The sequence below is a fragment of the Nicotiana sylvestris genome, chromosome 8, assembly GCF_000393655.2.
Source record: "Nicotiana sylvestris chromosome 8, ASM39365v2, whole genome shotgun sequence".
Taxonomy (NCBI): Eukaryota; Viridiplantae; Streptophyta; class Magnoliopsida; order Solanales; family Solanaceae; genus Nicotiana; species Nicotiana sylvestris.
In genome coordinates, this window is record NC_091064.1 from 89,511,354 (window position 1) to 89,583,442 (window position 72,089).

The 72,089-nt window shown below is 38.2% G+C and overlaps 1 protein-coding gene across 1 annotated transcript; it reads left to right on the forward strand.

Moving 5' to 3' along the window:
• The first annotated feature begins 10,722 nt into the window (after nucleotides 1–10,722).
• On the forward strand, nucleotides 10,723–46,427 carry LOC104239680 (uncharacterized). The gene is made up of 6 exons (XM_009794373.2): nucleotides 10,723–10,935; nucleotides 11,197–11,433; nucleotides 11,608–11,690; nucleotides 11,988–12,264; nucleotides 45,441–45,719; nucleotides 45,945–46,427. Exons 1-6 carry the CDS (start codon nucleotides 10,723–10,725, stop codon nucleotides 46,425–46,427), a joined length of 1,572 nt encoding a protein of 523 aa, XP_009792675.2.
• Nucleotides 46,428–72,089: the final 25,662 nt, after the last annotated feature.

Consider the following 72,089-nt stretch of genomic DNA (forward strand, 5'->3'; position numbering starts at 1 on the left):
TTTGAGACTCATAAGAAGGACGATAAGCTTGTCGAAGTTGAAACCAATGAAAAATATGTATGTTTATTGATAAATTATTTTTTTACCCCTACCTTTGACTAAAAACATTGCATTATCTCAAAGCTGTTATAAATATATTATATTATGGATGTTCATTTAGTACTCCGTTGTAAATAAGCTTCCTGAAGAAGCTTATCCATATGGGATTCCACAATAAATATGTTTATCTATTTAAGTACTCTATTGGAAATAAGCTTCCTGAAGAAGCTTATCACTTCGATACCAGGTTATGGATAAACATTACCCTCGGTAGAAGATTATCCATACCGGGTATAATAAGCTTATCCTTTCAGTACCCAGTTATGGATAAACATTACCCTCGGTAGAAGATTATCCATACCGGGTATAATAAGCTTATCCTTTCAGTACCCAGTTATGGATAAATATTATCCCCGGTAGAAGATTATCCATACCGGGTATAATAAGCTTATCCTTTTAGTACCCAGTTATGGATAAACATTACCCCCGGTAGAAGATTATCCATATCAGGTATAATAAGTTTATCCTTTCAGTACTCCGTTATGGATAAACATTGCTCTCAGTAGAAGATTATCCATATCTGGTATAGTAGCAGCTTACACAGCAGCTTCCTTTCTTCTATAAATAGAAGAGATTTCAGTTCATTATGTACATCAGTTTGAATTCGAATAATATATCAGTTTCTCTCTATACTTGTCTTTACTTTATAGTCTTTATTTTATAACACGTTATCAGCACGAGACTCTGCCATCTCGAGCAAATATTTTGAGAGTATCTGAGGTAAGAACTTTCTTTTCCTAAATAATGTCAAATCTTTCTAAACTTGAATTGGTAGCCCTGGATATATTGGGCAAAAGCTACATGTCTTGGGTGCTTGATGCTGAAATTCATCTTGATGCGATGGGTCTGACAGACACCATCAAAGACAAAAATTAGGCATCAAACCAAGACCGTGCCAAAGCAATGATATTCCTACGCCATCACCTTGATGAGGGCCTAAAAATGGAATATCTTACTGTTAAAGATCTAGTCATACTGTGGAATAATTTGAAAGATAGATATGACCACCTGAAGATGGTCGTTCTTCCACAAACACGATATGATTGGACTCATCTAAGGCTACAAGATTAAATCTATCAGTGAGTATAATTCTACTATGTTCAGAATTATTTCCCAATTGAAGTTATGTGGTGATAATATTACTGATCATGATATGTTGGAGAAAACTTTCACCACTTTTCATACCTCGAATATGCTCCTGCAGCAGCAATATCGAGAGATGAGATTTAAAAAGTATTCTGAACTTATCTCACATCTTCTTATAGCCGAGCAATATAATGAGCTATTAATGAAAAATCATGAAAGCCGACCTACTGGTTCTTGTCCATTCCCTGAAGTGAATGAGACGAACTTCCACCAGGCTAAACGTGGAAAAGGTCGTGGCCCCAATCGTGGTCATGGTCGTGATCGAGAAAGAAACTCTAATCATGGTAATAATAATGCACCAAAGAACACTCCTCACCACCAGCAGTGGAAAAAGAAGGAACAAAAGCATGAAGCGGTGCAAGCACCAAATGCAGAAAATGCATGCTATAGATATGGAGAAAAAGGGCACTGGTCACGTACCTGTCGTACGCCAAAGCACCTAGTTGAGCTTTATCAAGCCTCCCTAAAGAAGACAGAGAAAAATGCTGAAGCAAATTTTATTTCTGAAGATAATTTAGACTTCATGCATTTGGATGTAACTGATTACCTTGCACTCCCAGAAGGAGAAACAAGTCATGTAATCGGTGGTGAATATGTAGAAATGTAAATATTTTAATTTTTGTTATTTGTAATAGATAGTATGGTTATGTAATTGTTGTACATAAAGAAAAATTATGATTTGATAATGATATTTACTATAATATATCTTGTTTATGTCATTTTGAAGAATATGGATAACATTATTAGATCAACTTAAACTCTAGTAGAGTTTGCAAGAAATATACAACCACAAGAAGTGGTTATATTTCGTATATCTCATTGTAATTATATTTTGTTAACTACCAGAAGTGGTATATGCCTATGATCACCAAAAGTGATAATTTAGGCTTTCTATGGTTACAATTGAAGATAAGCTACATAAATATTCTCTATATTAAATGCACGCCTCGATTTGCTCCTGAAGTAGTAAATATTTTAAAAGAAGTTGAGGCATCACAATTTGATGTGATTAATGCGCATTCAGATAATTATGTTCGATTTCCTGAAGGATGAGAACTTTTGATAATATTAATCCATTCCCTGAAGTGAATGTGACAATACTAATAAGTCGGGTAAATATGAACGCGCTCTTGATGTGAATACATTACAATTCACCTCCAGAAGAGTTAATATAATTGAGAGAATATATACTCAATATTTCGTATTTTAAATTTGCTCCTGAAGAAGTAACACAATTGAAATTGCCTCCTGAAGTGGAAAAATATTATGAAGAGGAGTTTTCGTGTGCTTAAACAATTGTTTTACATTGTTTATTTGATTGTGATTTTCTCTCATGACACCAGCAGTGTCTGAGCAATATTTGATAGTACAAAATGTATCAACAACTCCTGAAGAGCTAAATGTTTGCCTAAAGAATACATGACACCAGTAGTGCCAGATAAATATTAGATTGTGGATAATAAATGAAGGCTCTCGAAGAGCTTATATACAAATATGTCATTCATATTATATGATTATGGTGAAAACATATATTGCAGTAAACTTGAAGTTTACTAATACAAATGACTATCATATTGAGACTACAAATGATTGGAAGATTGATAATCTTCATGTTTCCACAATCATAGGGGTTAAAATAATATGTACGTGAGAAGTTACCCGCCTTATTCTTTAATTTGTACTATATCATGTATCACAGTAAACCAGAAGTTTACTAAAGCAAAAGTTTATGCCATAGTAAACCAGAAGTTTACTAAGAGATAGCACATGACATGATAAACTTGAAGTTTTCATTTGCCATTTTTAAATGAGCTATTTGAGAATTCAGATAAGCATATACTAAAGAACTAGAAGATTCTTCAGGAATTCTCATGTGTTGCTTGTTCTCATAATGAATTGATTATACCAGCTAAAGTTGGGACTAAGACCCCTGATTCTGAAATATATAAAAGGTGAATATGGGCCCGTTCACCTATCATGTGAACCACTTATAGGTGCATATATGAGATGGTTACATGTGTAATTATTGTCAACCTGCAGTTTGACATTTGGAATTGCTTTTCTCGATTAAGAGCATAATTTTCAGATTATGAAATCAAAACAGTTCATCTTGATAATGCTGGTTTATATCCAAGCTGGTTTAGCATTGAATACCTCCTATTAATGGCTAAACCATTGCTTATGAGAACAAAGCTTCATGTGTTGGTCTAAGATTTTCTAAATTGCATATAGCAGCACTTGTATGCATCAGATCAACAATATATGATAAGTCCTCCCTTCACAATTGGTTTAGGATCAGAAACCAAATATTTTTACTATCTTTTGTTGCGTGGTATATGATTAATTTCTCTACCATAATACACAAAGATATGTTTCCCAAAGATGATTGGGGATATATGTTAGTTTTTCTAACATTTGGGGGATGAAATAAACAGTTGAAAAATATGCTATATGAATCGAATTATCATGATCCTCACTTAGAAGATAATTCAAGTCGAATGCCAGAAGCATTTGCTGATCCAAAATTAAATATCATATTTCAGCTGCAAATGCTCCTATTAAAATTAAAGTCCCTGAAGGATAGAGTTTACTGTACGCATGAAGCGTGGTAGACCAATCGGTTCCAAAGGTAACAATCCTTGAAAAATAGTAGGAGCTAATGATCAAAATGATCATAATGAGGAGGAAATAAGCTCTAGAAGAGCCCACGACATAACATTTCATGAAACTCCCGAAAAAGTTCAGGTACCTGAAAATAAAGAAAGTGATGAGATCTCCACAAGTTATGTCACTTCGGAACTGACACAAAATGATCGTCGACGATATATTTAATACAATATAGTGCACAATATTGTAAAAGATTGTGAGGATCGGACTAGCAGTCCAAACACTTGAAGATGTCATACCATTTAGATACAAGTCTTAACCTATATGACTTATTTGGCTAAATCTATATGAAGATCCTTGAAGGATTGAAAATGCCCGAAGCATATAATTCAAAGTCTTGAGAAATGTACTCGATCAAATTATAAAGATCTTTGTACGGTTTAAAGCAATCTGTGCGCGTGTGGTATAATCGCCTCAGTAAATATTTGCTGAAAGAAAGTTACATAAATTATGTTATTTGTCCATGTATTTTTATAAAGAAAATGTCATCAAAATTTGTTACACTTGCTGTTTATGTTGGTGACATAAATCTTATTGGAACTCCGGAAGAGCTCCAAGAGGGTCTTAAAAATACTTTTACATGGACAAAGTGTACCCATTAAGTACACCAATGAATATTCAATCACTTGAAGTGAATAAGGATCCGTTCCAACCTCTAGAAGAGGATGAGGAGCTCCTTGGTCCTGAAATACTCTATCTCGGTGTAGATGGTGCACTTATTTATCTTGCTAATGCTAACAAAAGTGGTGCAGATCGTATTGGTAATGCAGATGCAGGTTATTTATCCGATACCCATAAAGCTCGATTTCAAACCGGCAAGCAGGGAGTGCATATGATTGAGATCAGTGATTCATTCGAGAAACATGTGGGTTGGAATGTGATAAAAGACCCACAATATTATACGGAGACAATGTTTCATGCATAGCACTATTAAAGGGAGGATTTATAAAAGGAGATAGAACGAAGAACATTTCACCAGAATTATTCTACATACATGATCTTCAGGAAAATTATGACATTGATGTGCATCAAATTAGTTCAAGTGACAATCCAATATATTGTCTTTACCAACATCAATTTTTGAGAATATGGTATACAAGATTGGAATGCGGAGACTCAAATATTTGAAATAAGATTTTCTTCAGGGGGAGTAAAATGCGCGCTGTACTTTTTTTCCCTTACTAAGGTTTTTTCCACAGGGTTTTCCTTATAAGGTTTTTAATGAGGCAGCCAACAATGCGTATTACTAAATATGTGTACTCTTTTTCCTTCACTAGGATTTTTTCCCACGTGGTTTTTCCTAGTAAGGTTTTAATGAGACACATTATTTTTTAATGAACATCCAAGGGGGAGTGTTATAAATATATTATATTATGGATGTTCATTTAGTACTCCATTGTAAATAAGCTTCCTGAAGAAGCTTATCCATACGGGACTCCACCGTAAATATGTTTATCTATTTAAGTACTCTATTGGAAATAAGCTTCCTGAAGAAGCTTATCACTTCGATACCCGGTTATGGATAAACATTACCCCCGGTAGAAGATTATCCATACCGGGTATAATAAGCTTATCCTTTCAGTACCCAGTTATGGATAAACATTACCCTCGGTAGAAGATTATCCATACCAGGTATAATAAGCTTATCCTTTCAGTACCCAGTTATGGATAAACATTACCCTCGGTAGAAGATTATCCATACCGGGTATAATAAGCTTATCCTTTCAGTACCCAGTTATGGATAAATATTATCCCCGGTAGAAGATTATCCATACCGGGTATAATAAGCTTATCCTTTCAGTACCCAATTATGGATAAACATTACCCCCGGTAGAAGATTATCCATATCTGATATAGTAGCAGCTTACACAGCAACTTTCTTTCTTCTATAAATAGAAGAGATTTCAGTTCATTATTTACATCAGTTTGAATTCGAATAATATATCAGTTTCTCTCTATACTTGTCTTTACTTTATAGTCTTTATTTTATAACAAAAGCTTATAATTTTTTAGGCAGAAATTCAAGAACTGGTACGATCTGAGCCGTCTCTTACAAATATTGAGGTTGTAGAAAGGTGCTTTGGACCTCAATGCAAGAGTCATGTAGTTGGATTTGGAGGTGTAATAACCATTAAGGAGCTGAAAGGCGGTAACTCCTCTAAGGCTGCACTGTTGGATGAGATGAATGCAACTCGAAAAGAAAATCTATCACTAAAAAGACGCCTGGATAACTTAGAGAGTACAGTTGCACGACTTGCAAGCAGATTTTCTGGTCAGCCTTCATCAACACCATCTTCAAGTGAATCAGATACATGCATATGACAGGTTAGTAAACTTTTTACCAACCCTTTACAATTATCGCATGTCATATTCATTTATTTAGTCACCCTTTCTTTATGCAATTATAATGCCACTTATGATATGATGAGTATTTTTTAATCAAACTAATAAACAAAACTTTCTCTTCTTTTTCATGTCAACTCATGTGCCTCGCTCTTTTTTGTTGAAGGATGAAATAAAAAAATAATCGCTCTTCATGAATTGAGTGATCATTATCCCACTTCACTATGAAAGCCTTCTATATTTCTTAATCCATTTTTCTTGGTCACTTATAGAACCTATTTGACCTTTGTTGAAGTTTTCCCTTTTCTACTTTTCACTTGTAGAAAGATTTTATGATATTTATCTAATTTTGATATATACTCTTCTACACTCAAGAAAGTGCTATAAAATTTTTGAAAATATTTATGCGTAGATAGTAAGCTTATTTCAAGTATCTAGAGAACTCTAATTCACTGGCATATTAGTCGGATGAGATCCCCTCCAGTATTTTTCTATCCAGTAATGTTCAATGTATTGCTGGATACTAGCCACGTATAAACTACCAAATTAAGGGCACTTTATTTTACTGCCCCTTTTATTATGTTTTCTTTAATTTTACAACTTGGAGGGGAAAAAGAAGACAAAGATGCCTGCAACAGAACTCAATTCTTCCTTTTCGTCTTTGGTTGCCTTTTCTCTTCAAAGTTATTCCTTTTATTCGTTCTTTTCTTCTCTAACAATTCCTTATGCTATACCTACAAAAGTTCACAACACTTTAAAACTAGCATCCAATTCACTTACTACTAGAGATCTAAATCCTCCCATGAGAATGATTTTTCCAGACTAACTTTGTAACAATTTCAAAAAGAACTCTATCTATTTCTGCAAATGGTAATCTCGAAACAGTTCAAGTGTTCCTACGAATGGCAATGTGAAAGAAACCCAACTCCCCAAAATCTCAGCTTTCATCTCGTATGAGAAACACTATGAGGAAATGGTCCGAAGAAATTTGGTCAATCACATTGACTTCTAATGGCCAGAGACAATGTCAAGAGCAAATTTTCTTTTGCTATGCTTCTCCGTATGATACTTTTTCTTTTCTTTTTTCAGATAGAAAAATTCAATAGAAAACATAATTAAAGGGGAATTAAAATAAAGTAATTCTAGACCCTTAATTTGGTAGTTTACACGTGGTTAGTATCCAACAATACATTGAAATTACTGGATAGAAAAATACCATGGATAGCAGTCAACTAGTCAGATACCTCTGCTCTTGGATTTTAGCAGAGATCTCTATTTTGTTCTTTGAGAGTGTAACTTTCTCGTATGCTTTAGCATATTGTTTTACTAGTACTATATAAAAAAGCAGTAGCAACTACTTTGTAGGTACAAAAATAAATGGTAGTATCTCTCTACCATATGTATTTTTCATTTTTCTTTTCGACTCTTTATTGATATTGATATGCGTTAGATAGTCTCATTCATGATATAAATAGACAGAACAATAGTAGGAAAAAGATGACAGAAATTTATGAATTAGTTTGTTTGGTATTTTCTTCTCAATGTAATTATGTGTACTGATATGTTTTGTTTGCTTTTTAAGATTCTCTTTTTAGGAATTTGTCTCTTTATTGTTGTTGTCTGCTCCCTCCCCCTCTTTGGTATTAGGAAAAAAGAAAACAGCGTCAACAAAGGCACACCATCACTGGAGATGGTGTTTAGACTTGAATGTAGTTTAGCTCTTTGGGAATTTTCAATTACGATTATTTGAATTCCAGAAAATCTCTTATGATTTATATTTATAATGGCTAAGCTTGATATCTTTACTTCAATTGTTTAATCAACATGCTGATTAAATTTGTTCATTTTTTTTTTCAAATAAAATATTTAGAGAAGTTTTTACTAAACTGACATGAACTTGTTCTTTTAGCAGATCAAATATTTAAAGTATGAAGACGTCATTGAAGAAAGTGCAAAGCAAGTTGATGTATAATAGATTTTATAGCTTTCTTAGCGGTTGTGTAGGGATGTTATCATTAGTACATATGTTACTATTTCATTTTCTCTCTTTTAGGAGTTGATAGTGAAAAAGTCATACAGTTTAGATCGGTATATATTCTAGTAATGTGTTGTTTTTTTAGTTCTTTCTAATTAACATATTAATTTTATGTGAATATAATTGATTACTTATTATTTTTTCTGATGTGTGTGTGAAAGTATATTGAATAATAAATATTATTGCGCAAACACCAGGAAAGTTATAATATTATCTAATTGCATTTATTAAAATTTCATATTAGCAATGACTGGATTATTAAATAGGTATTAACGAAAACAAATTTGGTCATTAAAAATACTATCGTTAAAAGTAACATAAAATTAACGAAAGGGAACTCTGGTCGCTAAAAATAATTATAGTAATCAAATTTGCAGTTGTTTTTAAAGAGCTTTAACAACCGGATGACAAAACAACGAGGGGAAAATTCTGTCACAAAAAAGTAGGTATAACGACCATAAATTATGTTGTCGCTAAAGAATCTTTAATGACCGACCTCCAATACGGTCGTTAACTTTTAACAATTGGGATGCTACTCCTCTCCCTACCCGGAAGGAGTTTTGGTAGTTTGTTTTGTTTTCCTTTCAGTTATCTGGATTATTCCAGGGTTATAATTCAGATTTTTATTTTCCGTCTGTTTTGATGTACAAACCCTTCAATCCTTTATTTTCAATGAAATCCAATTTCCCTTTTTCCATTACTCCTGATAGTGTCATTTTTATCTTTCTTTTTACAGTTCTTTTTATGCTGGTTTCAATGACATGACATGCATGAGGAATCTTCGGCCAAGTCTTAAAAGCCAATCTAACTCTGAAATAATAATCCAAGAAATAGAGTGTGATGATGAAATAGAATATGATGAAGAAGAGACATTTGAAGAAATTAGTAAAGAGTTAAATCACTTTGAAGAGAAACCCAAGCCTAATTTGCATGAAACTAAAGCAATCAATTTAGGGGATCTAAATAATATCAGGGAAATCAAGATAAGTACATTTAGAACCAGAAATCAAGGAAGAAATAATTAAAGCATTGTTTGAATATAAGGATATTTTTGCATGGTTATATGACGACATGCCGGGTTTGAGTATTGACTTGGTAGTTCACAAATTGCCAACTAATCCGGCATTCCCTCCTGTCAAGCAGAAGTTAAGGAAGTTCAATACTGACATGAGTGTGAAGATCAAGGAAGAAATCACAAAACAGTTGGACACAAAGGTCATTCGAATCACACAATACTCCACTTGGTTAGCTAATGTTGTGCCAGTGCCAAAGAAGGATGGCAAGACCAAGGTGTGCGTTGATTACACCGATCTCAACAAAGAAAGTCCAAAGGATAATTTTTCATTGCCAAATATTCACATTTTGATTGACAACTGTGCCAAGCATGAGAACAGGTATTTTGTGGATTGTTATGCAGGGTACCACAAGATCTTGATGGATGAGGAGGATGCATAAAAGACAACATTCATCACATCATGATGAACTTATTGCTATAGGGTAATGCCATTTGGTTTGAAAAATACTGGGCAACTTACATGGGGGAAATGACTATTGTGTTTCACGACATGATACACAAAGAGATTGAGGTTTATATAGATGATGTGATCATAAAGTCAAAGCAATAGTCCGACCATGTCGGAGATTTGAGGAAGTTTTTGTAGAGGCTCCGCAGGTACAATCTTAAGCTCAACCCTACAAAGTGTGCATTTGGTGTGCCGTTTGGGAAACTACTGGGATTCATAGTCAGTCGGCGAGGCATTGAGTTGGATCCATCAAAGATCAAAGCTATCCAAGAATTACCACCGCCAATGAATAAGACTGAGGTGATGAGTTTGCCCGGGCATTTAAACTACATCAGTAGGATTATTGCTCAACTCACGACAACTTGTGAGCCCATTTTTAAGTTGCTAAAGAAGGATGCTGCGGTCAAATGGACTGATGAGTGCCATGAGGCATTTGATAAGATCAAGTGGTACTTGTCAAACCCACCTGTGTTGGTCCAGCCAGTACCCGGAAGGCCTTTAATTCTTTATTTGACAGTCCTGGATAATTCGTTCGGTTGTGTATTGGGTCAACATGATATCACTGGCATGAAGGAGCAAGCCATCTATTATCTCAACAAGAAGTTCACATCCTATGAGGTTAAGTATACTCCCCTTGAAAGGACATGTTGCGCCCTGACTTAGGTGGCATAAAAGTTGAAGCATTATCTGTCATCCTACACTACTTACCTCATTTCTCGTCTGGACCCTATAAAGTATATCTTTCAAAAGCCTATGCCCACAAGAAGACTTGCAAAGTGGCAGATTTTGCTCACAGAGTTTGACATTATCTATGTGACTCGGACCGCGATGCAGGCCCAAGCATTGGTCGAGAATCTAGTGGATGAAGAGTATGAGCCATTGAGGACTTATTTTCCTGATGAATAAGTGATGCATATTGACGAGGTGGAGCAGGATGAAAAGCCAGGTTGGAAACTTTTCTTTGATGGAGCTGCTAACATGAAAGGTGTCGGAATAGGGGTTGTGCTCATTTTTGAAACAGGGCATCACTACCCTGTTATGGCCCAGCTTCATTTCTATTGTACTAATAACATGGCTGAGTACGAGGCATGCATTCTGGGTTTAAGGTTAACAGTAGATATGGTAGTCTAGGAAGTCTTGGTGTTGGGAGATTCAGATCTTTTGGTGCACCAGATTTAGGGGAAATGGGAGACTCGGGATTTAAAGCTCATACCGTATCAAAAATGTTTGCATGATCTTTGTTAACAGTTCTGATCAATAGAATTCAGGCACATTCCAAGGGTCCATAATGAGGTTGCCGATACTTTGGCTACCTTGGCATCAATGTTGCACCATCCGGACAAAGCTTATGTTGACCCTCTGCATATTTAAGTTCGGGATCAGCATGCCTACTGTAATGTAGTTGAGGAAGAACTTGATGGTGAACCATTGTTCCATGATATCAGGGAGTACATCAAGATGTGGGTATATCCAGTACAAGCCACAGGTGATCAAAAGAGAGCAATTCGACGTTTGGCTAGTGGATTTTTCTTGAGCTGGGGGATTTTGTACAAGAGAACTCCAGATCTTGGACTGTTGAGATGCATAGATGCTAAACAAGCCACGACTATCATGACTAAAGTGCATTCCGGAGTTTGCGGGCCTCATATGAGTGGGTATGTTCTAACAAAGAAGATTCTTCGAGTAGGGTATTATTAGCTCACCATGGAACGAGATTGCATCAGCTTTGTGCGCAAGTGTCATCAATGCCAAGTACACAGTGATTTGATTCATTCTCCGCCGTCTGAGTTGCAGACAATGTCCGCGCCTTGTCCTTTCATTGCTTGGGGCATGGACGTCATTGGACTAATTGAACAAGTGACATCAAGTGGGAACAGGTTCATTCTGGTGGCCATCGATTATTTCACTAAGTGGGTTGAAGCTATGATTTTCAAATCTATGACCAAGAAGGCAGTGGTTGAATTTTTTCACTCGAACATCATTTGTCGGTTCTAAATTCCAAAGGTAATCATCACGAATAATGGTGCTAATCATAACAGTCATTTGATGAAAGAAATATGTCAACAATTCAATTTTATAAAATTAAAATTCCACTCCATATCGCCCCAAGGCAAATGGAGCTTTTGAGGCGGCTAACAAGAACATAAAGAAGATACTTCGAAAGATGGTGCAAGGTTTGAAAAGTTGCCTTTTGCTTTGCTGGGTTATCGCACTACTGTTCGCACTTCAGTAGGTGTAACTCCTTATTTGTGGGTATATGGTACTGAAGCAGTGATACCCGCGGAAGTTGAGACTCCATCCCTTCGAATTGTTGCTGAAGCAGGGATTGATGATGATGCGTGGGTTAAAACTAGATTGGAGCAACTAAGTCTGATTGATGAGAAAGGACTGGCGACAGTATGTCATGGCCAGTTGTATAAAAAAAGAATGGCAAGAGCATACAACAAGAAGGTGCGTCCCCAGAAATTTGAAGTGGGTCATCAAGTATGAAATGCATCCTTCTACATCAGGCTGAAGCAAAATGCAAGTTTGCCCCAAATTGGCAGGGGCCGTTTGTTGGAACGAGAGTGTTGTCCAATGGTGCTTTGTATTTAACAAATATAGAAGGCAAATGTGTAGATATGACTATCAATTCTGATGTAGTCAAAAAATATTATGTATGATTTCTTTGGTTTAAATTGTGTTGTTTTTACTTGGTATGTTTTGAAGATTGGAAAGACGAAGGCATTTTATTCTGCTATCTAAACACTTTATCCTTTGTTACCCCTTTTGAGCCTTATTTATTTTCTTTCATACCCCTTCTTTGGAATCGGAAGCAAAGTTTAGAAGTACAGATACAAGAAATATAAATAAAAAAACAGAAAAGAGGAAAAGAGAAGAGAAAAACAGAAAGAAAAGAATGGAAAAAGAGTAAAGAAAAGAAAAAGAAGAAGAAAATAAAAAAAAGAGAGAAATAGAAAAGAGAAAAGTAACAAAAACAAAGCAATTCCTATGTCATGAACTATGTTCGACCTGATTCTTTTTAAGGATACGTTGGCAGCCTCAAGGTTCGGTCCCATCAAAATAGAATTCAAAAGTCCCCAAGCAAAGAAACTGGGACAGGAGTTGCGATTTTGTAAAAGATCTGGTTCCAAAAGTTGTAATTTTCAACCCTTTCATCTTAAGCTATTTGGAGCCTTTAAAATATCCTTTCTTTCTAACCCTATCCAAAAGCCTACATTACGGTCCAAAGAAAGACCTTCCGATCAATTTTTGATAATGCCAAGTCAAGCGAGATAGAGGTATGATTCACATCAGGGTCAACACTCCATTCTGCACTAGGAAAGATGAATAAATGAGAGAGTCTTATTGGTAAAAACCCCCATGGGCACCGTAGGGTGATGAAAAGCTGAGAGAAATTAAAATGAGAGAGTCTTATTGGTGAAAACTCTCACGGGCGCTGTAGGGCAACAGTGAGTTGAGAGATGAACGAATGAGAGAGGTTTGTTGGTGAAAACCCTCCAGGGCGCCACAAGCCGAATATGGTGAGTAACTTTGCAGAGAGATTGGATTATGGAAACTCCAGGGCATAAAATATGAAGACTGAAAGGTGATTGGTTGAATGGGCTAGGCTGATTAATCTGAAATGCATGTCATGATCATTGGTGTCGGTTGCCTCACTCAGATAAGTCTCTTTTCCTTTTCTTCCCCAAACAGTCATCCTGTTTCGAATTTTCTTCTTTATCCCTAACTTTCGAAGTCATTGCATTTCATTTTCTTTTGGGGTTTACTTCTCTAAGGCTTTTTCACTGTTAGCCTTATTTAAGCAAATAAGAAAGGATTTCAAAGCTTACTTCCAACTTCCAAATTACACAAAGCACAGTGCGGCCAAAGCATACCAGAAATGGCATGATGCAAAATGGAAAATAAGGTGTTAGTGGAAGTTCAAGTGGTCGAATGGTTTCGTGAATTTTGGGGAAAATATAGAGGTTCAAATTGGAAGGACAAAAATGTAAAACAACAGGTTGAGCTTAGGGCACTCGGGTCATTCAGGGTCATGTGGTTGAGGGTCAGTCAGAAGGTCAAACAGTTCTTTGCCAGTCCAAGGCAGCTAATCAAAACAAAGCATAGCAGTGGAAAAGCCACCTTCAGCAAGAATGCCGCAAACTAACCACCACTTTTTCAAACTGATAAGATTTTCTTTGATTGAAACGAGGGCAGGAAATTCTGTTTGTTTTGGAGGAACCTTCTGTAAGGAAAGCATGTGCTAGACAGGTTTGGCCGTAAAACCTTCAGGACCCTCCTGGATAATGGGATCTAATTTAAAGTTTTCAGGACCCTCCTGGATAATAGGATTTAGTTTAAAATTTTCAGGGCCCTCCTAGATAGTGGGATTTAATTATAAAAGTTCTCAGGACCCTCCTGGATAATTGGACCTAGTTAAAATTCAAGACCTTCATTGATAACAAGATTCAACGTAAGTTCTACCGTTTAGGAAATATAAGTTAGCTTTGAAGTTTTTCACTCTTAGGATGAGATTTAATTTTCAGGGCCGTCCTAGATAATAGGATTTAGCTTTTAAATGCTTAGAGATTTTTATGGGTAACATGATTCGATTAACACTCACAAATGTGCCCAGATACCAAACTAGGCAGAAAAGTTTCTTTTGTTTTGTCTATTTTGCTGTAATCAGGCGCCCACCTGGAGAACAAGGGAATATAGTTCAAGTTTTGGCAATCAGGCGCCCACCTAGAGAACAAGGGAATGAGAACAAGGGAATACAGTTTCAAGTTTTGGCAATCAGGCGCCCACATGAGGAATAAGGGAATACAGTTCAAGTGTTGGCAATCAGACACCCACATGGAAAACAAGGTAATATAGGTTCAAGTTTGGTAATCAGGCGCCCACATGAAGAACAAGGGAATACAGTTCAAGTTTTGGAAATCAGGCACCTGCCTAGAGAACAAGGGAATACGATTTCAAGTTTTGGAAATCAGGTGCCCACTTGGAGAACAAGGGAATACAGTTCAAGTTTTAGCAATCAAGCGCCCACCTGGAGACAAGGGAATACAGTTCAAGTTTTGGCAATCAGGAGCCCACCTGGAGAACACGGGAATACAGTTCAAGTTTTGGTAATCAGGCGCCCACCTGGAGAACAAGGGAATACAGTTCAAGTTTTGGCAATCAGGCGCCCACCTGGATAACAAGGGAATACAGGTTCAAGTTTTGGCAATCAGGCACCCACCTGGAGAATAAGGGAATACCGTTCAAGTTTTGGCAATTAGGCGCCCACCTAGAGAAAAAGGCAATATAGTTCAAGTTTTGGAAATTAGGCGCCCACCTGGAGAATAAGGGAATACAATTTCAAGTTTTGACATCAGGCGCCCACCTGAATATCAAGGGAATATAGTTCGAGTTTAGGCAATCAGGCGCCCACCTGTAGAATAAGGGAATGCAATTCAAGTTTCGGCAATCAGGCACCCACATGGAAAACAAGGGAACTCACTTCAAAATCCAATTCCAGTTAGCAACATCAGAATCTTGCCTCGAGAGTGTAAGTCAACAGTTCAAGATGCACAACAGAACTACAGAAGCGACAAGACCAAGTTTGAAGATGTGTAGATAGGATTCTTGCAATTCGTAGATCATAGTTTAGCCTAACTTCTTTTTATTTTTTCTCGGTGTGATAAGGAGTTCAGAACGCAGTAGCAGCAGCAACAACAATGAAATCACAGGCTCCCGGTAGTCCCAGCTACCAAAACTTTCCGAACTACACTGACCTGATTCCTTTAGAGCCAAGGATATGTAGGCAACCTCGGAAGCAGGGTTCTGTCAGATCTTTCAAAAAATGTTTCCCACAGAGTATTCAAACGGACAAAAATCGCTCGTATCCGCTCACTTTATCTTTGCCCGAAAACTCTTCGTGTTTCCGAGTAAAGAGGGGCAGCTGTGAGCACGTGATATTTTCCCTATGTGAAATACTCCTTCAAATTAAAGAAATGGATTTTCCCCAATTGTTTGCAATTTTATAGGATTTTTGTAGGACTTTTTGTTAATTGTTTACATTTCTATGCATGTTTACTTTTATTAAAATCATGAAAAGTACCAAAAATACCATGCATTGCATTTAGATTCTATTTCCATGTTTTTAGAATTAATTAATTAATTAATTGCTTTATTTAAAAATAAAAATCACAAAAATGACTCATTTTTGCATTCTTAGCTTTTAACTTGGGATTATTAATTTTCTCTTTTAATTTAGGATCATTAAATTTTTATTAATTTTATGATTTGATAATTAGTTTGATTTTTCAAATTATATTAATTTAGGACTTTTATTAATTAAGGAAAAAGAAAAGAAAAACAAAAGAAAAAGGATTAAAAGAGAAAAAAGAAAAGAAAGCTTGATCTTTAATTTCACTGGGCCAATTAATGCTGAAGCCCAAAAATGTTACCCCAAATCCGAACCAAACACACCCCAAACCAGCCGCAAATCCAAGCCCGACATAAAATTACCGGGTCCAGCCCTCTATCTAAACCAAACAACCCCGTTTCGCCCATCTTTGATCACAACTATTGGATCCTAGTGATCGAACGGTTCCGAACTAACCTTCCATTCGACATAAGACTGTCTTAACCGATCCTCCCCATTTCGAACCCCCCCATTTCGTATCTCTCATAAACCCTAGTTAACCTAGCCGCTCCCAAATTCCCAAACCCCACCGACCAGTGACACAACCCCAATCGACCCCAAGTTCACACCCTATAATCACCAGGCCTCTCTAAACTCAAAATCCCCAACAATTTCTCCAAATAATCCCTGGAACTCGTCGAATCCCGGATATATGGTTTGACCTAATATTTGCGTTTTGAGATTTTCTTGAAGTTTCTGCTCGTTTTGGCTGGAAGTTTGCCCAAATAGGTTACTCTTGACCGGAGTATTCATTTGGGTCACCTTCGAGCCCTTTCGAAGCATCTTGAGGCCTGGCCAATCTTCCGCCTTGTTTTCTTGGTCGTTTTTCTAAATTCAATCGGTAAATCCTCGACCTCTACTCATTGTTTCTATTTTTGTTTTGTTTTTGTTTTCTCTTCTATTTTTCTTTCTTTCTTTCTCTTCTTCTCAATCGATTTTGTTTGCATGATAGTTTAGAACGCTTATCAAGCGAGTTTTATTCATTTTTTAATTAGTCAGTTGTGTTAAATCATTGTTAGCATGTTTAAGTACTTGGTTAATTACAATTTGCTTTAGGGTAATTTAGAATGAGCTCGATTAGTTGTTTTAGGATAATTCAAATAAGCTAATTAGTTAATTAAATGTTTGATTCTGATTTGCACCATTTTTCCCTTTTACTTGAATGTTTTGATTCTAATTAGTCTTATTTCCCTTTTTAATAAGACTTGAATGTTGTGATTAATTATCAATTTTTTAGAAATTGGTTCCTAAGTTCTATTAATTTGTATATTTCTTCTTCTATTAGTCATTGTTCCGTTTCGCATATCAGTAGATGTCAATCTGTGTTAGAGTATAAAAGTTTTCATTGTAACACATGAATTTTAGGACTTGAATTCTGTTTGTGTTAAGAATCTTACGAAAGGTGTTAGATGTCTGAACCAAGTGTATGTACACTGTGATTTTGGTTTTGGGTCTATGTTGGAGTCATTTGAGTCTTTGATATGGCGAGTTTGGGAATGATATCTGGAGTTTGGTTATCGCTATTGCATCTAGTCTTATTAAAAAGGTTTTATATTATTCTTTAGGTCCTCTTAGTGTAAGATAAATCTACTAGTTCTTTAACACTTACTCATGAAATGATACAGCTGTGAGGTTATGAAATTCCGTGAAAAACAAAATTGAACACAATTATGGGTTGTAAATGTGTCAATATCATTCCTTCTGCTTTAATACATATGTGTATGATGTTGACATAAACAGAAGCCTGACGTTATATATCTTGGTGGTGAATAAAATTTATGAAAGGGTTAAAGTAGGATTAAAGGTGCAGAAGCTATAGTATCTCGTTAAAGTGAGCAATGTGGTATGCATGACAATTTTGTTATCAGTTGTTATGCTGTTGTTTGATCCTCTTGTTATGGTTTGTGAATTAATTGAAAATTGGTTAATGTATAATGCTTAGGTTCTGGCTAGCTTGGCCCTATTGTATCACGCTATTCCCATGGTTGACATCACTGTTCAACGAGTTCTTTGTGTTTGGGCCCTTATGTTAAAGGACTTAATAAAAGATGGATCATTCCTTTCTACAATCCAAGTTAGTGGATTTGATATCTCAAAAACGTTATATTAGATGTAGACATAATTCAATAGGCATCGCGATAATCTTAAACTTAGTCTTGAATTAAACATGAGCATTTCGTAGTTTGCCTTAGGCACTAATTAAATCATCACAACTACGGGTACGACTCCCGTGGTATAGTTGTGATTTCTAATTTTAAATTAGTTTTAAGTGTAGATGTTCTAGTTCGTTTAATTTGAATGCGTTTCCTCTGAAAGAAACTGAGGCGTGCCATTCACACAATTGAATCACCTAATCTATGGCCCTAATATTAATTATCTTAACTAATGTAGAAAAATGCCTTGAATTCTCGTAGTTTGCTTTAGGCGCGTTAATTAAGTAAAGTATCATAGCTACGGGTACGGTTCCCGTGACATAATTGTGATACATAATTTTAAAATCTGAGGGTACATTTATGTGACCCGGCCACAATTTAATCTTGTTAATAAAATAAACATGTTGTGGATCGTGGGTACGGTTCCCGTGACATGATTCACAACGTGTAATCAAATAATTAGTTGTATAATAATCGGATTATTAAAAGCGGTTTAGAAGGAATAAAAATGCACATAAGTTTCAAAGATGTTTTAAAATCAAATAAATAGGCCAATAATAATAGTTGAGCGACCGTGCTAAAACCACGGAACCCGGGAATGCCTAACACCTTCCTCGAGCAAACAAAATTCCTTACCCGAATTTCTGTGTTCGCGGACTGTAAAACAGAGTCAATCTTTCCTCGATTCGGGATTTGAACTGGTGACTTGGGACACCATAAATTATCCCAAGTGGGGACTCTAAATTTCAAATAAATAATCTTGTTTCGGTTGTCACTTAAATTGGAAAAAACTCCCCTATACCCATTCCCGCGGTAGAAAAAGGAGATGTGACAAGTCTTACGAGACCGAGGCTGCCCGCATGTGGCCTTACGACCTCAAGTTTTTATAAGTCAATGGAGATGGTGATTGACGACAGTCCCCGAGTCATTGAGGGTTTCTTGGCTCGGGATCCATTACTTGTAGACTCGATATTGCCTCATTGATGGCTTATGATTTCGGAGTTCCCAACTCGAAGGTCATGTGGTCTTGAGTATTTGACGTCAGTCCTCGAGTGTTCGGGACGTTTTTTTGCTCTGGAGCCACTTTGTGATCTTGATGTTGCCTCATTGAGGGCTTATGAGTTAGGAGCTCTAACCCGGGCGTCGCATTGTTTCGAGTTGTTGACGCCAGTCCCCGAGTGTTTCGGGATGTTTTTTGGTTCTAGTGCCGTTTTTGCAAAAATATCGAGCTTCCTTGAAATGCAAAAATGCATTCTTTGATTACTTAGTACAAGTATACATGTTTTTGCTATTGGGGGCTCGGTTGCTCTATGCGGACACGGTTCGTTCGACCGTTTGGCCATGTACATTGTTTTCCTATCGAGAGCCCACTTAGCGCATCTTGTCTTCTCTGAGTAGGTGACCTTCCGAGGGGATGCCCCCCCAGTGTTCGAAGTTGACTGCAAAAGAAGCCTTGAACACTTGTTGAGTTTTCCTTAGGTAGCATATGGATGTTGCCTTGTTAAAAACCTCACCGGTAAAACCTTTTTTGGGATAAAAACCCGGTCGAAGGAAAAGAGTGCAACACATGCTTTTGAAACCTAAGGCCTTCGAGTTAGAGAGTGCTTCGACCGTTTCGATCGGATACCTGCACTCAGGTCAGTGTAGAATATAATTGAAAGAGAAAAGAAAATGGCCATACCTTAGTGTAGAATGTGCCGACGATGTTTCGAGCCCTGATATGTTTTAGTTGCTTGGATGAAGACGCGGTACGGTCCCCTGCTTTGCTTAGTCGAGGATAGCAGGGAGTGTAGTTTGTTATTTCTATTTTACTATTTTCTTATCCTTTGGCTCTTTTGAAGGTGAAAGTGCCAGTGTCGGGGCCACATCGTGTATCGCGAACATTTCCTTCGCCGCATGCTATTCCCTATAGACAGTCTTAACCCCATCCTTTGTGGGGAATTTCATCATTTGATGGAGGGTGGATGGTACTGCTCTCATGTAGTGTGTCCACGACCTTTCGAGCAAGGCGTTGTATCTCATATTTCCCTCGATGACATGGAACTTAGCATTTTGGTTTGTGCCGGCCACGTTGACTGGAAGGGTGATTTCCCCTTTTGTTGTTTCGCTCGCCATGTTGAATCTGTTGAGGACTCGAGAGGTAGGTACGATTTGGTCCAGTAGTCCGAGCTGCTCTACCACCCTCGACCTAATAATGTTGGCCGAGCCGCCTGGATATACAAGTACATGTTAAATCTGAAATGTATTTACAAGAAAAGAGATTACCTGTGCGTTGTTGTAGGGCTGAGACAATGTCTCTATGTCCTCGTCATTGAATGTTAGGGCATCCTCGGGTATGTAATCCCGAGTTCGCTTTTCTCTAGTAATGGATTTGTTCTTCTCATCATGGGCTCTTTTGGGGCATCGGTGCCTCCAAAGATTATGTGGATGACATGTTGTGGCTCATTCGCTTCGTTCTTCTTAGCTGCATCTCTTTCCCGAAACTGGTTTTTGGCCCGATCATTGAGGAATTCTCGGAGGTGACTTTTACTGAGTATTCTAGCTACTTCCTCTCGGATCTGGTGGCAATCCTCGGTCCTGTGGCCATGCGTGTCGTGAAACTCACAAACTAAGTTATGATTTCTTTGCAAAGGATCTGATTGCATAGGCCTGGGCCACCCGGTGCCTCTGATTTTACTGATGGCGAACACGATGTCTGATACATCTACGTTGAAGTTGTACTCCAACAAGCGAGGTGCCTCTGCTGGCCCCGTGTTCCTGTCGAATCCGGCCCTGTTGATGAATCCCCGAGGATTTTGGCCTCGGTCCATCCTTCGGTCATTGTAGGGTATATTACGCCTCAGGACGTTTCTCCTGTCGACGGTGTATGGCTGGTACCTTTCCTTATTTGGCTTTGGCTCCTTTGCCAGAAGCCTGCTTGGCTATACCTAGCCCGAGGGGGCTCCTAGTTGGTCCTCCTCGACCCTAATTTTTGATTGATATCGGTTGTGAACGTCCGACCAGGTCATGGCAGGATATTCAACCAGGTTCTACTTCAGTTGCTTCGAAGCCACTGAGCTTCGCTCATTCAGACCTTGAGTGAAGGCCTGTACTGCCCAGTCGTCGGAGACTGGAATAGTTCCATTCGTTCCATTTGAAAGTGAGATACGAACTCTCGCAACATTTTGTTCTCCCTCTACTTGATCTTGAAGACGTCAGACTTCCTTGTTGCTACTTTGATGGCACCGACATATGCCTTTTTGAAAGAATCTGCCAGCATGGTAAATGCGTCTATGGAGTTAGGAGCTAGGTTGTGATACCACATCATGGCCCCCTTCGAGAGTGTTTCCCGAACTTCTTTAGTAAAACGGACTCGATCTCGTCGTCCTTTAGGTCGTTGCCCTTCACTGCGCAAGTGTAAGCAGTAAAGTGCTCATTGGGGTCTGAGGTCCCGTTGTATTTTGGAAGGTTTGGCATTCTGAACTTTTTTGGAATAGGTTTTGGAGCCACTTCCTCTGGGAACAACCTTTTTATGAACTTCTTAGAATCCACACCTTTCAGGATTAGGGGTGCGCCCGAAATTTGGTCGACCCTGGAGTTGTAGGTCTCGACCTTTTTGTCGTTGGCTTTTATCTTCTTCTCGCCCGATTCGATCCTCTTTGTGAGGTCCTCGAGCATCTTTACGATGGCATGGTTGGCTACCGACGCGTTGTTGCTTGACCTCTCCGGTACCTGCTCGGCCGGAGGGGCCGTCCCCGACGCAACCATGTTCGGAGTTTTTTGGTGACTTTGTAGCTGAGCAATCGCTAGCTATTGTGCCTGCAACATTTCAAAAATAACGCGAAGGCTAACCTCATGTTCTTCCCTAGTCAGGGTTTCCTGAGCTTCTTGTTAGTCTCTTTAGTGCGCGCTCCTGTTAGTGTGTGAGCTTACATCGACGTGTTGGGAATCGCACGAGACCGCGTCCACGGGAATCAATTCTGGTGCGTTCTCAGGGTTTCGTGGTGGTACACCAGCATCTGGAGCATCTACACCATTTTCTCCGTGGTTCTTAAGATTGTTGTTCACCGAGTCAGACATTTCGTCCTGAAATCAAAGATCTTAGGCAAGAAAAAATGTGAAAGATAACTTGCATTAAGTAGCTAAACCAGCAAGAAAATAATCACTATTATTTTTAGCCCCACGGTAAGCGCCAAATTGTTTACCGTAAAAATGGTAATAACAATTAAATTTGATTTAGTGGTTCTAAAAATACGTGATCTATTTTTATGCTAGTTGTTAGGCAGTTGATGCTATGTGAAAGACTTAGAAACAAGATAAGAGCTTAAAAATGAGATGTTAATCAAACCGAATCGCTGCCAATCGGGGCCTCGAGCTTGCCTATTCGAGGGCCTCGGGGTCGAGTTCGAAACTCGGCTGGGAGCTATCGAAGGTGGCCGATGGAGACTAATAATTATAGATAAATCAATGGCGTCTCTTTATGGCCAATAATAAGTAATAAATGAAACACAATAAATATGGGCAATAAATGAGACAACGAAACCAAGAAAATGTGTTAGAGAGAAGAAAGAATGTTCTTGTATATTTAGTATGGAGCAACAGATGTCTACAAAATGACAAGGATTCCCTTTTTATAAGAGGGGGAATCCTAACATAGTACAAGTGTATTTATTACAAAGATATGGAGATGGGATAGCTAGTTGATGTCACGATACGGGCTCAGACTAGCCTGACAGAACACTTCGCTGGCTCTAGCTTCATGCCTTAGGAATTCCCCGCTTTCTTTCCATAACCGTCGATCTCATACTGCCCCGAGGTCGAGATTCGATGGACCTCGAGGGATGAGACTCGACCGTGATTTCGAACCTTCGAAACGTTACAGCGATGAAAAATTGGACCCTCCGATTTTACCGTATACATCAATTTTTTTTTTATCAATTTTCTTATTCCCTTCCGAAGAAAGATTTTTCTTTCGTTTCAACCCTTTTACCGGAATCGAGTTTTGAATTAATCAGGATATGTAGCTTCCTATTTCATGTTATTATCGAGATTTATCATTCAGTTCGTAAAAGGAGGTCCCTTTTATATGGTGCTATGAGGAGAACGTCTCGACTTCATTTCTAGGTACAAGCTCTTTATAGAAGTTTTATAATTTAAGTCTAGTGACTATGTCGTGTGTTTGTTGTGGATTTTAGAATCTATGTTCTGCGACTATATTGCATGTTTGTAGTGAATTTTATGCTCTAAGTATAGAGATTATGTCGCGTGTTTGTAGTAGGATTTATTATGATGGAAGTCTGGAGACTGTGATTGATGAAAACCATGCGTTCGAGTCCAAAGACTTGTTAGTTATTTTTAGAACTCTTTGCAATTTGATCCTGTAGGCTTATCTTGATAGGTTTTGACGAAAACCATATGTTTGAGTCCAAAAACTTTTCTTGTAGCAAAGATAAACGAGAGAAGATATTTCATACTCGTTTCATTTTCTTTAAACATACATGAACCTTCGCAAGTTTCCGCGACTTAGGTTATGAACTTTTACATGGCATAAAATAAGAAAAGAAACTTCCAACTATGGGTCTTGTTTAGAAAGCCTCTATCTGGGGGAGTTGTCCCTGTCTGGTGAAGCAATCCCAATATCTCCTCCCCCCTGTGCTTAAGTAAGGAGGATGAATACTTTGGAACTAGAGTCGATTCATAAATCTTGTATCCGGAGTCCTGGTGTATGATTATAGTAATATTCTTTACATTTGTTAAAATCTATTTGGGACAAAAACCACAGCTAAGATAAAGAGTACAACACGTATTTTCAGTTTTTTCGTTGGTCTTTTCCCCAGGCTTGCTACCATGCGGGAAGTCGCAGTCCGACGAGTATATTATTCCTGTGACCATAAGTTAGTAAGAATAACTTGAACTTGTAAAGTGGAATGTAATTGTGTTTTAGTAATAATATCGTTTTAAGTTGCTGATGTTCTAATTGCTTTGCGATTCTTTACTGGTTTGTTTGCGAGCTGGTATGTGACTTTCCTGATGATCCCTATAACTTGATATGGTCCTTCCCATTTTTTACTCAGTTTTTTGGCGTTAATTTCTTTCATTCCCACCATTACTTTTTGGAGCATGTAATCCCTAACTTTGAAGTATCGTAGGTTAGCTTTTCAGTTGAAGTATCTTTCAAACCTTTGTTTTTGTGCCATATCTCGAACAAGAGCGAGATCTCATTGTTCCTTAAGTAAGTGCAATCCAACGATCATGGCCTTGTGATTATATTCCTTGGTGGCCTGGGTGAACCTTAATCTAGGATCACTGATTTCAACTAGTATCAGAGCCTCCGCACCCTAAATGAGAGAGAATGGTGTCTAGATTTTGATGTGGTCTGAAGTATTATTCCTCGGACCATTTTCCCTTAGCATGTTCCAGCTTTTTCTTGATATTTTGGATCAAGGTTTTGTTGGTCGACTCCACTTGCCCATTTGCACTAGGATGATAGGGAATTGAAGTGATTCTTTTGATTTTAAGTCCTTCGAAGAATTGGATTACTTTGGAGACGATGAATGGCGGTCCGTTATCACAATCTATTTCCTTTGGGGCCCCAAATCACATGTGATATGGTCCCAAGTGACATCGATCACATCGCATTCCTGGATCTTCCTGTAGGCTCCTGCTTCGATCCATTTTAAGAAATAACCGTCAAAACTAATAGAAAATTGACATGACCGAGTGGTGGAGGAAATGAGCCAACTATGTCCATTCCCCATCTCATAAAGGGCTAGGGTGAGACGACCGAGTGAATGGGTTCACCTGGTTGATGGACCATCTGAGCATGATGCTGGAACTTATCGCACTTTCGCACGAAAGACTTAGTGTCTTGTTCTGTCACGACCCCAAAATCTCATCTTTAGGATCGTGATGGCACCTAGTCTCTAAGAATAGGTAATCCTAATACATGATGAGATTTAACAGAAATAACCAAATTTAACTATTAAACATTAAACTGATAAATGAAAAAATGCAGCTAAAACTGAGCAATAGTCATACAACCCTAAAACGGGTAGTACAAAGTCATAAGCTCTATTACGAGTAACTAGGAATATTAATTACATTAGTGTTTGGAATGAAAGTAAACAGTAGTAAGTAAAGCTCCAGAAGGTGACTCCAAGGCTTGCGAGCTTGATGGAAGGTATACCTTGAAAACTCCGCAGTAAATCTCTAACAACTAGCTGACGTCCGACACGCTCTGAGGTATCTGAATTTTCACAAAAATTGTATAGAAGCATAGTATGAGTACGTCACAATGTTACCAGTAAGTATCAAGACTAACCTTGGTGGAGTAGTGATGAGGTACAAGTCAAGACACTCATTAGACATGAAAACCTCTGCAAAATATTAATACAAAGCTAACGATGGAAAGAATATTAATGTAAAGCTAGTGTTGGAAAGAAGGTTAATATAAAGCTAACAAAGAAAAGTAAAAGCAATAAATGATAACAAGGAGTAAACACGTGCTAAAGTAGCTAGATAATCAGAACATAGTTAAACATGCAAATGAAATCAATTAAGGAAAACACACGACAACCCAAATAATCAAACTGTTCCAATACAAGGTTTTCAACAAGAATCACCCCGAGGTACCACAATCACAAATCACAAGTCATAAATCACAAATCTTCATTATAACGTCGCGTGAGCCTGACATTTAGTTTAATTATATTTTTACAAAATAGCTTCACGCGCTTTAGCCACCTTATCTTGCCACGTGAGCTTCAAATGAAGAAATTCCCCTTGCTAGAAACACGCACATAAAACCCCCTTATCACACCGCATAAGCATAAATATCACCACTGTTACGACCCCGTTAGTTGTTTTGAGAGTAATAACCCCAATCCTCTATTTACTACTTTTTCGTATCTTTTTATGCTCTTGCTGGGAGGTTTTGTTTGTGGTTTTAGAGTAATTTGGGACACTTAGTCCCTGAAACGGAAGTTTAAGTTCTAGGATATTGATCGTAGTTGGAACTGTGTAGAAGACGACTCTGGAATGGAGTTTCGCCGGTTTTGTTAGTTCCGTTGGGTGATTTTGGACTTAAGAGAGTGTCCGGATTGTGTTTTGGATGTCTGTAGCTGAATTAGGCTTGAAGTGGTGAAAGTTGATTTTTTGGGAAGTTTGACAGGAAGTGAACTTTTTGATATTAGGATTGGGTTTTGATTTCAGAAGTTGGAGTAGGTCCGTAATGTCGAACATGACTTGTGTGCAAAATTTGGGGTCAATCGGACATAATTTGATAGGTTTCGGCATCGGTTGTAGAAGTTTGATGTTTCAAGTTCATTAAGTTTGAATTGGAGTATAATTCGTGTTTTTGTTATTGTTTGATGTGATTTGAGAGCTCGACTAATTTCATATGATATTTTAGGACTTGTTGGTATGTTTGGTTGCGGTCCTGGGGGTCTCGGGTGAGTTTCGGATGGTAAACAGATCAATTTGGACTTAGTGTTGCAGCTGAAGTTCCAGGAATATCCGGTGTCTGGTTTCCTTCTACGCGTTCGCGAAGGTCCTCCCGCGTTCGCATAGAGAAAGTTTGAGTGTTACTAAAATTGGCCTTTATGTTGGCGAAGGATGTTCTGTGTTTGTGAGGCACTGTGGTCTTAGGCCTACGCGTTCACAATTGGGCCCTCGCGTTCGCGTAAAGGAAGGGGCAGATGGGTTACCAGACATTTGGCCTACGCGAACGCGTAGTGGTGAATGCGTTTGAAAAGCAGCAGGCAGTGGAAGCTCCACATTCACGAGAGGTCACCCATGCTCAAGGAGGGATTTTTGGTTAGTGATTATTTGTTCAACGCGAATGCGAGAGTGTGGTCGCGTTTGCGAAGGAGGGAATGCCTGGGCAGAATATAACATTTCAAAATCGAGGCTTTAGCCATTTTAAACATAACTAGAGACAGAGAGCTCGAATTTGGACAAAATTTTGGGAGATTTTCAGAGGAAGCAATTGGGTAATGATTCTTGACTCATTTATAGTTATATTCCATTAATCTATAGTTGATTCCATCCTTTAATTTCGGATTTGGGTTGAGAAAATTGGGAAAAATGGGAAAAGTTCTTCAACCAAATTTTTGGGTTTTGACTAAGATTTTGACATCATATTTGAGTAATTTTTGTACGAATGAACTCGTGGGTGAATGGGTGTTCATCTTTAGTGATTTTTACCCGATTCTGAGACGTGGAACCGGGTCGACGTTTTGGAGTGATTTTCTAATTTCTTGATAAAGTCTTGATTTCATTAATTAGATTGTTTCTTATAGTTATATTTGTAGTATGCAATTGCTTTTGTCTAGATTTGGGCCATTCGGAGTCGAAAAATCGTGACAAAGGCATTCTTACTGATCGATTGAGCTTGGTTCGAGGTAGTGGCTTTCCTAACCTTGTGTGGGGGAAATTCCCTTAGGATTTGGTATTGTCGTGATACTTCTGTGTTAAGTGAGCGTCGTGTACGCCAAGTGACGAGTGCGTACACAGGCTAATTATTGTAAAATCTATTTTTTCATTAAGTAGTAATCTGTTACATCTTAATTGAGTTATACTAGCATGTGTAGTTGTCCTTTTTAGTCTAATATCACATGTCTACGTGTATTAAATGCGTATTTGAAATCTGTGAAGCATGAATAGATGAATTCCTGTCTTTCCTTGATTTGTATCTGTCTTAACTGTAGAGTTTGTTGTTAATTATTGTTTCCATCGGTTTTGAGTTGTATGTTTACTTTTGGGACTACGAGGCGGTACCTCGGGAGATCCCCCTGTATATTTACTTTTGAGACTGTGAGGCGGTACCTAGGGAGACCCCCCTGCACATTTACTTTTGACAATACGAGGCGGTACCTCGGGAGATCTCCTTGCTTATTTACTTTTGGGACTACCAGGGGTATCTTGGGAGCGCCCCTGATGTTTATCACTATGTGTTGTGTTGTTATTTTCTGTAAAATTCTCTGTTGTTAAATTCCAGTCTCTCATCATGTTGTTATATCTCCTGTCTTATTATTATATCCCAATAGGGCCCTGACCTAGCCTCGTCACTACTCTACCGAGGTTAGGCTTGGCACTTACTGGGTACCGTTGTGGTGTACTCATGTTACTCTTCTACACATGTTTTGTGTTCAGATCCAGGTACTTTTTATCAGCCTCGTTATCAGTGAGCAGTGAGATTTTGGAGACTTCAAGGTATATCTGCCCACGTCCGTAGACCTCGGAGTCCCCCTCTATTCCCTCCTATGCTGTTTACCTTTTCGTACTTTCTTAGATTCTGGTATATAGAGATGTTAGTTTTCTTCTATAGCTTGTGACTTATGATTACCGGGTTTTGGGAACTCTGTGTATACTCTAGTGTTGGGTTACTTGTACACGCCGAGAGACATTTTTATCATTTTACAATTATCTATTGCAGTCTAGTTGTTAAATTCTATTTTCGTTTATGTTATTTCGCAATTTGTTAGGCTTACCTAGTCGTAGAGACTAGGTGCCGTCACGAAGTCTTACTGAGGGAGATTTGGATCGTGACAACCACCCTTATGCTGCCGCATGCGCATCTCATTACAATACAATAATCAACTCGCATCACACGTTCTCATATGCCACAATATTTCCAAAACAACAATACCAATTATCAAAACAATGCATAGCCCATGGCTCAACAACAATGTATACGAGAGTCTCTACCCCGACACAATGTAATGAAAGCATAAACTCAACAATAAAAGATATTTCATGTAATAACAACCTTCAATTAAATGCATATAAGAATACTCAACAATGAAAGATATAACGTGTACTAACAACTTCAATTACATGCCTATAAGAATAAAATCAACAATGAAAGATATAACATGTAATAATAACTTCGATGCATGTAATAACCTAAGAGTCTAAACCGGTCAATTTTTACATATAAGCCCGTGTACATATTCATCACCTCATATACATGTCTTTCACATAATTCAAGTAGTGCAATTAAACCAAATCCTACTGAGTAGTTCCCCCACACAAGGTTAGGCAAGATACTTACCTCAACTAGGCCAGATCAACCCTAAAAATGGCTTTTCCTTTAAAATTTGCCTCCACACGGCTCAAATCTAACAAAAAACGACTTAATATCATCAAAAAAAAAAATACAAGAGAAACCAATTCTGATAACTAAAGTTAAGATTTTTACAAAATTCCCCAAAAGTCAACCCCGGGCTTGCCCGGTCAACACTCCAGTCCAAGGGTAGATCTTGACTACCCATAACCCCACGATTCCCTATATATATATATACTATGTTCTAATTTTAAAATTTTATTTTCCAAAACATAGACAAAATCCCCCAAAAATTCTCTTCAAGTTCCATGAATTAGAGGCTAAATCTCATAAATAATAATATAATAAAATTGAGTTTGGATCAAAATCACTTGCCCAATTGTTGTATATGAAAATCCCTCCTCAAAATTGCCTCATACCGAGTCTAGGATTTTAAAATCTGATAAATGAAGCTATATCCCATATTTTACCCCTTTTGTTCAGGTGCAGAAGTCGGCAAAAAGACTCGCAAATGCAGATATGCCATCAAAAATGCGGCACCCAACAAGCCCATGGAAAGTCGCAAATGTGACACTGACTTCATATTTGCGATTTCAATCCCTTTCAAAAATGCGGCCACATGGTCGCAAATGCGAGCTACCCATCCAAAGGCCAACCTTCACAATTGCGATACTTGAGATTCCCCTGCCAACTTCGCAATTGCGATGCTAGTGCTCGCAATTGCGATAACTGTAGCACCAGTAACCTGGAACAAGTTCAAATCAATCCAAAACACGTCCGAAACTCACTCTAGCCCTCGGGACTCCACATCAAATATCCACACAAGTTTAAAAAGACATACTAACTTGCTCGTGTGATCAAAATACCAAAATAACATCTGAAACCACGAATCAGACATCAAAACACATGAAATTTCACAATAAACTCAAGAATCGCTAGAATCACAACCAAGCGTCCGATTCCTTTCAAACCAACTCGGAATGACAACAAATTTTGCAGTCAAGTTTCAATTAAAAAAATAGGCCTATTCTATGTCCTGGAATCAAAATCCTAATCCGATAGCCATAAAGTAAACCTACAGTCAAACTTGAGGAATTTAAATCTTCAAATTGCCAACTTTTGACTAAGCAAGACAAACCAAGCTAGGAATCTTCGAATTCAATTCTGGGCATATGCCTATGTCCGAAATCACTATACTAACCTATTAGAGCCATCAAAACACATTTTCGGGATCATTCTCATAAAAGTCAAACCTCGGTTAACATTTCCATCTTAAGCTTCTAAACTAAGAACCAAAGGATCCAAAACTTCAGTGAAACGAAACTAACCATTTTCGCAAGTCATAAAATCACAAATACACCTATGGAAAGATTCAAAAGGGTAAAAGAGGCTCAAATACATAAAAGTGACCGGTCGGGTCATTACATGTTCTATTCTAGACCAGTAATACCCAACCCTTAGTAGTTTTAGAATCAACGAATTATACCCAAAACATTTTCCATAGCTATCTTCGTATACTTCCCTCATCACGTAATTAGTTTCCTACGGGCCTAAGCATTTTGTCAATGGGTCATGAAAAGATCTTCGGTATAACTGACCCGCAATCAAAAAGTACTGGGTTGCTTTGGTTCTGAGGGATCATGAAGCTTTGCTTTCCTCAGGTAAAGGGCCATCTTAAAAATAACCCATAATATCATTGCGCCACTCCCATGTTAGATTTGTAAAATATACCTCATTTGAGTTGATTCTAATGTAGAATACACGAAGTACACGATCGACTCTGTCCTTGATTTTGTGCGTTAGAGGATAACCCAAGGTTAGCCAGGGCATCCGCCTCTATGTTCTCCTCTCATGGGATATATGTCACCTTCCATTTTTTGAACCAGGATAGAAGTGTCTAGACCCTACTTAAGTATTTTTGCATCCGTTTCACTTTGGATGCATAAACGCCAAGGACCTGGTTGACTACGAGTTGTGATTCACTTCTTAAGTCTACGTTCTCGGAGTCAAGTCATCGTGCCAATTCAAGCCTTGTAATCACGGTCTTATACTGGTCTCAATATTAGTTCAAGAACACATTTTATAGCTTGCCTGATGGTTTTTCCGATAGGAGTAGCCAAGACCATGTCAAGATCGATTCCTTTCATATTGGAGGCTTTGTCTGTATATTGGACCCATACCCCATGTACAGTCCCATAGCCAACTGTTGTTACGCCCCACAATATTATATCAATATTATGTCCCGCAATATTATATTACAACGATGTTATGCTCTGCAGTAATATGTTACGATGGTGTTACCCTCTGCAGTAATATATTAGGTTGATGTTACGTCCTGCAATATTAAGTTACGACAGTGTTGTACCCGACAATATTACATTATGTTGATATTACGCTTCGCAGTAATAAGCTACAACAGTGTTGCACCCTGAAGTATTACATTACGATGATGTTACGCTTCGAAGTAATAAGTTACGACGATGTTGCACCCTGCAATATTTTACGTTGAATTTGACGTAAGGTAATTGACATCAGTCCAAGTAAAAGATTATTTGGAGATTATAAGGATTATGTTATTTCACAAGTGATTAGTAAATTCATGAAGGTGAAAGGGGGAGCAAGTCAAAGAAAGTGAATTTTGTCCAAGTTTGACATTTTGGGGTAAAATACGGCCCGAGCTAACATACCCGGTATTTGTGGACTAGTGTCATGCGAGGTACCACATGACCATACTGGTAAGGTGTATAAGGTATGTGAAAAGTGAGTAATATTTTAAATAAGTGGGAATAATTTTTAATTTTGCGGGTAATTGATTAATTACCGGGTAACATGATATTACCCAATTAACTAATAAGTGAATAATTTTTTTTGGATAAGGTTAAATGTAGTAATGTGGCAGCAAGGGAATCAAAGAAGTGTGACTCAAAAGTAACAATTATATGTGGCAATTCTTAAAGAAAGTGAGTCCTTTCCATTTAACAATGGATAGACACATAAAAACGTGAGTCATATCATATCTAGTTACCAAATAAAAGGTAAGTCATATAACAAATGTTCCATACCAATTTCACAATATTATTATCAAATTCAAAGGAATGTTCAACAATTTATTCAAAAAAATTGGCAGCGTAAGTTTGATACAAAAATCATACGAGACTATGTAATGTTGTAGCAATGGGATTTTGCGATTTTAAGAGAATACGGTGCAATCTTTCTCAAGAATATCATATGGATTTTCCCCTACTTCGATCCACCGTTACATGTTTTGTCGCAATTAACGTTTGTTGGAGGAATTGTCAAGAGAATCGGTTCAGGTATGTTAAGGCTATCCCTTCTTTCTTTTGGCATGATCCATACGATACGAACGAAATGTGCACATGCACAAATTTCATAAATGACTCTATTCATAGAAGTATTAGAGATATCTATGTTCTTGAATTTTCATGTGTCATAATATTTTATCATTTGTTCATGGGTCTCAGAAAAATATGAAAGTTGAAAAAAAAGTTTGATTTATGATATTGCTCAAAGACAAACTGTCTTATGAAATTCCGAAAGATTTTATTAACGTACTTTTCATGCATTGCATTCATGTGCATTGACCCATGATCAGACGACATTATATACGCGTATATATGTATGTATGTATGTGTATATATATATATATATATATATATATGGGATATGGGAAATGTTATGGCGTTATATATGCACCACCACCTGATAAGCTGGTATACGATGATGATTTTGCCCACAATAGCCGATATGATATGATGGGGTGCCCTCAGAGGCTGATGATATTATGAAACATGTACCTATGCATGACATGACATTCATACGCATATGCATGACGCTAAAAGTAATTTATGATTTACAAAGTTATTCAGACTTACAGGTTGAGTCATGTACTCTATATTTCTTCCATGTCTCTTATGCTTTTATTTATGTGCCTTACATACTCGGTACATTATTCGTACTGATGTCCCTTTGCCTGGGGACGCTGCATTTCATGCCCACAGGTCCCGATAGACAGGTAGAGAGCCCTCCAAGTAGACTATCAGCTCAACGGAAGATGTTGGTGCGCTCCATTTGCTTCGGAGTTGCTCATTTGGTTAGTATGATTTAGACGTGTATTGTTTGGTAAGGCGGGACTCTGTCCCGACCTTTATGACATTTATGTACTCTTAGAGGCTTTTAGACATATGTCGTATACATAAAAGATTGTACGGCCTGGTCGGCCTATGTTTTGAGTTTATAAAGGATCATGTTGGCCTATTAGGCCCGTATGTCATGTGTATATGATTATGTAACAAGAAAGATACGTTACGTTAGTACTCGATTGAGTAAGGTACCGGGTGCCCGTCGCGGCCCATCGGTTTGGGTCGTGACAAAAGTGGTATCAGAGCAGTTCTGTCCTAGAGAGTCTACAAGCCGTGTCTAGTAGAGTCGTGTTTATGGGTGTGTCGTGCACCACACTTATAAGCAGGAGGCTACATGGCATTTAGGATTGTCACTCTTTCTTTTTACTCTAGATCGTGTGGTAGAGCTCACTTATAAGAATTCAAATTTCGAGATTCTTTTTTTATTATTTGTAATAAGATGATACCTACATCTGGAAAGAAGGTTGGAAAGAGAGATAGTTGTGGAAGAGCTGAGTGAGAGGAATTGGACTTTTGTATGATGCTTACGATAAGTAAATGTGAGGTCTTCAGCAGATCATATGCATACTGAAAGGTGTAAGCCTCTTGATAAGGAGCCTTAAGGCAAGAATGCATATCCACCTTTCTGGTGAAAGACAATGAGAGATTAAGAAGATAAATATAAGTTTCAACAAGCAAAAGAAGCAAGATGAAGAAGGGTACGAGGCACCCAGTTAATGAAGGTTAACAACGTTTATAATTGAGGTAGAGGAACATAAGCTTTTTGGATTATATTCAACAGTAACAGAGGTGTGTACAATTGGTCACACCTCATTTGAGTTATGCCCTATGGGGGCTAACATGTATAGTTAAGAGAAGGATGGGATATCAAGATCTAGTTGGGGTTAGAGTAACCCAAATTGGTAAATGGATTACTTTCATTTGTTGGCATTTCCGGAGGGTATTATAAATGTGCCAATAGATCTTCTTGTGAGACACCCAGATGCTGCACCCTAGAATATTACGATTAGATGTGAATACTAGCATTCAAAAGATAGGCATTGAAAGCCTGGATGGGATAAATATTACCTTAAGTGTGGCTCTCATCCCTAGTAGAGAGAGGATGTTGAGCAACCCAAAGAGTCATTGGATGGAGCAAAGGGAAGCTAAAAGCAAAAGAATGTCATATTGAAGTTTTCACAAGAAAAAGGATATGCAGAAATATTAGCAGAGTAATGAGAAGAGAGATAAGGAAGCATTATGAATAAGGTGTGATACATGGATGAAAATGGTAGAGTGTTACAGAACCTACAGTCAAATAAAGGAAGAGACGAAAGGTGATGGGCCTTAAGACAACGAAAGAGTATAGGCCATAAGGTTATATCCTCATTTCGAGAAATAAGTTCGTGACCCCAACGCGACTACCAAAGGGGAGAGTTAATCCCCAGAGTAACAAAAATCAGTATGGACTGGTAAACAAGATAAACTAAATATGAATTAGGGACTGAATGATTGGAAAGTACTCGGCATCATGGGAATTTCAGATTTCGTTCTGGCGGTAATAGAATGGACCACAGAAGAAGATTCACGATGAATTCAGAGAATAGTCATTCAGGGAGACGCTTTCCTAGAGCAAACAATGTGAGCAAATTTAAGCTTAAGAGACTGTATGGGCCAGTTATGCTAAGTGCCACCCTCGCGAGTAAGGGAATTTGTCATCCTTGGTACAGAAGAATTGCCGCAAGGCGAGTAAGGATCATTGATGTTGAGAAACGACGCCAAAGATGAAGAGGTAAAACATCTATAGGTAGATCCTCGTAGCTCTAACTCTTAGTACTCCCCTAAAGGGGGGAATATGGAATGATAAAAGGAAGAATGCGATAAAATGAGAAAGGGATGAGATTGCACTTATCCAAATGCTATAGATATGCTAAGATTCCAGAATATTATGCAAACGCGACGTCAAGGAGAAGAAGTAAAGGTTCCTGCCCGAGATGTTATTGATAATTAAGGAGCCAGTGCGAGACATAAGTTAAGACCAAGGAAATAACCCAAGAAAGATTTGGCGGAATATTGATATGAGGATGGGCCAACAATCAGTTAGTAGTTGATTCAGGAAGAGCCTAGATATGGCTAGTCAAGAGGATACAGACAAGACAGCAGGTCATGCAAGATAAAGATAGTAAAACCCAATATAGTGAATTTAGCCCAGCAGTTATGACATTGTAATACTTGAGAAATATTCAAATAGGAGTTGGGGTAGTTAAAGGTACCGTATGAGTGTTACGGAAATAAAAGATAGTTCCACTGGGAAGACAGTCAAAGCTTCAGTTCAGAAGTAGTCGTACGAGCAGATGAGTGTGGAGGTAAGTAATTAAGGATAATTACAAGTGAGCACGAACATCAAAAATTCTATCGAAAATACGATATAATAAGCTCGCATCTTTATAAGAGTCAGATGATCTTCCTAAGTACTACAGTGAAGGACTAGCTGAGGAAATAAGGAAGAAGGCTTCAACCTAAGCATAGTGACCTAAAAAGGAAATGGTCTTGTAACAACAGTTTCACAACAACATTGTACGTCCTCCATAAGAAAGAGGAATCTATCATGGCTAGTGAATGGGAAGTAAAAATCAAAAGAAATATTCGAAGCTCATATGAGTTGTACGGAAATTCCGGCATGCGTGGGAGCTAAGTTAAGCTAAGTATGCACGCAACAAGGGGGAAGAAAGATCATGAAAGGTAATAGCTTACGTTAAAATAAAGCTGAGAAGGAACGAAATGAATTATTTAATCAATGATCCCAAGTTGGTGATGTTATGAACGCACTTAAGAGTTTGGAGTTTTATACATGCAACATATATGTTGACAATCATACAGTCGTAAAAGATTCTGGTATAAGTTAAAAGAAAGAATTGAGCCCAGGTCATAGACAAAGGAATGAATTGTTAGAAGATTGTGTCATGGATATTCCATAGCATCCATGGAGGGCTAAAGTAATAACTAATACCATGAGCCGCAGATTGAAAAATAACTTAAGCCAGCATAAAGGCCGATCAGAAGAAGAAAGGAAACTAAAGAGTTACATCAACAAACTAAATCAGAATCTGATTATTGGACCCAAAATATAGGAATCATGATTGAGAATATAGCAGAATCACTCTTAATGTCAGAGGTGCAAGAGAGATACCACAACAACTATGTTCTATAACGGCTATATGATAAAGCCAGTTAGAAGGGTACCAGTTTCATAAGAAGTCAGTATGAAACTCCCACGAGACTGTGTATGTACCAGGGGTGCAAGTATTATAATAGAACTTCAAGTTATGGACGTGAATTACACCTAGGTGGAAGGGGGGTTATGAAGGAGATAAAAGACATGATATGAGATTTTAAGTAAGTAAGGTAAAAGTGAACAACGCACGAGATACTCAAATGCAGAAAGTTGTGAATAGTCCATACTTCGAATAGAAGGTTATAAGCACGGGGATCCAATAACCAGAAATGATAGCGGTATCATCAGCGCCATATCTTCCAACCTATGGTTTCTAAGTACTGAGAGATCTAGTTAAGAGAGTAGAGAAGAGTTGGAGACGATGTGATGTATCGCTTGACGTTCCAGAATAACATAAGGAAATCTATGGTGCAAGCAAGTTGAAGGAAAGTTGCGAGTATTATAAATGGATATTTATAGGTCGCAAGCTTAAATATGTTAGAGCGACAAAGTTTTAAGAAAACATGAGTAATAATGAGGAAAGGCAAGTGAAAAGGTGACGAGAATGGATAAGTCCTCAGGATTAAGTCCATGAAAACAAGAGAGATAATGGTTTCTCTAAGTTATTGAAAATTCAGTATAGCCTGAATGAAATCAAAAGAATATAAGATTAATAACATTTAGAAAGAATGAAATGCTGACCTAGTAATAAAATGGGGGGATACTTGTGACAAATAAAGGATGACGTTTGGGCCTTCGTTTAAATAATGATTTGAAAAGAAAAAAAAGAGAAAATAGAAGAAGAGAAGGAGAAAAAAAATTTCGCTGGCGGCACAAAATCAAGATACCCCCATAAGGTGAATCATATTGAGACACTATGAAATATGATAATGGAAATCACTTCAAATATTCTTCAATACAACGTAAGCCCTAGCGGTAATGTATTACGTAAGAAGTTTCAAGTCTTCAAGTAAAGGATTATAGATCAACATTGAGGCGAATCAACAATGCTCAGATATAAGTTACAAAGTATGACATGAGATTAGGCCATGATTCGTAAGACGAACGGTAATGAAGGGGCATTAAAGGACTGAGATTTATACCTAAAGGGTAGGCAACAAAAGCAACTGGGAACTTGGTAAGCATACCTCAGTAAAGGTAGATTGAAGCAAAAATTATGGTATGATATAACCCATGTAAATGCAGTAAAGTCATGTGAATGGGTAACCAGATCTATGAAATAAGATATGTCCATATTCGCAAGTTCTACAAAGTATCAAGCAAAGGACTTCAGTATACCTATAGAGGCCCAGAGAGGCATCCCATTAAGCCTTGTATATACAAAGTAAGACCTACAGATTGACTAAAAAATAAAATGAAAAAGGAAAGATGAATCACATAAGTGCACCTACAAAGCCAGGGTCATACAGGCTGCATGACAGGAGGTAACAGAAGTTGCAAGATTAGGATGATTTCGACCACAAGTCATGATATGAGCAAAAAGATAAAAGGGGAGAATACCCTAGACTTTGGATTTATTCACAGAGCAACTGCTTAAATGGCAAGAAGAGTATTAAGATATTCACAAGAGCTATAAGTTACGAAAATGATAAGAGCATCAGTCAACATTCGAGGACGAATGTTCCAAAGGGGGAATGATGTTATGCCCCGCAATATTACATCACGCAGTATTATATTACGACGATGTTATGCTCTGCAGTAATATGTTACGATGGTGTTACCCTCTGCAGTAATATATTACGATTGATGTTACGTCCTGCAGTATTAAGTTATAACAGTGTTGTACCAGACAGTATTACATTACGATTATATTACGCTTCGCAGTAATAAGTTACGACAGTGTTGCACCCTGAAGTATTACATTACGGTGATGTTACGCTTTGCAGTAATAAGTTACGATGATGTTGCACCATGCAATATTTTACGTTGAATATGTCGTAAGGTAATTGATGTTAGTCCAAGTAAAAGATTATTTGGAGATTATAAGGATTATGCTATTTCACAAGCGATTAGTAAATTCATGAAGGTGAAAGGGGGAAAAAGTCAAAGAAAGTGAATTTTGTCCAAGTTTGGCATTTTGGGGTAAAATACGGCCCGAGCTAAAATACCCGGTATTTATGGACTAGTGTCATGCGAGGTACTACATGACCATACTAGTAAGGTGTATAAGGTATGTGAAAAGTGAGTAATATTTTAAGTAAGTGAGAATAATTTTTAATTTTGCGGGTAATTGATTAATTACTTGGTAACCGGACATTACCCAGTTAACTAATAAGTGGATAATTTTTTTTGGATAAGGTTAAGTGTAGTACAGAAGTGTGACTAAAAAAGTAACAATGATATGTGGCAATTCTTAAAGGAAGTGAGTCATTTCCATTTAACAATGGATAGACACATAAAAACGTGAGTCATATCATATCTAGTTACCAAATAAATGGTAAGTCATATAACAAATGTTCCATACCAATTTCACAATATTATGATCAAATTCAAAGGAAAGTTCAGCAACTTATTCAAAAAAATTGGCAACATAAGTTTGATATAAAAATCATACGAGACTACGTAATGTTGTAGCAACAGGATTTTGCGATTCTAAGAGAATATGGTACAATCTTTCTCAAGAATATCATACAGGTTTTCCCCTACTTCGAACCACCGTTACATGTTTTGTCACAATCAACGTATGTTGGAGGGATTGTCAAGAGAATCAGTTCAGGTATGTTAAGGCTATCCCTTCTTTCTTTTGGCATGATCCATACGATACGAACGAAACATGCAAATGCACAAATTTCATAAATGACTCAATTCATTGAAGTTTTAGAGATATCTATGTTCTTGAATTTTCATGTGTCATAATATTTTATCATCTGTTCATGGGTCTTAGAAAAATATGAAAGTTGAAAAAAAGTTTACTTTATGATATTGCTCAAAGACAAAATGGTCTTATGAAATTCTGAATGATTTTATTAACGTACTTTTCATGCATTGCATTCATGTGTATTGACCCATGACCAGACGGAGTTATATACGCGTATATATGTATGTACATATATATGTATATGGGATATGGAAAAGGTTATGGCGTTATATACGCACCACCACCTAATCAGCTGGTATACGATGATGATTTTGCCCACAATGGCCGATATGATATGATGGGATGCCCTCAGAGGCTGATGATGTTATGAAATATGTACCTATTCATGACATGACATTCATATGCATATGCATGACGCTAAAAGTAATTTATGATTTACAAAGTTATTCAGACTTACAGGTTGAGTCATGTACTCTATATTTCTTCCATGTCTCTTATGTATTTATTTATGTGCCTTACATACTCGGTACATTATTCATACTGACGTCCCTTTTTCCCCGGGATGCTATGTTTCATGCCCGCAGGTCCCGATAGATAGGTTGAGAGCCCTCCAAGTAGGCTATCAGCTCAGTGGAAGATGTTGGTGCGCTCCATTTGCTTCGGAGTTGCTCATTTGGTTATTATGATTAGACGTGTATTAGTTGGTAAGGCGGGACTTTGTCCCGACCTTTATGACATTTATGTACTCTTAGAGGATTATAGACATATGTCGTGTACATAAAAGATTATACAGCCTGGTCGGCCTATGTTTTGAGTTTATAAGGATCATGTTGGCTTATTAGGCCCGTATGTCATGTGTATATGATGATGTAATAAGAAAGATATGTTACGTTGGTACTCAGTTGAGTAAGGTACCGGGTACCCATCGCGGCCCATCGGTTTGGGTCGTGACAACTGTTGCCTTCTTTCCCATGTTAGTCATCATGCCTCGATTGAAGTCAGCTACAAGGTATGCTAAGACCTATGAATTAATGGCAGTCTGGAGCAGATATGTTATATCATTCTCACTTATCTTGACCGATCATTTCGAGAGCTCTAGCTTGTGCATGACGCTTCACAGCAGGATAGTAAAGACTACACAAATTAGATGGCACTGGAAATAAGGCCTAAGTTTGCAGGCAACTATCACAAACGTCAAGTGTAACGACCCAATCTTCTGCTTTACTTTATAGAAACCCGTTATCTACTTAAGACTTTTCATATGTGCTTTTACTATTTTATTACTTGTGAAAGCGATTGGTTTGGTTTTGGAAGAGTTCGAGTTGAATTCGAAGTACTTAATTCCGTAATAGTGGCCTAAGGTATACAAGTTTAACTTAGGTAAAGACTTTGAGCAAACGACCTCAAAATCGGGATTTGAAGGTTTTAATAAGTTTATATTTGGACTTGGGCATATGTTCAGATCGAGTTTTGGGTAGACCGAGAGCTTTTAGCGCTTATTGTTAGAAGTTGCCATTTTGAAAGTATTAGAGTTTTCTAAGTTTGACTTGGGGTGGACCTTTGTGTTATCATATCCCATTTGGTATTCCGAGCCTGGGGATAGATTTGTATTTTCATATCGTACTTGTGTGGGATTTGGTTCCATTCCGAGTTGTCTAGGTATTGTAGACATGTGATTCTTGACCCTCCCCAATATTTTACATATTTTTGTATTTAAATACTTAGTTTAGGTTTAATATAGTTATTTCAACTAATTTTGACTCTTTTACTTTATGTCGTCACGAAAATGAAAATTACAAAAACATATTTTATTTTATGTACCTTTCATAAAAATTAAAAAAATAATATATAAATAGTACCTTATTTTTATCTTTATATAATCTTGAAAATACAAAAAATAGTTTCACTTTTAATATTTAGTTTTATTTTGGTAGTGTTCCAATTAATTAAGAGTAATTTTTATATTTCTATATGTTTAGTCTTCTTAGCCCAAAATTAAGACCCAATAAGACATGGACCCAATCCAATTCGGATCTAGCCCATAATAACCCTAGCCCAATACTTTAAGACCCATTCCCCCTTTCTTCATATACACCTTACTACACATTTTCTAACCTAGAATGACTAACCTAAAAAATCAGTCGTTTTTAGAAAGAATGAATAGAACGGGACCTAAGGAGTCAGCCGCAATTCCCAACATGAGACCCCCCCATCGGTTCCCGGTACTGGAGATGACAACCAACGACCCCTCCTTCTTCTTCAGCACCTCCCCTAAACGTTCTTCTTCTGCGGACACCCAATCAAAACCAATCGTCCAACTCCCATCATGCCGGCGACCACACACGCACACACAACACCCTACGCAGCCTTCATCACCTAAACCTGAACCTTCAGACCTAAGTAAAGTGAATGCCTTCTGTCTCTTCTTCTTCGTCCAGCATCACCATTCGAAACAGCGCGAAACGCAAAACAAAAATTCAAAAAAAGAGCAACGAAAAGTACCAATCCAGTCATCAAAGCTTTAGCTCCTCAAAACAAGTTTTTGAATTCCATTTCGTCAGGAGATCTCCGTTTGAGATCGTTAGATCTTCATTTTCGTTTGAGGTCCTTTCGTCGTTCTGATTTGGCTTGCTATTCCTACTCGGTTGTACTGTCACTTCTCAGACAAACTGTTGGCGTCGTGGTTTTGATCCGATCAGTTATTTTCTCTCTCTGCGATTTGGCTTTCATTTTTTCATAGATTCAGAAGTTGGGTTAGCTTCATTTTGTTGTTTGTTGTTATTTCATCAAGCTATAAATGTTTCTTTGGCTTTCTGCTCTTATCTTTTAATGTTTGCTAAGTTGTGTATGTATTAATGCCATTCCAACAGTATTTGACTCGATCCAATGAACTTGTTTCATTCGATATTATATATCATTATGATAAGGTAGACAATTTAGGACCATTTGTGATTAATGAGAGTTCATATTGTTCAAAGAATACAAATTTTAAGTGGTTCGTTAATTTGATTTCATGAATATAGATTGTTACTGACAGATACAAGTTCAATGATGGCTATGGGTATGGTTCCCGTGACATAGTTACGATACATAATTTCCAAATCCGAGTGTACATTTCATGTGACTCGACTCTAATTTCCAACAAGGTTAAATAAAGCGTGTCGTGAACCGCGGGTGCATTTCATGTAGCGTGGTTTATTATGTGTTTTAAATAACTTTGAATTTTCCTAAAAAATATTAAAAGCGGTTAGAAGGTTTAAAAATGCACGTAAGTTTAAAACAGGTGATTAATCAGATAATTAGGAAAATATTAATAGTTAAGCGACCATGCTAAAACCACGGAACCCGGGAGTGCCTAACACCTTCTTAACAGAATTCCTTACCCGGATTTCTGTGTTCGCGTACTGTAAAACAGAGTCAAACTTTCCTCGATTCGGGATTTAAAACCGGTGACTTGGGACACCATAAATTATCCCAAGTGGCAACTCTGAATTTTAAATAAAATAATCCCGTACCGTTTCGATTGTCACTTAAATTGGAAAAAACTCCCTTATACTCCCTTTTCAGGGTAGTGAAAAGGAGGTGTGACAGCTCTGGCGACTCTGCTGGAGAAAAGAACCCAGAACTTCTGTTCATGGTTCAGAATTCGAGCTTAGAAAATATGTTATAGTTGACTTTATTTATTATTTGATTTTTACGTGTTTGATCCTAATGTTCTAAATGTCACTTTTTACCGCTTTGATATTGTTTGGACTGTATATAAATTGTTACGAGAACCTCCTCTCTCTGAGTCTTCTAAGTCATCCGGGAAGTGTGCACTTCGTGTGACTTCTTTTCTGTTAGAGTCGTATCCTAAATTTAAGAATGAGGTTCGGACAAGTTGCAAAGCTGGTGAAGCTTCTGTATTCCCGGTACGCTGCCCCACCCTCGGCTCGAGCTGTCCGCTCGAGTAGGCCAGGTCTAGAACAAATAAACTCAAGATTTTAAACTTAGAATAATATAACCTCATGACAGATCCCTCGTAAGAACGCTTGTTTCCATCATGTGCATTTGACTTTGGGGACTCAACATAGGGGTTGGGTCCATCGAGGACATGTGTACCCAAAAATAAAAGACGATCCTGATGCATCCTAATGTGCTACATGTTGCAATCTTCAAGGGTAAAAGTGGTCATTTGACGGACCAATGAGGTTTGAGGGTAAATGAGAATGAAAAGAGGTTGAAGTAAAAAAATGAAGCAAGTGGGGCCTAGTTCTAATTTTCTTTCACACTTTTTCAAAAAAAAAAAATCCAAAAAAATGAAAATCAAAAATCCAAAAAAGAGTTTGCACTTTCCCCGTCATTTTTTTTTTCAAAAAAACAAGAAAAAGAAAATCCAAATTTTCTCTAAAAAAATATATGCCCGTATCCAAAAAATATATGCCCGTAATTGGATTCTCTAAAGAAAATTCAATTTGTCTCTAAAAAAAAAGAAAAAAAAATATATTTTCTCTAAATTAGTTATTTTTTTTAATTCTTGCCCGTATCCAATCCGCCCGAACTACGCATACCTGATTCTAGTCTTCCGGGGTGTGATACGTAGGCAACCCACATAGGGTCCGGTCTTCCTAGTGAATCTTAGGTTCTTGGCTTCGCTGGGTCTTAGCCAAATCTTGCATTTTAGCCACTTTTAGCCACATAAGTTAATTTTAGAAAACTAGTCACAATCATGTCTTGCATGTGTCCAACAGGAAGGGTTATTGTCTCACATAGCGTTCTAGGCCTTTAACTTATTTGGTTTTAATTTTCGCATACAGGTGTGGGTTTACTTACCGGAGTTTGAGCATGACAGATGCTCTGGACCATCCAGTCGGAATCGCTCATTCAGGAGTTGCTTAGGGAGAATTTTTTTTATATATATTTTGAGTCTATTTTTCTTTTTATGTCATCTTTTACCTTCTAGTTTTGTATAGTAGTGTCGAGTCTTTTGTTATTGTATTTCCTATTTTGTATTTGAAAAACGATGTTCATAAATCAAAATAAAAAAAAGTAATTTTGTATTTTTATATTTCTATTAGATGTATTCTTTAGAATACTAACTCTAGAAGTTCAAAAAAAAAATCTTTCGAGGTTTTCCTTAGGAAATTAATATCTAGAACTCAAAATAAAAAATTGCGTTTATATTCCCTTTACTACATTAAGAGTAAAAATTCAAAAAAAAAAAAAAGAATTTTCTTTTAGTGTCTCTTTAAAAGTTTTCTTTAAGATATTAATTACAAAATCCAAAAAGATTTTCTTTTGAGGTTCTTCTTTGGGAAATTAATGAAAGATGAATATATAAAATTCTTTTTATTTTTACTAGAACTTTAGGACATTGTACATAGAAGAAAAAGAAAACAACATACTTTATCTTTGGTTTATCTTCAGAGTTTCTCCCTTAGGTAATCAAAACTAAAATCCAAATTTTTTTTTATCTTTTCATTTCTTGGTTCGAAATTTTCCTTCAGGATATCACACGAAAATTCAAAATATTTTTCTTTGGTTCATTCTTTAGATTTCCTTCCTAAAAAAATTTTGCTTCCTTCATTTCTCTTTTCTCATCAGAGTATTCATTAAAGCAAAAAAAAAAAAGAAAAAAAGAAAATGAGAACGTTAGTTTGTTTACTTTATTCCAGATCTTCCAAAACTACGCAAAGATCTGATTCATGCAACGTCATAATACGTAGGCAACCTACATAGAGTTCGATCGAATCATTTTTTTTATTTCATTAAAAAAAAGGAAACAAAAAAAGATGTGGAATTACGGGATGTGAGAAATGTGAGGAAAGGAAAGAGTGATAATTAGAAGGAAAAAAAAAAGAGAAAGGAAAATGAGCAAGATAAGAAGTGCTAGAAAAGAAAGAAAAGAGAAGATTGAAATGAACAAAATTGGGATGATGCCAAGTGACTTTGTGACCCTCGAAGTCATTCTAGAACCGTTAATGGTTGCTAGGTGCATTGCACGCAATGTGATATTTTTAGCTTTTAAATGCCCTAATGCTAACAGGATGACCCCATTTTGTTCCTTTTGTTACCTTTATTGAGTAGAAGGGTGGTTGGTTTGTGGTTCTTAAACTGGTAACTCTTCCATACAACACAAGGTCAAAGAGCAAGGTAGCCATGGCTAGGAAAGACTTGGACACGAGAGTTGTTGACCCGTCGAGGGAGTTTGTGGAGTCGGAGTCTGAATTGAAAGAGGAGGTCCAAAGGGTGAAACAACAGATGGTAGAAATGTATCAGTCTTGGATCAGGGGACATCCTCCACCTTCATTCCCCACTAACTACACTGAAAACCCTACAACTATCCCACCCCTATCACAAGCCCAGGTTCCCACTGTTGTTAATATCTCCCCGCAACATTTTCACACTCCACCCCTCAAAAGCACATCATATCCCGCTCCTTTGGACACTCATGCTCTTGTAGCTCCTCCTCCAGCTACTTTTCCTTGATCCTCTAACGAGACTGTGTTCAAAGTCCTCGATGCCCAACACTATGCTCCAGAACCAACTTTCAAAGTCTTGGATCCATACTCTCACGCTCCATATTTTGAGGCTCCTGGTGAAGCTGAAAATCCTGCTAAGACAGTGGAGCAAGATGACATATCCAGGAAGGTGAAAATCTTAGAGGAGTTTTTAAGAAACATGCAAGAGATAGGAAGCCAGATGAGCATGGCTTACAAAGACTTGTTCTTGTTTCCTGACATCCAACTACCTGCTGGGTTTAAAATGCCAAAGTTTTATTTGTATGACGAACATGGAGATCCCATGGCCCATTTGAGAGGCTACTGCAGTAAGATGAGAGGCGATGGTGGGAAGGATAAATTATTGATGGTGTATTTCAGTCAGAGTTTGAGTGGGGCTGCTCTGGATTGGTACACCCGCCAAGATGCTAGCAGGTGGTACACATGGGATGATATGACTCAAGCCTTTGCCCGGCACTTTCAATACAATATAGATATCATCTCGGATCATATGTCCCTCACCAAGATGGAAAGGAAGCCTACTGAAAGCTTTAGGGAATACAGACTCAGATAGAGAGAGCAAGCTGCCAGAGTCAATCCTCCGATGGGAGAAAAAGAGATGGTCGAGTAATTTCTTCAAGCTCAAGAGCCAACTTACTTTGGGCAATTGATCTCGGCTGTGGGTAGGCCTTTTAATGAAGTGGTAAAAATGGGAGAAATGGTAGAAGATGGGCTGAAGTCAAGCAAGATCATGAGCTATTCTGCTTTAAAAGCAACAACACAAGCAATTCAGAACGACACAGGAAGCTTGCTGGGTCAGAAGGAACACGATAATGTTGCCATGGTTGTTTCAGAGTCACAACATGGTCCAAAGGGTCCGCCTCACCAATATACCCAGCCTCAACTCCAACCCCAAACCTATCCCCGAGCTCTACATAATCCACCTCAGTATTATCCTTCGAACAATGTCCGGTCATCTGTCCAACCACCAGATCACTCCCTATGGCGAGCGCCAGCACCGCATAATGCATTCTTGCCTTCACAATATTTTTGAGCACCCAATAACCCTAGAAAATAGGGGCAGGGAGGGGAACAAAGGCAAAGAAATAGTTTCATGCCAATCGGGGAGTCTTACACAAGCTTGTTTGAAATGTTAAAACATTCTGGCCTGATTGAGCCGCTCCTTGGCTATACTCCAGACCCATATGCAAAAGGTTTTGATCCTACTGTACGATGCATGTATCACTCTAACGTCCAAGGGCATAGCATTGGAAATTGCCGTGCTTTGAAAAGGGAAATAGAAAGAATGATTCAAGAAGGGATAATTGTGATCAAGGACAGTGACAGGGAGTACGCGAATCCTCTTGGGAATTTGCTTACTGAAGTTAATGATATTGAAGCTGGTAATGGTCTTGGCAATATTGATGTGGAACTCAGTGGCTAAGATGTCGTGCTTGGTAATTGGAAAGACGCTCAATCTCTTGGCTAGCTGGGGAGGAGTCTTGGTGGTTTATTTTGTTATCATTTCTGTTATCCGGGTTATTTTCAGGGTTGTAATTCGAATATTGTCTTGTGACTCAAACCCTTCTATCCTTTTATTTTGCCTAGTTTGCTTAGTCGTAGTAGCTCATTTATTGTTGTCTGGTTTTGTTCCAGGGTTGTAACCCCAGCTTATTTTACTTGTTTTGTTGTTCAAACCCTTTCACTATCTGTCTAATGCAATTTTCTGTTTTCTGTTGTTATTTCTAGTTAGTGTTTGTTTAGTTCTCTTTCCCTTTTATACTTCTTTTCCTGCTGACTCTAGTGACATGACATGCACGCGTAATTCTCAGCCTGGTCTTAAAAGTTAGTTTAGTCATGAAGTAATGAAACAATTTTGAAGATGATAGAGTAATTTAAGGGAAATAAGTAAAGGCATTTTGAGATCATTTCAAGCCCGAATTGTGTGAACTTGGGCAGATAGAACATAAAGAAACACTATTGAAACGCATCCTGCCGCATCAAGTTGAAGTTAAAGGCAAGTTTGCCCCAAATTTGCAGGGGTCGTTCGTGGTAACGAGAGTGTTGTCCAATGGTGCTTTGTATTTAACAGATATAGAAGGCAAGTGTGTGGATATAGTTATCAATTCTGATGCAGTCAAAAGATATTATGTATGATTTCTTTGGTTTGTTTAACTGTGTTATTTGTATTTGACATGCTCTGAAGATTGGAATGATGAAGGCATTTTATTATGTTATCTAAACATTTTATCCCTTTGTTACCCCTTTGTGCATTATTTATTTTCTTTCATATCCCTCTTTTGGAATCAGAAGCAGAGTTTAGAAATATGATACAAAAAAAGGAGAGAAAAGAAAAAAAGAAGAGAAAAAGATAAAGAAAAAATGGAAAAAGAGTAAAGAAAAGAAAAAGAAAAAAAAGAAGAAGAGAAAAGTACAAAAATAAAGCAATTCCTATGACTTGAACTACGTTTGACCTGATTCCTTTTAAGGATACGTAGGCAGCCTCATGGTTCGGTCCCATCAAAATAAAAATTCAAAAGTCCTCAAGCAAAGAAACTGGGGCAGAAGTTGTGGTATATGTAAGAGATCTGATTCCAAAAGTTGTAATTTAGAGCCCTTTTAAGCTGTTTTTGAGCCATTATGATACCCTTTCTTTCTAATCCTATCCAAAAGCCTACATTACGGTCCAAAAAAAGACATTCCGATCAATCTTTGAGTAGTGCCAAGTCAAGCGAGTTAGAGGTATGATTCACATCAAGGGCAACACTCTGTTCTACACAAGGGAAACAAAAATGAGAGAGTCTTATCGGTGAAAACTTTCATAGGCACCATAAGGCGACAGTAAGTTGAGAGAAAGAACAAAATGAGAGAGGCTTGATGGTTAAAACCCTTCAGACACTACAAGTCGAATAAGGATCGTGAATCAGATCGGATAATCGGAGCATTGAAGCCCAGTTTCACGGCGAAGAGGCACAAAAAGAGTTGAACATTAGACTTGCTAGACAGATTAGGCCATTTCATCAAAAGGTGCATGTCATAGTCATTAGAGTTGGTGTCCACATCTGATAAGTTTCTACTTTGTAATTTTCTTTTTAGGTATCATCTCTTTCCATTGTCCCTTATTCTGTTCCTTTTGTCTTGTTTACTTCCCCTTCTTGAGTCTGTTTGGTCGAAACAAGTGAGAAATGACTTCAAAATTTGCTACCAGCTTTCCAATTGCACAAAACGGAATATGTCTTGCACATCAAAGTGGCATAAGTCAGGAAAGAACAGTAGGCGTACTGAGTTGGCAACAATCAATGTGTTTTGGGATTCATGTAAAATACAAAGATTTGGTATAGGTCAATTCATGAGCAATGCAACAGATAAAGGGTATTGGGTTTGAACGGATCAGAGGTATTTTCTGTGATAAGGGTGACAGAGAAAGTGGTTAGTCAATAAACATGCAAGGTCTTTCAAGTTGAAATCAAGGTCATCATGGCAAGTGAATGAGCAATCGCCCGCAAAGTCAAGGCCACAAACCAACCACCATGTTTAAACTCACAAGTTTTCTTTGTCTGAAACAGGGATGGAAGCTATGTTCATATCAAAGCTTGGAAGCTTGAAATTTCATGTGTAATGCCCCAATTCTGCTTACGAAAAGGCTATTGAGAAAATCACACATCACCCCTAGGAGAAACACTTCCTAGTCTGGGTTTTCAAGTTATATTTTGTTGTAGGAGACGCACTTCATAAATTGAGATTTTAACCTTAAGAGACGTACTTTCTAGTTTGGATCATATGAGTTTGAGTCACTGATGGTTTTACCCCTAGGAGACGCACTTCCTAATCTAAGCCTTTCAAGTTATATTTTGCTCTAGGAGACGCACTTCCTAATCGAGATTCCACCCCTAGGAGATGCACTTCCTAATCTTGGTCATTTAAAATTCATCCCTAGGAGACGCACGTCCTAGTTTGAGTCATTGAAGTTTTACCCGTTAGGAGACACACTTCCTAGTAGGGATCTTTCAGATTTTACCCCTAGGAGACACACTTCCTAGTTTGGGTCATTAAAGTTTATTCCTAGGAGACACACTTCCTAGTTTGAGTCATTGAAGTTTCACCCATAGGAGACGCCTAGTCTGGATTTTTCAGGTTATATTTTTTGTTTTAGGAGACACACTTCCTAAATTGAGAATTCATTATAGGAGACGCACTTCCTAGTTTGAGTCATTGGAGTTTCACCCACAGGAGACACATTTCCTAGTCTGGGTTTTTCAGGTTATATTTTTGTTTTAGGAGACGCACTTCCTAAATTGAGAGTTCATTAATAGGAGATGCACTTCCTAGTTTGAGATATTGAAGTTTCACTCCTAGGAGACGCACTTCTTAGTCTGGTTCTTTCAGGATACACCTGTAGGAGACGCACTTCCTAAATTGCAATTCACATAGGAGACGCACTTCCTAAATTGCAATTCACATAGGAGACGCGCTTCCTAGTTTGAGTCACTGAAGTTTCACCCATAGGATATGCACTTCGTAAATTGAGAGTTCATTCGTAGGAGACACACTTCCTAGTTTGAGTCATGGATGTTCCACCCCCAGGAGACGCACTTCCTAGTATGTGATTTTCAGGTTATATTTTTGTTTTAGGAGACACACTTCCTAAATTGATATTTCACCCCTAGGAGACGCACTTCCTAGTTTGAGTCATTTAAGTTCGGTCCTAGGAGACGCACTTCCTAGTCTGGTTTATTGAAGTTTTACCTGCAGGATATGCACTTCCGAATCAAGGTCTTTCAAGTTATTCTTTTAGGAGACGCACTTCCTAAATTGAGAGTTCACTCATAGGAGATGCGCTTCCTAGTTTGGTTCATTCAAGTTTCACCCCTAGGAGACACACTTCCTAGTTTGGTTCATTCAGGTTTTATTTTTAGCAGACGCATTTGCTAGTCAAAATTTTTTGGTTTTACTCATAGGAGATGCACATCCTAGTCTAGTCTTTAGTTTACTCTCATCATTGAATCAATAGTATAAGTGGTTTACAATATTGCTAACAACTCACAAATATTCCTAATGCAAACTGGGGCAGAAAATTTTGTTTGTTTTGTTTGTATTGATTGCAAGCACCTACATGGAAAACAAGGGAACACAGAAAGTTTCAGCAATTAGGCGCCCACCTGGAGAACAAGGGAAGACAGTTCAAGTTTCAAGGGAAGACAATTCAAGTTTCAAGGAAAAGCAGTTTCAAAGGAGGACAGTTCAAGTTCAGCAATCAGGCGCCCACCTGGAGAACAAGGGAAACGGTTCAAGTTTCGAAGGAAGATAGTTCAAGTTCTGGCAATCAGGTACCACCTGGAAAACAAGGTAATTAACTTTAGAATGCAATTCAAGTCAATAACAAAAGAAGCTCACGGCAAGAATGCGAGTCAACAGTCCGAGATGATCAACGGAAGTTAGTCACAATCCAGAATAAAAAAAAGGCAAGAAGTGAATCCAAATGCATAAGTTGATGAAAGATGTGAGCTGCTCAAGACATGACTGAAGTCACAAGCATGGTATGTCTGGTTTTGATCCAAAAAGCTGAAGAAGAATGAACTAGCACCTGCAACTAGCAATCGTTAAGGTTCAAATCCAAAGTCTGCATGAAGAACCATTCAAGACTCAAGATCAAGCTTCAGAAGACTTATAGATATGAATCTTGCAACTCGTAGTTGACAGGCTTAGTTAGTCTTATTCATTTTTTGATTTTGATGTAATAATAGGACCGCGGACCGGAACCTCGACATAACGGCACCTCGACCGGCTCTCCACCTCAGTACACTCCATCACTGTTCCTACTTCTGAACAATACGTGGCCTGATTCCTTTATAGCCAAGGATATGTAGGCAGCTCAGATACTAGAGCTCGGTCACATTCTCCTTTCTTTTAGTTTTGGTCTCCCTAAATAAGGGTCGGGTCAAAAAACCTGTCTAGTCGTTCTTTGTCTGAAAATACTTCGTATTTCCAGTCAAAGAGGGGCAGCTGTAGACATGTGATTCTTGACCCTCCCCAATATTTTACATATTTTTGTATTTAAATACTTAGTTTAGGTTTAATATAGTTATTTCAACTAATTTTAACTCTTTTACTTTATGTCGTCACAAAAATGAAAATTACAAAAAAATATTTTATTTTATGTACCTTTCATAAAAATTTAAAAAATAATATATAAATAGTACCTTATTTTTATCCTTATATAATCTTGAAAATACAAAAAATAGTTTCACTTTTAATATTTTGTTTTATTTTGGTAGTGTTCCAATTAATTAAGAGTAATTTTTATATTTCTATATTTTTAGTCTTCTTAGCCCAAAATTAAAACCCAATAAGACATGGACCCAACCCAATTCAGATCTAGCCCATAATAACCCAAGCCCAATACCCTAAGACCCATTCCCCCTTTCTTCATATACACCTTACTACACATTTTCTAACCTAGAATGACTAACCTATAAAGTCAGCCGTTTTTAGAAAGAATGAATAGAACGGGACCTAAGGGGTCAGCCGCAATTCCCAACATGAGACCCCCCATCGGTTCCCGGTACTGGAGATGACAACCAACGACCCCTCCTTCTCCTTCAGCACCTTCCATGAACGTTCTTCTTCTGTGGACACCCAACCAAAACCAATCGTCCAACTCACATCACGCCGATGACCACACACGCACACACAACACCCTACACAACCTTCATCGCCTAAACCTGAACCTTCAGACCTAAGTAAAGTGAATGCCTTGTGTCTCTTCTTCTTCGTCCAGCATCACCATCCGAAACAGCGCAAAATGCAGAACAAAAATTCAAAAAAAGAGCAGCGAAAAGTACCAATCCAGTCATCAAAGCTTCAGCTCTTCAAAACAAGTTTTTGAATTCCATTTCGTCAGGAGATCTCCGTTTGAGATCATTAGCTCTTTGTTTCCGTTTGAGGTCCTTTTGTCATTCTGATTTGGGTCGATGTTCCTTCTCGGTTGTACTATCAGTTCTCAGACACACTATTGGCATCGTTGTTTTGATCCAGTCAGTTGTTTTCTTTCTCTGCGATTTGGCTTTCATTTTTTCATGGATTCAGAAGCTGGGTTAGCTTCATTTTGTTGTTTGTTGTTATTTTATCAAACTATAAATGTTTCTTTGGCTTTCTGCTCTTATCTTTTAATGTTCGCTAAGTTGTGTATATATTAACGCCATTCCAACAATATCTGACTCGATCCAATGACCTTGTTTCATTCGAGATTATATACCATTATGATAAGGTAGCCAATTTAGGACCATTTGTGATTAATGAGAGTTCATATTGTTCAAAGAATACAAATTTTAAGTGGTCCGTTAATTTGATTTCATGAATATAGATTATTACTGACAGCTACAAGTTCAATTATGGCTATGGGTATGGTTCCCGTGACATAGTTACGATACGTAATTTCCAAATCTGGATGTACATTTCATGTGACTCGACTCTAATTTCCAACAAGGTTAAAAAAAGCGTGTCGTGAACAGTGGGTGCATTTCATGTAGCATGATTTATGATTTGTTTTAAATAACTTTGAATTTTCCTAAAAATATTAAAAGCAGTTAGAAGGTTTAAAATGCACGTAGGTTTAAAATAGGTGATTAATCAGATAATTAAGCTAATATTAATAGTTAAGTGACCGTACTAAAACCACGGAACCCGGAAATGCCTAATACCTTCTTCCGGGTTAACAGAATTCCTTACCCGGATTTTTGTGTTCGTGGACTGTAAAATAGATTCAATCTTTCCTCGATTCGAGATTTAAAACCGGTAACTTAGGACACCATAAATTATCCCAAGTGGCGACTCTGAATTTTAAATAAAATAATTCCTTTTCGATTGTCACTTAAATTGGAAAAAACTCTCTTATACTCCTTTTTCGGGGTTGTAAAAATGAGGTGTGACATGTATCAGTCATCACGTTTGGAGTTAATTGGAAGAAGTTTGAAGATTAGAAGTTGATTAGTTTGGTTTGAGGTGCGAGTCTTGGTTTCGATGTTATTTTGTGTGTTTCGAGACCTCGAGTAGGTTCATATTATATTTATAGACTTGTTGGTTTGATTGGACGTGGGTCTCAGATCGGGTGAGTTTTCAACCACTTGGCGTAAGGTTGAAGTTGGCAGATTTTGTTGCATTTTGGTATGAATCGCGATCATAAAGTTGCTATACGATTACGTAGGGTTAATTGGTGATGTCGATTTTTCTTCGCATTCACAGAAGGGTCCTAGTCATGGAAGGGAGGCTGGTTGAGCTTCGCGTTCGCATTCAGAGAGTCGTAAATGCAATAGGTAGCGGGTGTTGGCCTGGGTTGGAAGCTTGTGCTTCGTGATTGCGTAAGGCATTTCATAATTGTGTAATTGTGAGTTCTGGGGGCTGGGATTTTGAAGTCACATCCATGGGGATCAGACCGCATTCGCATTGGCTTGGTTTGTTGATTTTTGCAGTCGCGTGAGGACTATCGTGATCGCGTAGAAGGAAATTCCAGCCATGGCAGTTTTGGCATTTGCGATGGTGATGATGCTTTTATGATTGCGAAGAGGAAGGAACTGGGCAGAATATAATTTTCATTTCAGGACTTAGGCTTATTCCATCACATTTCTCTTGGCTTGGGCGATTTGGAAGCTTTTTGTAGGTCATTTCATCAAGTGTCACTAGGTAAGTTATTCCTACTCATTGTGAGCCAAATACATGAATTATATGTGGATTTTAACATGGAAATTAGTAGAATTTTGGGGTTTTGTGTGGAAAACTTAGAATTGGTAAAAGTGAGATTTGACCATGAATTTAGTCGTGGAAGTGAAAATAAATCATATATTTGAGTTCGTTATACCATGGATAGTATTTATCTTTGAAAATTTCTGGAATCCGTGTGCGTGGGCCTGATGGTTGACTTTTATTCACCTTTCTTATATGGTTGGGAATTGATTCTAATAATTAATTATGGGCTTTAAGTATATTTTGATTGGTTTGCATGTTCCTTTGGCTAGTTTCGAGTTGCTCGACATTGATTTGATGTGTTAGTGAAGCGTTGGAGTTGAGTAACAAACTTGGAAGCAAGGCAAGTCTCTTGCCTAATCTTGTAAGAGGAAAATTATCTCCGTAGGCATTCTAATTGTTATGTGCTACGTGCTATGGGTTCTACATATGTACGAGGTGACGAGCTCCGTATGTGAGCTAGATTCTTGATTATGTCCGGGGTAAACTTAGACCTACAACATGCCTTAACTCTACTACTTGAAATAACCTTTCTTGTTTGATTTCTTGAATTCATATTTGAGCATGAGAAAAATTTACGTATTTGACCGAGTCTCTTTACTTTAAGTTTTGGCAGGATATTTGATTATCGGTTAAAATTATTCTTTCTCTTGCATTCATGTCCTCTTGTTGTGTTTATGCATTCGGTAGTTCTGTATTTTCTTGACTCGCATGTATCTTGGCGAGTTGGGCTAGTGGCCCGATGAAAGTTTCTCTATTCCTATCAGATTGGGTCGTTCACATCATCAGTGTTATGAAAAATTATTATAGAATCGGGTCATTCGCCTCGGCAGTATTATGAGATGCATCTGTGGACTGGGCCGTACATCCTCGACAATTACTCTTAAAGGATCTCGTTGTTTGCCTTGGCAGAATTTCCATAGGGAATCAGAGTACACATGAGCTTTTCTTGACTTGAATTTGACATTGTATCTGGTGCTAGTTATCTTGGTTTCATTCGAGGCAGTATATGGTATTTGATGATTTGTTAAATATTCTTATGTTGAGGATCATGTTATTTATATTTATCATTTTCATTGCTACTTGTTATGCTTCATACCTATCTACTTTATGTATGTTGTTATTGAACCACTAGTAAGTATCGATGTTGGCCCCTTGTCACTACTTCTTCAAGGTTAGACTAGATACTGGGTATGCGTACTCATATTACACTTTTGTACTAATTGTGCAGGTACTAAGCCATGTATTTCAGCTGGTCACTCATGCGCGTAGTCGCATCAACCAGGGACTTAGTGTTGAGGTCCTTCCCATGCTTAGACCTGCAACACCCGGAGTCTCCTCCCCCTCTATTTATTGTTTTCTGTCTACTTTCACTCCAGACAGTAGTTGTAATGATTTTGTATATTCTATTAGTTGCTCGTACACTTGTGACACCGGGGTTTGGAAACTTTTAGTAGATGTTCATGGTTGTACTTGATATATTTATCATTTTGCTTTTATGTTTTGTTCATATCTAGTGACTTAGTAAGAATAAAGTATTTAATCATGGTTTCTAAATCTATCTCCGCCTTATTGTTGTAATTCTTGATTTTAAAAAGTGTTATGAACGGGTGTTTGTTTTGATGATTCCTTATTGGCTTGCCTAATGGAAATGTTGGGCGCCATCACAACCTATTATAGAAATTGTTCGTGACAACTTGGTATCAGACCCTTAGGTTCACATAGGTTTCACAGGTGATGAGCAAAACTAATAGAGTATTGCGGATCGGTACGGAGACGTATGTACTTATTTTCGAAAGGCTATAGGGTATTGGGAAACTTCTCTTTATTAATTTCCTTTTGTGCTATCAATATTGTTCTATGTCTAAATCTTTCTCTTATTCTCTCACAGATGGTAAGAACACGCACGATGGCATCGTCCGGCGGCAGAGAGGCTGCTCTCTAGATCGTCAAAGGTAGAGGCATAGGCCGAGGGAAGGGCAGAGCTCCTACTGGGGCAAGGGGCATCCCAAAGTTGCCCTAGTGTCACCACCATTGGATATGGTAGAGGATCCTATTATTGAAGAGCAGGATGAGATACCTGCAGCCAAAGCAGGCTCCGATAGAGTTCATGTTTGCGCTGGGTTTCTAGGAGGTAATGGTCTGTATGTTGCGATTCATGGACTTTATGACTCAGGGTGGATTATTTCCATGGGACCCATCTCAAGAAGGATGGAGAGCAAAGACCCCTACCGCTCATGCGCCAGGGCATGCTTTTGCTATTTATCAGATCCTAGAGGTACTACTTGCGGGAAGAGTTAAGCCGATTGCAGTGGAGAGGGAAGAGACCAGATCGGCCGCGAACGTTGAGGAGCAGAAGCGGCATGAGAAATTTACTAGGCTTCATCCTCCCCACTTTAGAGATGAGTAGTTAGAGGACCTATAAAATTTCATTGACTGTTGTAGGGAGAAGTTATATATTTGGGACAAGTAGAGTCCAACGGTGTATAACTCATCACTTTTCATCTAAAGGGGAAGACCATAGATGGTGATAGTCTTATCACGAGTAGGCCAACAGGTTCACCTCCCTTGACTTGGGATTAGTTCATGCACATATTTTGAGAGAAGTATATTCCAGCTTCATAGAGGGAGAAGTTACGGGGTCAGTTTGAGTGACTCCAGCAAGTTCAGATGTCTATGACCGCCTATGAGGCAAAATTCATCGAGTTGTCTCATCATGAAACTATCACATTCCCCACAGAGGCAGAGAATGTGCGGAGGTTTATTGCGGTCTTGCACTATAGGATTTAGGATTCTATGACCCGAGAGGCAGAGTTGGAGACTTCTTTCCTCCATGTAGTGGAGATAGTGCGGAGGATCGAGCGTATCAATATTCAAGTAGAGAGTTCACGTCGAGGTATAAACGACCTCCACATTTTGGAGGATTCAGTGGCATCCCATCTAGGGGCAAAGACCACTTCATGAGTGGCCATCCTAGCAGGCTTATGTATTCCGCACCACAACCTATCTAGGGTGTTCCATCGCGCCTTGCTTCAGTGCCAATCCAGAGAGCACCTACCGTCCACTAGCTATTCAGGGTTCCTCCAATGGGTACTCAATCTATCAGGGCCAGATCCAGAGCCAACAGTTTCTCACACAGAGAGGTTGCTTCAAGTGCGGGGTGTTTGGTCAAGTGAAAAGGTTTTCTCCCAGATTTTGAGGCAAGGTAGTGCAGTAGGGCCATCAGCCTATCACTACTGCACCAGCTACTACACCGCCTGTTCGTCCGACTTAAGGCGAAGGAGAGGTGGGTAGGGGTCGTGATGACGTCCAAATGCACTTCTCAAAGAGTAATCGGATATAGTCGCATGCAATATAATATACCCAACTATGAGTCGGGGTCAAATCCTACAGGAAACAATATGTAGGCTATTAGGAAAGTAAGAGAATTATCGCTTATTATGCTAATACAAACACTAATAAAGGTTTTGAGAGAATATTATATCTAAATGCAAAAATATAAACTAATCTAGAAAACAAGTAAAATGATCAATGGCTACAAGCATAGATACAAGGGAAATTACACTCAAGTAACGATCCAATATATTTAACGATTTTATAAATATGCGTGTGTTTATGTTAATTAGACTCGTATATAATTCTATCGTAGCTTCTTCCGAAGACTAACAAGACTTTCTAATTGAATTATCCCTAAAACAATTAAGAGGATTAAGCCCGCCCGAATATGGCTACAAGTAGTTTAATCCTATCCCTAGGTAGAATCTATAAAGTGAGGGTTGACACCTCAAGTTCTTGTTAATTAATCTTTTCCAACCCCGAGTTTGCCCTTTTTAAGTTTAAATCGAAGTTAATGGGCGAGTCCTAGGGTTAGCTAATCCCTTTGAAAACATTAAAGAACAATAATAATTAAAAATAGTAATAACTCACTTCATAATTAATAAAAAGCATTCAATACATAAGCATGACAAGAGATCTAATACAAACTTTAATAATGAATATTTCCATAAACAAGATTCAAGTATTGGAATAAATACTACACTAAGATATTTAATACATAATAAGGAATTGAAGAAATGAGTAAAAGAGTAGGAAATTTCTCATTAAAGTCTTCAAATCTTCAATAACCAAGTGTGATGCAAGAAATCCTAGACCTAAAGCTTGTAAATCTGCCAAAAGGTCTCTTCCAAAATGAGCTGAATCGAGCGTTAAGTGATTTGGAACCAAAAATTGTGAATTTCCATAACTAACCAGTTTTTCCGCCAAGATCTTCATCACATTCACGATCTTTCCTTCATGTTCGCAAAGGTTTGACTCCTGAAGCTTCGCATTTGCGAAGGGTAATGCACTGGGCAGAATTCCTGTCTTCAATTTATCTTCTTTTTGACTTGTTTTTACTTGGTTTCTTTTCCGAACACTTCTAAAGCGCATAGACCTGTAAGATGGGAGTAAACCCCAATAAATGCACTATTTTATCAATTAAACATAGCAAAAATTTAAGATTAAAGAAGAGATAAGTTGGTAAAATACCAACTTATCAAACCCCCAAATTTATACTATTGCTTGTCCTCAAGCAAATCATAACATACAATTTCTTTCTAAGGACTCAGTTCAAAAGTGCACCACATCATACCAAGTTAAAAAGTCTACTACAAGCGCACATACGTGAATTTGATTGGTGCCAACCATTAATTCAAGACATATGACTTAGCAACAACTTCTCACATTTTTTTCATTTCACGTTGGCGCACAACACGTTAATCAAAGTATCAACCAAGCCATGATACTAAAACATTAAAATTTATCTCATTATCACCAACAACGTTCTATTGTTCATTCCTCCCAATTGGATATTGGATTAAATTCATTACTCAAGTTTCATTTGCCCTCACACTTAGAGAATCCCACATCGATAAAATATAATTCAAAATACAAATAGGATATCAAATAAAAATAATTATCTCTCTCTCTCTCTCAAAGACATTCAAATGCACACAAGTAGTTCCATAGGCTTGCCCTTCATGTATTTCTCCACTAATATAGACACACTTGGTTCAAAATCATGTAGAACTTAAGAGGTTGTGATGTAGGCTTTTGGTTAAGGTAGGATATAATTTTGGGAGAGTGACTCAAAACCTCCATAAGCACTACAATTTGCGACAATAAGAACACTTCCTACAAAACCTTTTTACCCTCTTCTTCATTTTTCATTCCACCGCCTAGTCTTTCCTTTATTTGCTACTTTTGTTCTTCCTTACATTCTCTTCTTTCTTTTTGATTTTTTATTTTTTTTCAAGCTAACAAGGAAGGTCTCATCATGTATATAATTTTTTCTAATTTCACCTACTCACCTTTAAAGTAAATCCCACATCATAATTTTTCTTATTTTTTTCCTCTAAACCATCACACTTTCAAAGTACATAGAGAGGTAGGGTCCAAAAGATAGATCAATAAGAAGAATACAATGGTCAAGTTTTTAACATGGTTGTTAAAGAAAAAGGTTGAAAGCTCAAAAGGGATTGACTAGAAAAAATATGGACGGGTAGAAATTTAAGGCACAAGAGCGGTCCAAGGAAGGCCTAACATTATTTTTCAAATCAGGTTAGTCTAGGATTTCTCCTTGAAGCACATTTCGGGCAAGTTCTAGACTACAAATAATGCAAAAGAACTCACAATAAATCTCACCACACATGGCACATGCAAACTCGAGTGAAATATAAATCCAAAATCCAATTGAACTCAAAAAACCAATAACTTAAAGCCAAGGAGACTACTTAGTGAACTTAAGAGCCAAACATTGAGTCTAAAAGTCATGACAATAATACTTCAATCATTTTTTCCAAAGATTAAGAATTCATATGCCGATATTTAAATCATGTAGGTATTAGACAAGCCACAAATTGTCCACGGGACACAAATCGCAACTCACACCACTTATGCTCCTAAGTTACCTAAAACTACATCTAAAATACAAGATTAATTCCCTTAATAAATTCGTCTAGCTATCCATCATCGGAAAAAGTTGACACAAAAAATCTACCTAAAAATACCGGTTCAAAAGAAATTTAGCATCCTCAGAAAAAGAATTGTGGCACCAGAAAAACTAAGGATATTGCTGATAAAAAAAAGTTACTAACAAACTAAAGATAATAAAATTAAAGAAGCCATTAAAGAAAATAAAATACAAGAGTGACTAATCCACAGATACACCAACAATCATAAAATAAGCCCGACAAGGGCACATGATCATTTATAATAATACAACAAGCCCGACAATGACATACAATGTCCATACAAACCAACAAGCCCGACAAGGTGTGCCACCCCCAACTAAAATTATTGTTGTGTCCTCACTGGATAATATTAAAATAAAAGCATAGTAGTTAGAGGGGCTCATCCTCATCTGAGTCATTCAAAGTACAAACCTACCTCAGCTTATCCATCATCTTATTCAGGAGTTTGCTCTTTTTCTTTTCGCGCTCCATGAACTTTCTCTGGCGCTTTTCAATCTTCCCTTGCTTGCGGCTCATATTTTCCAACATTTTGTTCATGATCTCTATTTTTCTGGTTATTGCTCTTTATTATTTAACCACATCTTCTAGAAATGGCAGGGCATCAATTCCAGAAGAGGGGCGATCCCCAGATGGGCTAGTAAAAATGCTAGCTATAAGTTGCCGAATATGTGAATCTACTCCATGTATATGACTGGAGAGGTGACACATGGTATGAGGGCCTAACTGGAGTGGTCCCATGGGGTAATATGACCCTGGTGCAGGTTTAGAGGATCCAACAGGATCAATGGTGTTCTCCTAGAACTTCCCAAATGATGAGGATGCGACATCAATACTCCTCTTTTTTTTTTGTCATTAGGCCCCCTTTTCAGCAATGGGTGGATCATCAGCTTTCTTGGAGCTCTCTTATCATCATTTGAGTATTTTAACGCCCCAGAATCATAACAAAGTCGAGTAATCAGTAATGGGAAGACACCCTGGACTATTTCTTCGAGGTTAGACTAGATACTTACTGGTAGATATGATTTACATATTCATACTACACTTCTGCACTGATTGTGCAGGAATTGTGACATGTACATTAGGTGGTCACGTAGGCATGTAGTCACATTAGTTGGAGAATTAATGGTGAGCTACTTCCCATGCGTCAACCCGCAGTACCCGGAGTGTCCTTCCCCCTATATTTATTATTTTCTATCTACTTTCACTCTAGATAGTAGTTGTAGTAGTTTTGGATATTTTATCAGTTGCTTGTGCACTTGTGATACTGGTGTTTTGAGAATTTTTAGTAGATGTTCATGGTTGTACTTTATATTTTTATCATTTCGCTTTATGGTTTGTTCATATCTCGTTACTTAGTAAGAATGAAAGTATTTTGTCATAGTTTCTAAGCCTATCTCCACTGTATTATTGCAATTCTTAATTTTAAAAAGTTTTATGAACGGGTGTTTGTGTTGATGGTTCATTGTTGACTTGCCTAACAACAACATTGGGTGCCATCACGGTATATGTTGGGAATTGGTTTGTGACACCAAGGCTAGTTTTTCCAAGTGTGGCTACTGAATTTCAACATCCAACAAGGTTTTGTTGATATAGTAAATAGGAGATTGCATAACCTTTTCTTCCTGGACTAAAACTGCACTTACCACTACTTCGGATACGGCCAGGTACATGAGCAACTACTCTCCGGCCTATGGCTTGGCCATCAGGGGCAAGCTGGACAGTTATCTTTTGAGGTCTATTAGAGCTTGCTGACACTCCAACGTGCATTCAAAATCCTTTTTTTATCGCCAATTTGAAGAATTTGTAACACCGCTCCGATGATCTCGAAATGAACCTCCCCAGTGCGGCTTACTGCCTGGTGAGTCTTTGCACGACCTTTGCATTATGAGTATGTCCGGTATCTCTTCTATGACTTTGAAGTTTTCGTGATTCACTTTTATCCCCCGATTGACATAAGGAACCCAAGAAAGTTTTTGAAGCCAACCCCAAAAGCGCATTGCTCTGGGTTCAACTTCATGCTGTACTTCCGAAGGATGCCGAAGTTTCCTGCTAATGCTTCAAATGGTTCTTTGATTCTAGATATTAACAAATATATTATCAATGTAAACCTCCATAGTCTTTCCTAATTGATTTTCAAACATTCTATTTACCAGCCTTTGATAAGCGGCCCGAACATTTTTGATCCCCAAAGGCATGACATTATAACAATAAGTGTCGTACTCCATGATGAACATAGTCTTTTCCTAGTCCTCCAAATATAACTTGATTTGATTGTACTCGAAGTAGGCATCCAAAAAGCTGAGCAACTCATGCCTGACCATTACATCGATCATCTAATCGACATGAGGCAAGGGGAATGAGTCTGTTAGACATGCTTTATTTAGGTCTTTAAAATATGTGCATATCCTAAACTTGTTGAGATCTTTAGGAACTACAATTAAGTTAGCTAACCAATACAGATATTTTACTTTTGAAAACGACCTTATTTTAAATAATTTTGTATACCTCCTCTTTGACAAACTAGTTGTCAGCGAATGAAAGCGGACGCTTTTCTGCTTAACAAGAGGGTAATTTGAGCTTGTGAGTAACCACATCCGATGGAATACTTGTTATGTATAAATGGGACCAGTAATAGCAATCTATGTTAGCTTTTAAGAAATCTAAGAATTTGATTCTGAGTTCGAGATTGAGGCCCGAACCCAGAAATACACTTCTATCTGGTTGGTCAACAAAGTGAATGACTTCCTCAAGCTCTTCTGTTGTTGACTTCATGACGTCTATGTACTCCGGAGCTTTGAAGGCTCTAGGAACATTAAACCGTTCTGATTCTTCTTCTCTAAAATTTCTCTTCTCCGGTCAGTTCATCTCCGGCCTCGGGTCAATCGGCGACAGCAGCTGCAATGATTTCCATTTAGGATCAGTCTCTGCTCTACTTTGCCTGGTTGCTACGACTAGAGTACTCATTTCTCGGGCTGTTGGTTGCTCACCTCTAATATCTGTTATCTCCCATGGAGCAAGAAACTTCACGACTTAGTGAAAAGTTGCCGAGACCGCCTACGTGAGGTAGAGCCAACTTCTTCCCAAGATGATGTATTAGCACATATTGTAATTCGCTTCTGTGTGAAAACACAAAATTAGGAAGAAAATAAAAATAAAAAACTATTAGAAGGAAAAACTGGAACAAAAAACAGTAAACAATAAGAAAATTCCGAGTCCACAATTTTCTTGTGCGTCCTTAAGGAATTTTAACCCCCTCATACGTTGCCAAGGTAATGGATTAAATCCTCCCAGGATAAAACAGAATAAACCTTCCTGCAACAGTGGCAATACAAACTGCAGGATACCAACGAACTCAAAGAACGGAGCAAAATCACACTTACGAATTTGAGAGAGAGACTGCGAATTAGGATGCAGTGTATTCAGAAAGAAAGAAGTTCTGGAGTGTTTTTCGTATATAGAAAATGGAGCCTTGCCTCAGAATTTATAGGCAATTATCAGAAGAGGTATCTGGAAAAGGTGCCTTTTCACAAGAATACGCTGCCTGCCGCGGTTCTACCGCGACCGCGGCAGAACCACGGTCAGAGAGGCTCTCTAAATCTGCCTGCCGCGGTTCCACCGCGGTCGTGGTAGAACCGCGACCAGAGAGACCATCTGAATCTTCAGCAGGATTCTGGCGTATTTTCAGCAGTGATTTGGCATTTAATTAATTATTAAATATTTAAATAAATTTTGTCCAAAAAATAATTTTATCGATCATTTGACAAAGCCAAAGCCAAACCGAGCGAGCGACGACGACGACGGCGCGAGGGTTCATTCTCTTCAACTCCTTTTAAGAGCTTTAAGAAGTGATTCTATATATAAGCACACAAATATGGTTGTCCCTCACCAATGAGGGACAAAGTGCAAGACAAAAGTTCACTTCTTCAAATTTTTCATTTTCTCTGCATTTTATTTCCCTCCATTTCTAATTCACACTTCTTCTACTTTAAAGCCCAATGGCTTAAAGTCCAACACATATCACTAGTCACAATGTCGAACATCGTATCTTGGACGATTCCTTCAGCATTGATTGGCTGTTTGATCTTTCCCCGGGTCATCTTGCTAGTCATATTGAACTCGGCTAGTAACTTTGTGGCCAGAATTACTTTATCAACCAGTTGCATCTCTTCTATGAGCAGGAAATGGGTGATATTGGTTGAATACCTGGACCAATTAGCATAAGTTTAATTTTAGAATTCAAGACACGAAGGGATATTACTAATGCATCATTCTATGGATATAAAAGTCCACTGTAGTCCTCGCTACTAAAGGTGATTGAGTCATGCTCCAGGAATTCCTATTCTCTCATCCCAGAGGAAACTGAGATTTTAATATTTTTGGAGGACGAATAGGTGACCCCGCTGACTTTCTCCATCGAAAATTATGTGAATTGTCTGCTTTGGTGATGGCATCTTCCTTGGTTCCTCGCCATCCTGGTTTCTGTTCAAGTTATGTTTGGCTCAGTCATTGAGGAATCCCTTCATATGCCTAGTACTGAGCAACTGCACTACTTCGGCTCGTAGATGCTTGGAGTCTCCGGACAAATGCCCATTAATGTTGTGAAAATCACACCACAGGTCCTAGTTCTTCCTATCGGGGTTGGAATGGATCTCTCTTGGGAACCTCGCTTCTTTGATGTCCCGTATGGACGTGATATGTTTTGTAAGCCCAATGATGAAATTATGTTCAGATAGCCTAGGGGTCCCTAGTGTTGAAGTTTGGCAAAATGCCAAAGTCCCACATCGGTTGGGAGTTAAGTTTGGGAGGGATTTTCCCCTATAAAAGAAGGCCTAATGTTTAGGATTGAAACACACCTCTCATTTGCCTTCTCATTTGTTTAAGGCATTTGTATCTTCTCTCTTTAGTATTATTTCACTTGTATTTTTGGAGTGGAATAAAATATTGGTTGTGTCCGAGGAGTAGGCAAAATTAGCCGAACCTCGTAAATTCTGGTGTTCCCTTTATTGTTGCTTTATTGTCTTATTTATTATTTGGTGGCTGTCATAATTTTTGGTATAGTAGTTGTGACTTATTCACACTATATACATTTGGCTTCCGCAACAATTGGTATCAGAGCCAAGGTACTGTCTAAGTATGCTCTGTGGTTGCAGCATAGTCTGATCTTCCACATCAGAAAAGATTTATCTTGGTAACTGAGTCAAGGTTCTGTCTGAGTATGCTCTGTGGTTGCAGCTTAGTCTGATCTTCTACATCAGAAAGGAAATAATCTTGATTTGTGTCGTCAGCTATTAAATAATATTTGTGTCAAATATGGGAGACAATAAACAAGAAGAATCTACATCAAGTGTCAACAATACGTCATCATTGGCATCTTCGCTTATGACAAGAATTGTGTCAAATGCGAAATTTGCGGTAGAAATTTTTGACGGGTCCGGGCATTTTGGGATGTGGCAAGGCGAGGTTCTAGATGTCCTTTTTCAACAAGGGCTAGATCTGGCCATTGAAGAAAAGAAACCAGATGTTATTGGAGAAGAAGATTGGAAGATTCTCAACCGTGTTGCTTGCGGTACCATTCGATCCTTCCTTGCTAGAGAGCAGAAATATCCATACACAAAGGAAACTTCTGCAAGTAAATTATGGAAAGCACTGGAGGATAAATTTTTGAAGAAAAACAGTCAAAATAAATTGTACATGAAGAAGAGACTGTTTCACTTCACCTATGTTCCTGGTACCACGATGAATGAACATATCACCAGTTTCAATAAGTTGGTCACAGATTTGCAAAATATGGATACAACTTATGATGATGGTGACTTGGCCTTAATGTTGTTGGCGTCACTTCCTGATGAGTACGAGCACCTTGAAACTACTCTACTCCATGGAAATGACGAAGTTTCTCTCAGAGAAGTTTGTTCGGCTTTGTACAGCTATGAACAAAGAAAGCGAGAAAAACAGAAGGGCGGAGAAGGAGAAGCACTATTTGTGAGGGGTCGTCCTCAAAGTCAAACGAGGACAAAGAAGGGAAGATCCAAGTCAAGATCCAGACCCAGCAAAGATGAATGTGCCTTTTGTCGAGAAAAAGGGCACTGGAAGAAAGACTGTCCGAAGTTGAAGAATAAGGCCAAACATAACAATGGAAAGGCCATTATGGATTCAAATGTAGCTGATTGTGATGATTCAGACTTCTCATTAGTTACAACAGAGTCATCAACATCATCAGACATATGGTTGATGGACTCGGCTTGTAGCTATCATATGTGTCCCAACAGGGACTGGTTCGTGGAATTTCAAGAAGGAGAATATGGAGTCGTCCACACAGCGGATAACAGCCCTCTTACCTCATATGGCATTGGTTCAATACGATTAAGGAACCATGATGGAATGATCAGAACATTAACAGATGTTCGATATGTACCGGATTTGAAGAAGAATCTCATCTCTGTGGGAGCCCTAGAATCAAAAGGGTTCAAAATCATTGCAGAAAATGGAGTGATGAGAGTATGCTCCGGTGCACTAGTGGTAATGAAGGCTAATCGAAAGAATAATAATATGTACCGCTATCGTGGCAGTACAGTTATTGGGACAGCGACAGTGACATCCAGTGACGACAAAGAGGCAGAAGCAACCAAGCTATGGCACATGCGCTTGGGACATGCTGGAGGAAAATCCTTGAAAACTCTATCAGATCAAGGATTGTTAAAAGGAGTAAAGGCTTGCAACTTGGAGTTTTGTGAGCATTGTGTCAAAGGGAAACAGACAAGGGTTAAATTTGGTACAACGATCCATAATACTAAAGGCATTTTGGATTATGTACACTCTGATGTTTGGGGTCCTTCCAAAACACCTTCATTGGGTGGGAAGCACTATTTTGTAACCTTTGTTGATGATTTTTCTCGAAGAGTGTGGGTGTATACAATGAAAAACAAAGATGAAGTGCTGGGAATTTTTCTCAAATGGAAGACGATGGTGGAGAATCAAACAGGCAGGAGGATCAAGTGTATTCGCACAGACAATGGAGGTGAATACAAAAATGATCATTTCAATAAGGTCTGTGAAAATGATGGCATCGTCCGACACTTCACTGTTAGACATACACCACAACAGAATGGAGTGGCAGAACGTATGAACCGGACCTTGCTGGAGAAGGTACGGTGTATGTTGTCCAATGCTGGCTTGGGCAAAGAATTTTGGGCTGAGGCAGTTACATATGCATGCCACCTCATTAATCGCTTACCATCTACTGCTATTGATGGCAAGACACCATTTGAAAAATGGTATGGAAAGCCTGCTGTAGATTATGACTCTTTGCACGTGTTTGGCTCAACTGCATATTATCATGTGACAGAGTCAAAATTGGATCCAAGGGCAAAGAAGGCTATTTTTATGGGAATTACTTCTGGAGTCAAAGGATATCGCTTATGGTGTCCTATGACAAAGAAAGTAATATTCAGCAGAGATGTTACCTTTGATGAATTTGCTATGGTAAATAAGGTAACAGAAGATACCAAACAAAATGAAGGTGCTTCTAAGCAGGTGGAGTTTGAGGGAAAATTTATTTTTCCTACACAAGAAGCAGAGGAGGAAACAAATGAAGATTACCCTCTGGAAGGAGAGCCAGTAGAGGAGATTCCAACTCAGGAACCTCAACAACAACTTGAATCAATAGCAACCAGCAGGCCAAAAAGAACAATAACGAAACTTGTTCGTCTCATAGAGACGGTTGCTTGTGCAACCTCAATTGTAGCTGATGATATTCCTACCACTTATAAAGATGCTGTCCAAAGTTCAGAAGAAGATAAGTGGAGGATTGCCATGAATGATGAAATACAGTCCCTTCATCAGAATCATACATGGAGATTGGCCAATCTCCCGAAGGGAAAGAAAGCAATTGGGTGCAAATGGGTATTTGCAAAGAAGGAAGGATTTCCTAACCAAGTAGATGTTCGCTACAAAGCAAGATTGGTGGCCAAAGGATATGCTCAAAAGGAGGGAATTGATTACAATGAAGTGTTTTCTCCAGTTGTAAAACATTCCTCCATTAGAATTATGTTGGCTTTGGTAGCACAATTGGATTTGGAACTAGTTCAGATGGATGTAAAAACTGCGTTTTTACATGGAAACTTGGAGGAGAAAATCTACATGACTCAGCCAGAAGGATTCAAAGTTGCTGGAAAAGAAAATATGGTATGCAAACTTGAAAAATCATTGTACGGATTGAAACAATCTTCTAGACAATGGTACAAGCGATTTGACGAGTTTATGTTGCGGCAAGGGTACAAGAGAAGCAAATACGATCATTGTGTGTATTTGCGCAAGCTTAAAGATGGTTCCTTTGTATATCTTCTCCTATACGTTGATGATATGTTGATAGCTTCCAAGAATTCAGAAGAAATTGATAAATTGAAGAATCAACTGAAGAAGGAGTTCGAGATGAAGGATCTGGGTGAGGCAAAGAAAATTCTTGGCATGGAGATAATTAGAGATAGACGTTCAAAGAAACTCTGTTTATCTCAGAAAGAATATTTGAAGAGAGTACTACAACGTTTTGGCATAGATGACAAGACTAAGCCAGTTAGTACTCCACTTGCTCCCCATTTTAAGCTAAGTACTACTATGTCGCCAATGGATGAAGCTGAACGAGAGTATATGTCAAAGGTACCATACGCAAATGTTGTTGGTAGCTTGATGTATGCAATGGTTTGCACAAGGCCTGACATTTCACAAGCTGTTGGAGTTATTAGCAGATATATGCACAATCCAGGGAAGGAGCATTGGCAAGCTGTGAAGTGGATTCTACGGTATATTCATAATACTGTAGATGTCGGGTTAGTTTTTGAGCAGGAAGACAATCAGTCTGTAGTTGGATATTGTGACTCAGATTTTGCGGGTGATCTGGACAAACGAAGATCAACTACTGGTTATGTGTTTACTTTTGCAAAAGCACCAGTTAGTTGGAAGTCTACTTTGCAGTCAACAGTTGCTTTGTCTACAACAGAGGCAGAGTACATGGCTATTACAGAGGCTGTGAAGGAGGCAATTTGGCTTCAAGGATTGCTAAAGGAGCTTGGTGTTGAACAAAAAGGTATCACAATTTTTTGTGATAGTCAAAGTGCTATTCAATTAGCGAAGAACCAAGTTTATCATGCAAGGACGAAGCATATTGATGTTCGGTATCATTTCGTACGAGAAATCATAGAAGAAGGAGGAGTCACAGTGAAGAAAATTCATACTACGGAGAATCCTGCTGATATGCTAACTAAGGTGGTGACTGCGATCAAGTTTCAACATTGTTTGGATTTGATCAACATTGTTGAACACTGAAGATTGAAGATGAAGACACAACCAAAATTTGTTATTGAGAGAGAATTGAAAATGTGGAATTTTGCCAAGGTGGAGATTTGTTGAAGTTTGGCAAAATGCCAAAGTCCCACATCGGTTGGGAGTTAAGTTTGGGGGGATTTTCCCCCTATAAAAGAAGGCCTAATGTTTAGGATTGAAACACACCTCTCATTTGCCTTCTCATTTGTTTAAGGCATTTGTATCTTCTCTCTTTAGTATTATTTCACTTATATTTTTGGAGTGGAATAAAATATTGGTTGTGTCCGAGGAGTAGGCAAAATTAGCCGAACCTCGTAAATTCTGGTGTTCCCTTTATTGTTGCTTTACTGTCTTATTTATTATTTGGTGGCTGTCCTAATTTTTGGTATAGTAGTTGTGACTTATTCACACTATATACATTTGGCTTCCGCAACACCTAGATCCCTTGGTGGTGGTCCAGAAGGTCCTGTCGCATCTCTTCTTAATAGTTGCATGTTATTCCTAGCCGGTTCCGTTCTTGTTCTTGGTCTTTGTTGCCACAGGGTTGAGTAAGGTTCGAACCGGCTCCGTGGGTTCCTCTGTCCGGATTCCACTATGCCTTTGGCATTTTCCTGAAAGCGACTCCTTACTTCAATTGGCACCGGGTCTCTAAGGCATCTTCAATCCACATCTTGGTTGTATACCTGTGGTTCACTTCATTCCAAGTCTTTTCCAGGAACTCCCTCAAGCTTTCCTTTAATTTTCATGAAGCATCTAAGCTGTTCGGGTTCAAACCATCAGTAAACGCGGCTGCAGCCTATTCCTCTGGTATTGTGGGCAGCATCATTCTTTTCCAGTTGGAACCTCTCCACAAAGATTCAGAGCAATTCCCCTTCACGTTGCTTTATTTTAAATATGTATACCTTGTGAATTTCAACTTTTCGAGCTCCGGCATGAGCCTTCAAGAAAATATCTGCAAGCATAGTAAAGAGTCAATAGAATGTTTAGGTAAAAGAGTATACCAAGTTAAAGCTCCCTTTGTGAGCATTTTTCCAATTTGTTTGAGCATGACAGATTCAATCTTGTCCAACTGCATATCATTCACGTTGATGCCAGTTGTATAAGTTCCACATGCTTATGTGAATCCATGGTACCATCGCATCTTGGAATATCAGGCATTTTGAACCTTTTTGGGATGAGCAATGAAGCTGCATTTGGCTTAAATGGCAGTTTCTCGTACTTTTTGGTATCTCCCCCCTTGATAGTAGGTGAGGCCCCGGGTATCTGATCCATTCGAGCATGAATCTCCTACACAAAACTGAAAAACTCATCCCTATAAGTGTCTTCTTATGTTTGCATGATTCTAGATCCACTCGTTTCGACCCCTGAACCACGAGGAACCTTATCTGCTTCCACGTTGGTTGCAACATTCATGAAGGTATCAGTAGTCGAGGGTTATTAAGGCACGGTCATCCCAGAACGAGAATTGTTAGTGAAGGTACCTACGACATCCTCCATACGTGTCATGAACACGTTATGTGCAACCACCATGTTCTTCACCGCCTTCTCGAATCTGGAGCTTCGTCTGCGATATCCCTGTATCCCTAGGATAATGTAGTTGAATGCACCATGGGACATACCGTTCTCTTTGATATCTGCTACTTCCATCCCTTTCATCATTAAGAGTCCCAACCTCAGCTAGAAGTATAGACTGATCTGCTTCATACGGAGAGGGCTGGTTTTCCTCCCTCTCATGTTATTCAAAGTGATGTGAACCCTACAGGTCCTTGGACACCTCTGGGATTGATGGGTTCACCAAGTGTAAGATAGTTTGTTATTGGCAAGTTGGAAGTGGGATTCTTCCCACATCGGAAGAAAGAAGTTCCGTGCCTGTTATGTGAAACACCTTCGAGACCGACCTTACTCGTACCGTGCCTGTTAGCCTCGGAACTGATCATTATGAAATAACACTCAACAGGTACGAGTTTGTCTCAATAGGTACGAGTTTGTCTCAATAGGTACGAGTTTGTCTCAACAGGCACGAGATTGACTCAACAGGCACGAGACTGACTCAACAGGCACGAGATTGTCTCAACAGGCACGAGATTGACTCAACAGGCACGAGATCCTAGAGTTAATTATTTTTAAAGTAAAATCAAATTTATTTGAATTTTAAATTCAAAATTCGA

Coding starts and splice junctions, on each gene's coding strand:
- LOC104239680 (XM_009794373.2), top strand. CDS start 10,723: ATGCATATTGACGAGGTGGAGCAGGATGAAAAGCCAGGTTGGAAACTT. Junction 11,434..11,607: donor CCACGACTATCATGACTAAA/GTGCATTCCGGA, acceptor TCTGAGTTGCAG/ACAATGTCCGCGCCTTGTCC. Junction 12,265..45,440: donor CAAGAGCATACAACAAGAAG/GTGCGTCCCCAG, acceptor TTTATTGAGTAG/AAGGGTGGTTGGTTTGTGGT.